The sequence below is a fragment of the Anabrus simplex genome, chromosome 6, assembly GCF_040414725.1.
Source record: "Anabrus simplex isolate iqAnaSimp1 chromosome 6, ASM4041472v1, whole genome shotgun sequence".
Lineage (NCBI taxonomy): Eukaryota > Metazoa > Arthropoda > Insecta > Orthoptera > Tettigoniidae > Anabrus > Anabrus simplex.
The window spans coordinates 161860512-161932600 of NC_090270.1; positions in this window are offsets into that span (position 1 = coordinate 161860512).

The following is a 72089-nucleotide window of genomic DNA, read 5'->3' on the forward strand; positions in this document are numbered from 1 at the left end:
CTTTCCTAAGAGGGAGCCTTGGTTTACGGCAACAACATTCTGGAGGTTATCTTTAAACTAGGAGCACCACAGTATGACCCTACTGACTGAAGACTTTTCATCGATGCCTCCAAGCGTATTTTGAAGTGCATCCTTCCTCATAATGAAAACAAACTTGCATCCATTCCCGTTGCTCATTATGTGAGAAAAAGATGGAAATCTTGAAATGCTGTTGTGTAAACTGAAGTACCAGGAACGCAAGTGGCATGTGTGTGGTGATTTCAAAGTGATAGATATTGTATTCTGTTAGGTTTACAAGGAGGTTACACAAAGCACCCCTGCTTTCTGTGTGAGTGGGACAGTTGAGCAAGGTTACATCACTGGACTCAAAAAGAATGGCCCAGTAGGGTCAAAAAACATAAAACTAGAAACTCTTGTTCACAAGAGCAAAATACTATTACCTCCGCTTCATATGAAACTAGGGGTTATGAAGCAATTTGTTAAGGCCCTAAACAATGAAAGTGAATGCTTTCAGTACCTGTGTCATCGATTCCCAAGCATCAGTAATTCTAAAATTAAGGAGGATATTTTCACAGGTCCAGATATCAGAAAACTTCTTTCTGATGCTAATTTTGAAGACATTATGTGCGTTGCAGAGTGATCGGCATGGATAGTATTCCGGAATGTGGTCAAAAACTTTCTTGGAAACACAAACAAACAAATGGAGAGATTGCTTGTTTCTTTCCAAGATTTAGGCATATGTTACATTCACATCTGGACTATTTCCCTGAGAACCTAGGAATGCTGAGCGAAGAGCAAAGAGAAAAATTCTATCAGGATCTACAGGAAGTGAAACGCAGATATCAAGGGAAATGGAACAAAAATATGCTGGCAGATTATTGCTGGTTACTAAAGAGAGAAGGTCCAACTACTCCTCACACACGAAAAGCAAGGCAAAGATGTTTCTTATACTAAGGTAGGACATTATAGAACTGAAACCGTACTCTTACCATTCTCAGTATGTTATTGAGGCTTAATGCGTGGTAAATTTTGGTCCATTTGGCTGTGTTTTTCTACAGATCTGTTAACACAATACACTACATATCTTTATATTATGTTCATAAGTATACCAGTGTAAGATAGGAGTGTTCAGATGGGTGAAAATAATAAGAAAGAAGCGTTCTTTACATGTGATAATAGTAATCTTGCATGTGCGCGTGCTGCATACTTATCAAATTTTCATTTTGAATTTGCACAAAAATCTGATGTGATAGGGGAAAATTGACTTCAGTTCCGGAATCAGCATGCCCAAAATTTAGATCACTATGTAAACTTCATGCAATGATCAGAAACTTTGAATTTGCAGATCAGTATTATCACAGGAATGTGCAGTTTTTCCTTGAGGAAGTAATGCAGCAGCAATGCTTGCAGAAGCTACATCTAATGCAATCTTTCACTCCTTATTTTTGACAGAATGACTGACTAAATGGTCTTTCCCATACCTTCGTGCATCGAACAAAATCACATCTCCTTCCTTAGCCAAAAATCTGCAGGATTTTTTCATATATGAGCTATTGCTCATTGGTTAACCTGCAGTTACTTGCATGGTGAATGTGGTGCTAACCTTCATAGTATATTGATTGTTGTTGGAATGTTACAACACCTATACTTTTGAAACTCCATATACCTTTCAAACAGATTGTTAGGAAGGGGAGGAGTCAATTATTTCTATTATCTTTGAAAACTAAGGCCCTCAACCCATTAGTAGAGGCAACAGTGCATGTTTGGTGAGTAGTACGCTCAGTAGGGAGTAAGAGCTACACACATTTCGTGTGTTGTAATAAGTCAATGTTTGTCTTATGTTTGTGTTTAATGTGAAATATTTATATCGTGACTGTTGAAAGTGGATTAATACAAGTTATAATGGCATGCACTGAGCAGGTACTTTTGTGGTTGGGGGAAACAATGGAGGAAGTGGACTTGAACACCAAAAGTGACAGTAATGAAACAGATGAGGTTTAAGGAAGTGATATAATGGAATACTCCTGCTACAAATGTTTGAACCCAGAAACAAAATATGCAAATGTTCCAGGAAAGATGCAGAAAGCAACAGAAGTGATGACTGAGTGTAAAATGTTTGTTTCTTATTATGCTGGATTTAATTTTCACATTATTTTGTTTATACTCCTATCTCAAATTTCTTTATATTAAGTATTTGTGTTCATAAATACATAACTGTGAGTTTAAATGTAAGCATTCGTGTTCCTAAATAAATTGTTTGTTTATCTCTCAGTCCAGTTTCTTGATACTGGTTTGGGGCTGAAGTGATATGAATTTATATTGCATGTTTTACTGCTGGGTGCCCTTCCTCGTGCCAACCTCAGGTAAGGAGCTTATGAAGATGAAATGATTGAAACTTGGTAAGGTGGAAGGAATCAGCTGTGACCTATGAATAGGACTGTTCCAGTATTTGCATGGAAGTATAAATGGGAAACCATAGAAAAGTATTCTCAGGACAGCCAACGATGGGGTTTTGAACCCACGCATCTCCTGAATGCAGAACTTGGCTCCATAGCCGTAGCATATTAACTTGCACATGTTTGTTCCTAAGTAAATAACTATTTCAAATTGACATACTGTATTTACTCTGCAATTTTCCCCCCTCTTCTACTTTTTTCAACCACAAAACAGGGAGGGAAAATTATGCAAATCTAAATAAAAAATGGAAATGAAAAATCAAACATAATTACCTTACTTAAGTTATGAAATTTATTTAGGCCTAATATAGTACAAAATAATTAAAAATATGTATGGAGGAAATGCCTACTCCCAGTCCTGAACAACTAGGATGAATCACTTTCCCATATCACATCTGGGATTGTAACTCCTGACCACGGTCAGAACACTGATCAATGATCAGACAATCAACTTATCATGGAGAATCTTCTAATGAAAGAATTCACCGGCTTGGACATCCAACATTCTACACCCGAGCAAAGGCACCATTCGGATACGGTGGGGTGTCACATAGAAGATTATGGTGAGTCGGAGTGCCTGAAAGCCCAACAGACGAACCACGGATACAGACACAGACACAGACTTAAAATTCAGTAAACCAGGAAAATTCTCTTTCTTTGCAACATTAAACATCAATTCAATAATGAAAATTGGGAAGTTGAAACACTTAACTGATGTCATGGATCAACACAGGATTCTAATCACAGCCCTACAAGAACTTCGGAACACAGATCAGGACCCATTTGAATCTGGGGGATATCGTCTTTACAAAGGACCTCCAGGAAAGAGAGTAATGAAAAATGCTTCCCAATTTAGAATGGGATTCCTAGTTCATACTAGCATATTAGATTCAGTGGAGGACTTCTCATCAAACTCATCAAGAACTGCAACCTTAACGATTAGAGTAGAGAACAAAATATATACAATGATCAGAATCGATGTTCACCCCACGAAGGACTTTGACATTATAAATTTCTCTATGGTATTTTTTATCCATTGCTATTGGTCTATCTGAAACTCACCCAGTTTAACATTAGGGCCATTAGCGCCAAGAAATGAAAAATAAAAATAACAGGACAAATAAAGAGGAAACTGAAATGTTTTGGGAGGAGCTTGACCAACTGATTTCAAATATCCCAAACAAACATGTTCAAATTATGCTTGGAGACTTCAACGCGAAAATTGGACAAGAGAGAAAATAGCGCACAGTGGTAGGTAAATAGCCAGCACATAAATTGACAAATAGAAATGGTCAAAGATTAATTGAGCTTTGCACAGACTGTGGGCTTATTCTTGAAACCACAAGCTTTAAGAGAAAACCACACAAATTAATGACCTGGAAATGCCCTAATGTTAAACTGGGTGAGTTTCAGATAGACCACGTAGCAATGGATAAAAAATACCATAGAGAAATTTATAATATCAAAGTCCTTCGTGGGGTGGACATCGATTCTGATCATTATATTTTAAAGATTAAAATCAAGTTAACCCCAAGAAAACATCACAAACCATCTAAATTCACTAGGAGGAAATATGACCCCAGCTACTTAATAAATAACGCTGTGTATACAGAGAGATCCAAAACACCTCTAAGCGACAAACTGGAAACGATTGATAAACTAAAAAATATTGCTGAAGAAATTGCTCCTATGAAAAGGAGAAAAAAACACGCCTGGTGGAATGAGGAACGTGATATGGCAATACAGAAAAGACACACAGCATGGCTAAATGACCAACAAAAGAAAACAGCACAATCTCAAGATGAACTAACAATTGCTAGAAGACAAATGGCCAAAGAACTTAGAAGAATCAAAAGAGACCACCAAAAAGAAAACCTAGCTAACATAGATGAATCATTCAAACAACTTGAGACCCGAGACTATTACAAACATTTAAAAAATATCAGTCAGAATATACTCCACCTACACTCATGATGAGAAAAAAACAAGGACAACTGGCACACAATAATCAGGAGAATACCAAAATTCTAGCTGATCACTTCAAAGAATTACTAAATTCTGTAGACCCAAAAGAATACCTAGAATTTTTACCTGATCCAAAAAATAAAACATGCTTATACAAGGTTATTCCACCAGATTTCCATGAGGTATTTCAAGCGATTAATTGGCTCAAGAATTATAAAGCTGCAGGAGAAAATCAAGTGGTTGCAGAACTGTGGAAGAATGCAAATAACCAAACATTTCAAAACCTACACAAACACATCATAGACATATGGAACTCTGAAAAACTGCCTGTACAATGGAATACAGCTATAATTCATCCAATACACAAAAATGGGGATAGACTGGATCCAAATAATTACCGAGTGATCTCTTTACTTGATATCACATATAAGATCCTGTCTAGAATTATCCTAACGAGAATTCAAGAACAACTCGATCAAGGACTTGGAGAGTATCAGGGGGGATTTCGACCTGGAAGAAGTTGTCCTGACCAAATCATTAGTCTTAAGTGGATTATGAACCATCAAGAATGAGAAACAAAAAGCTAGTTATCACTTTTGTTGACTTCAAGAAAGCATATGACAGTATTCATCGTGAGTCATTACTTAAAATCGTTAAAGAATTTGGGTTACACCAGAAACTCATTAATCTCGTTGGTGTTACCCTCAAGAAGGGGGTGAAGCTGATTCCTGCTCGTGGTGCCCCTGCATAGGTACCTGGATTAAAATTCCAGTACTGAACTGAACGTCAGCATTCCAGAAGTATCTACCAGTCAATATGACCCAATCGCTATATTCAGAACGGTCTTTATCAAGACCAACACTAATCATTATATCTGTAAATATTGAAGGTTTATCTCCATCTAAAGAAGGAATGTTACACCAGCTTTGTCAAACTTACAAATGTGATATATTATGCCTTCAGGAAACTCACAGGGATGAGCAACTACGGCGACCAAAAATAGCGGGAATGAGACTTGTGGCCGAGATTCCCCACAGACAGTATGGCAGCGCTGTTTTTGCCAAACTAAATTTACAAATTTTGTCTGTTGCAGCCACCAATGAAAATCAAATCGAGATAATAACTGTGGAACTCAGTAACTGCACCGTTTTGGGTGTCTACAAACCACCAAATGTAGATTTCTCCTTTAAAATTCCAGATAACTACTTCAAGCAAAAGACAAACTTTGTGGTTGGAGACTTCAACAGCCATAACAGTGCATGGGGATATACAGATGATAATAATGGAGCTGCTGTGTTAGAATGGGCTGATGATTACCAACTACAACTTATTCATGACCCCAAACTACCTCCATCCTTTAACAGCAGTAGATGGCGACGAGGCTTCAACCCAGACCTGATATTTGTGAGTGAACACATGGCACAGCAATGTGTGAAATCAATGTGCAATCCCATTCCAAATACCAAGCATCGGCCCATAATGTGTCAACTTTTCTCTGCAATTCAACCAATAAAGGTTCCGTTTCGAAGGAGATATAATTTCAAAAAAGCATACTGGGAGAAGTTCAGCTCAACCCTTGATAAAATAATATCACATATCCACCCAACACCAGAGTTTTATGATCAGTTTGTTGAAGCTGTGAAGAAAGCTTCCCACGCTTCCATACCACGAGGATGCAGAGTTAACTATATACAAGGTCTAACTTCAGACACAGCTACCCAAATGAACACATATATTTCACTGTTTCAGGAAGATCCACTAAGTGAAGACACTATCTCAGCTGGAAGGAAACTGCTTTCCTCAATTGCAGAGGCAAAGAAAGATGCTTGGATCAAACTTATGGAGGAAACAGACATGTCCAGGGATAGCCGAAAGGCTTGGAAGCTTCTCAAATGACTTAGCAACGATCCAACCAAGGGACCAGTCCATGCAAATGTTACGGCAAACCAAATCGCAAATCAGCTTGTCATCAATGGGAAAACAAATAACCCACTAAGGAAGATGGAACATAATATCCTAAAAAGCGAGGTAATGAAGTCCAGTAACCTATCCTGGCCATTTGAAATAACGGAATTACAGAAAGCGATTCAATGTACCAAAAATGGAAAAGCGGCAGGATTAGATGATACCACAATAGAACAAATAAAACACTTCAGTTCAACCACACAGGCACGGCTTTTAAAATTCTTCAACAACTGCTTTACTTCCCTAAAAATTCCAAAAATATGGAGAAAATCCAAAGTGATCGCATTTCTGAAACCTGGAAAGGAACCTTCGAACACCAAAAATTCAGACCAATCTCCTTACTTTGCCACCTATACAAAATAATGGAAAGAATGTTGCTCAATCACTTAATGGGAGCAGTAGACCAAGTCCTAATCCCTCAGCAATGTGGCTTCCGCCCAGGAAAGAGTTGCACAGCACAGGTTTTACATCTAACCCAGCACATCAAGGACGGGTTTGAAATGAAGAAGATTACTGGTGTGGCCTTTGTGGATCTCTCAGTCGCCTACGATACAGTAAATCACAGGATATTATTACACAAACTTTATAGAATGATTACAGACATCAAGGTAACCAAGATGATAGCCACTCTCCTGGAAAATCGTCGCTTTTTTGTCGAATTCCAAGGACGCCGAAGCAGATGGAGGAATCAAAGGAATGGACTACCTCAAGACAGTGTACTGGCTCCTATTCTTTTCAACATCTACACTAATGACCAGCCATTACCAGAAAATACTAAAAGCTTTATTTATGCCGATGACCTTGCACTTACTACTCAAACTGATACCTTTGATGAAGCAGAGATCTCTTTAACTGCTGCATTAGAAGAGCTAGGTACCTATTATGAGAAAAACCAACTCAAACCAAATCCAGCTAAGACTCAAATTTGTGCGTTCCATCTGCAGCATGCACAGGCCTCTCAGAAACTCAAAGTACTATGGAAGGGGAACTTAATGGAACACTGCTTTACACCAAAGTACCTGGGAGTTATGCTGGATTGCACATTAACATATAAGAAACATTGCCAAAACCTGAAACAAAAGATAGCTGCCAGAAACAACATTCTACGAAAGTTATCAGGAACAAGCTGGGGAACACAACCACAAACAATTAGAACATCAGCTCTAGCTCTATGCTATTCTGCAGGAGAATATGCCTCCCCGGTTTGGTACAGGTCAGCTCATACGAAGCAGGTCGACATCACTTTAAACGAAAGCTGCAGGATCATTACTGGATGTTTGAAACCTACACCCATTGAGAAGGTCCAACTTTTAGCTGGTATTGCTCCCAGCAAGATTCGTAGGGAGGTAGCAGCTAACAAAGAAAGGCTCCAGTCATCTTCAGAAGCACATCCTCTCTATGGATACCACCCAGCCACACAGAGGCTAAAATCTAGAAAAAGTTTTCTCTGCACATCAGTTAACCTTGAGGGGAAAGCAGAGAATGCTAGAGTCACAATGTGGAAAGAAAGAATCCACCACCTTTCCAACTGGATAGAGCCGAAGGAAAGTCTTCCATGTGGACACCAGGAGAAGTGGACAGTATGGAAAGCCCTTAACAGACTCCGTATGGAAGTCGGCAGAACAAAAGTAAATTTGCGGAAGTGGGGCTTCTCAAGTGATTCATCACTTTGTGACTGCAGAGAGCAGCAGACGATCCAACATCTATGTCAGTGTGTTTTATGTCCTTCAATGTGCACTATGAAAGACTTGACTGCAGCCTTCCCCAATGCTATTGACATCGCAAAATACTGGGCAAGCATCATCTAGCTCTCGAATATTGTTGCTCTATCTGTGATTGTATAATAGACTTGTATATTTGTATAGTAGGAATGTAGATATCTTGTTCCTTTTTGTTAAATATCTGTAAGTAAAGTAGATACTTCTGACATGAATAAAGAAAGAAAGACCCTCAAGAACACTACAGCAAAAGTTAAATTCCGAGGAGAGTTGTCTGAATAATTTGAAATCCGGACTGGACTTCGACAGGGGGATGGTCTCTCACCAATACTGTTTAACTGTGCATTGGAGAAAGTCATGCGAGAATGGTCTAAGAAATGTCAGCCAAACATCAAGATTGGCAAAAATATCAAACTCAATTGTCTAGCATTTGCAGATGACCTTGCGCTACTTGCAAGTAGTGTGGAAGAGGTTAAACTCCAAACTGAAGAATTACAACAAATAACAACAAAAATTGGATTACAAATCTCCTTTGAAAAGATGGAAATGATGCCATCCTTCAAAGTGGAAACATGACCTATCACACTGACTAATAACAAACAAATTAAGGTTGTTAATAAATTTAAATATCTTTGAGAGATTATAACTTGGAACTTAAAAGAGAAAATATCACTTGAAAATAGAATTACCAAATTAAAACAAGCACAACACATTACTTGGCCAACCTACAAGAAGAAATCTCTCTTGATAAATGAAAAATTTAAACACTACAACTCCGTTATTAAGCCTGAAGCAACCTATGCTAGTGAAACCTTATTCAATTTGAATATGAAATCAACTACAGATAAATTACGGAAAACAGGTAGACAAATCATTAGAACAATTCTGAACAAAAAACACCAAGTAGATGGACAATGGCGATTACTACCCAATGAAATTGTATACCAGGATACTGAGTCTATAATAGATACAATGCGGAAAAGAAGAGTTGCTTTTTTCTGTTACATATCACGACTACCAAAGACTCAAACATTTATTCCACTACTTTTGGAAAAGTAAAACTAAAAATCACTGGTTCAGAGAAGCCCAAGAAGATTTAAATGAATTAGGCTTGACAATTCAACAAATTGAAAACAGAGAAGAGAAGAGGATCCTGAGAAATAATGATGTGAGACTTAAACTGAAGACCTATACACGCAAACAGTACAAAACTGACAAAGAACGGGCAGCCAGGTCAGAAAGAATGAAACATTTCTGGGAACAAAAGAAGAAAAATCAACCAAATTTGAAACCAAAATTCATAAGACTTGACTGTATATAGATTGATTTCAGTGCTCCAATGTGGGCGTAAAATAATTGTAAAAAATAAAAAATTGAAGGCAATAATATGTTGCCTAGCAATAATTATACAGAAACCATCACCTTTTCATGTCATGTGAGAATTTGCTGAAGACAGTAGCCAGATACCTGAAATAAATTAGAATACTGTATTAGGGTAATATGTATTTCATTTCACAGAAATAGACTTGCCATGTCATTCACTGTCGTTTTCTTCCGAAGTCGTCTGCAATGAATCACTCCCATTCTCTTCCATCTCCCAGATCCAGTCATCTTTAGTTCCATCTAGTTTGTAAAAAATGCCAGTTTTCTTGAAAATTTTCACAATAATGTCTTGTAAAATCAGTCTGTATGCACGAACAATCCACTTACATATTAATTCTAGTGAAGGCCTCTTGATCTTCCCCGTAGGTGTCAGAGTACCTCACGCCATCCATTCAGAATATACACACCGCATCTTGTCTTTGAATGGCTTGTTGATGCTTACATCAAGAAACTATAAGGCTGACATCAAGCCACCACGAATTATTGCAGAATCAGTCTTCTGGCTGACCATTTCTTGGTGAACATCATCAACAAGATGGCCACGGAAACTGTCCAAAACCTGGAGAGACCTGTGGTTTAAAAGATGCCCAGGCTGTCTTCCCCACACAACATGCAACCAATCCTTCATGAGATCTGCCACCATCCATCCTTTCTCCTGGACACAAATGTGTACACTGGAAGGAAATTTTCCTTTAGAAATTATTTTTCACTTGTTAATTACATAGGGAGGACGTTTTTGCTCATCCACAGTAACAGCCAGCAGAACTGTGCAGCGAAGCTTCTCTGCCCCAGTAGTCCTCGTGACTATGCTGGATGTTCCCTTTTCGGTAATTGTAGTGTTCCTCGGCACATCAAAGAAAATCAGAGTTTGATCTGCATTTCCAATTTGCGATAGCAGGTAATTGTATTCGTGCCGTTTCCTAAATACAAATCTATGAAACTGCAAGATTTTTTTACTGTGGTCCATCGGAAGTTGCTGGCACAGAGATGTCCTTCTTCAAAGTGAAAGATTGTTCCTTTTCATGAACTGACAAAGCCACCCTCTGCTTGCTTTAAAATCAAGAATATTCAAGGTTTTTGCTTCTTCTACAGCCTTTAACTGGAGCGTCTCGTGGGAAACTGAAAGACAATCATTTCTCAATTGATTTATGTAAGAAACAACTTTTTTTCAATTTCTGGATGCTTCCCAGTTTTTTGATCCCCAAACTGACAAAATTGCTTTCTTGGTACACTGTAATTCTTCTTTCTGCTTCCGCCAGTAATACACGTGTGATGGTACTATGGAAAATTCATGAGATGCAGCATGATTGATAACCTAGGCAAGGAATTGTGTAAATTGTAGTCTTACTGAAAACTGATTGTCACCTATATTCTCTTCAAATTTCTTTTCCAGTCCATAATTTCTTACTGTAATAGATTTTTTTTTCCTAGTTGCTTTACATCGCACTGACACAGATAGGTCTTATGGCGATGATGGGATAGGAAAGGCCTAGGAGTTGGAAGAAAGCAGCCGTGGCCTTAATTAAGGTACAGCCCCAGCATTTGCCTGGTGTGAAAATGGGAAACCACGGAAAACCATCTTCAGGGCTGCCGACAGTGAGGCTCGAACTCACGATCTCCTGGATGCAAACTCACAGCCGCGCGCCTCTACGCGCAAGGCCAACTCGCCCGGTACTGTAATAGATTAACATCTGAGTCAAAACAATAAGGGTTATCCTGGATTATCGAGGAAGAGGGAGCAGACATTGATGATTCAGAAGTATCATCTGATGAAATAATAATAATAATAATAATAATAATAATAATAATAATAATAACAACAAATTGTATCTTCTAAATAAAAATACGGTGTTGCTTCCCTAGTGAGTTCACAAAAAAAACAATGTGTGTGTGTGTTTTACTCTTATTACAGAACAGTTCAGTTTACCATTAATTTAATATTTATTTTAGTTCTACTGAAAACAACAAAAAGTGAAATCTTAAAATCTTAAATATTGGTTTTACCATCAGGTATTTACACTGCAAAAATTAGTCCTACCTGAATTGAAGTCTTCTTGGTAACAGCCGTTCCCTTGGAGCTAAGAAAAGAATTAAACAAGTTCAAGTTGAGTTCATCTTCTCTCATTATCTATTTCAGTATTCATGATTTAACTATTAACCTAAAATTTAAAAATTATATCCCACTCCAATGATGTTGTTCCTTAGACTTACAAACATTTAATTAACGCTGGAACGCTAACCATCCATAAATTTTACGATCCAGGAAACATTTTCAGTTAGTTTTCAAATTTGGGCCGCTTGATAGCGCCAAGCGCCTCAGTACCTTCCTCGCTCACTCCCCACTCCTTAGAATGCTGTAAGCAACAGACATAGATGGTATGTGTGCACCGTTACTCAGCCAAGATCGTAAATTTTACGAGTGATTAGCTTTAACGCAAGTTTAGGCATGGTGTTGTGTGTTTACGTTTTTATATCATTAATTCTCGCGAAAAGACAATTCACCCCCTTTCAAGGAAAATAGATGTTGAGAAAGTTAAAGCTATGCTAGATTCAACAACACATGTAGACACATTAATAGATAATTCAAGACTGGATGATGCAACAGAATAATAGAAGAAATCCTACAAAAGGCCGCCACAAGAAGAACAAAGATGGTTTGATAGTGAGTGCTATAGGCTGAGGAGGGAGACCCTAGATAAATTACAACAGTTAAGGCAGAACTTGAATAATCAAAGTCTATTATACATATACAATGAAAAGAGGAAACTCTACAAAAGAACACCGAAAGAGAATTGGAGGGCAAGAAGCTAGCAGAGGAAGCCAAGAAAAATCTGTTCATAGCCCTACATCCAAAGAAACAACAACTGACACACTACATAGACATGGAAAACTGGGAATCACACTTTAGTAAGATTCTCAACATCGAAGGTCCAGAGCACCCCAGAAAAGATCTACATATCATCATTCCACATATACAAATAGACTGGGTACCCCTGACCATACAGGAAACTAGAATCGCTATAGACAGCACCAAAAACAAGAAAGCCGCAGGTCTGGACGGGATCTATAATGAATATGTAAAAGACACTGCACACCTGCTAGCCCCTATATGGACAAAATTATATAACAAATGTAAAGAAACTGCTTCCATTCCCAACCAGTGGAGAAAGTCAATTGTAAAAGTTCTATATAAAGGCAAAGGAGACCCAAAAAATCCCAATTAGTACAGAGGCATAGCAATGGAAAACTGCCCCTTTAAAATATTCACCAAAATTATAACAGGAAAAATAAATGAGGAAATAAACAAGCATCTGCCAGAGAATCAATTTGTGTTTAGAAAGGAACGATCTACCCTAAACGCTGTTGAACTCCTGCTAAACCAAATCTCGGATGCCTTTGAAGACAACGAAAAATATTACACCATCTTCATAGATTTTACTAAGGCTTTTGACCTCATAAACAGGAAGCTAGTGATAGATAAGCTTAAGGAGATGCTAGGCACGAACAACATATGGGCCTATCTCGTCACATCAATACTGCAATGGAATGAAGTACGAGTTTTCGGATAACCTCACTCTATCAGATCCAATAGCGCAATCAAATGGGGTCCTACAGGGTGACTCACCGAGTCCTTTGCTGTTTATAGTTTCAACTGCAGATATCCTAAGAATTACCCAAAAGGAAGGAGTATTTTCTTGTACGTATGCCGATGAGATTGTAATTGGCTCAAGAGACATAACAAAACTACAGGAAACTGTAAATGACATGCAAAACTGGTGCTCCGAAAACAAGCTGTTCATAAACATCACAAAAACAGACACCATGATCTTCAGGAAAGGAGGGAGAGGACCCGCCTCAGCAGAGATCTTCATTCGAGATAAAAAATTAAATATAGTACTAGACTTCAAATATTTAGGCATCATCCTCCAATTGAGCGCATATTGTTTCACAAAACATGTCACAGAAAAGGCAATTCAAGCAATGATGGCAATGCATGAAATAAAAGACATTAGATCACTCAGTCTGGAGACAGCGATGTTGCTATTCAGAGTAAAAATTCTTCCAATAATGACTTATGGCATTGAAATTATCTGGTCACGTTTAACAATGAGGAACCTATCAACCTTGGAAAGGGTGAAAGCGAACTATATAAAGAAGGTGATAGGTGTATTAAAAACAACACAATCCAGACCTGTATATCTCCTGGCAAGGGAATCATTTCTTGTAGAAGATGATGTCCTCTGTTATTGTAAAATTATTACTAGGAAGATTTTCTTCAAATGTTTATTTCGGTATTATGCTGAGCTATTAATTTCAGTTTAATTCGTAGTTGGTTTGCTGGGCATCAAGATTTTGTTTTGGTTATTTTAATTTCATCACCAAAACTTTGTAGTAATATTTTGTAGGTGTTACGATTTAGGAAGAGTTCTGCAATTAATTTTCCTGTTTTATTCTTATTTTACTGAGCTCGATAGCTGCAGTCGCTTAAGTCCGTCCAGTATCCAGTAATCGGAAGATAGTGGGTTCGAATCCCACAGTCGGCAGCCCTGAAGATGGTTTTTCGTGGTTTCCCATTTTCACAACAGGCAAATGCTGGGGCTGTACGTTAATTAAGGCCACGGTCGCTTCCATCCCACTCCTAAGCCTTTCCTATCCCATCGTCGCCATAAGACTTATCTGTGTCGGTGCAACGTAAAACAAATAGCATAAAGCATATTCTTGTTTTAATTCATTTCCTCGGTGTTAAATTTTCATTTGTTACTGGTTTCGTGTCTTCTAAATTTACTTACTCAGTTTGCTAGAGTATGAGATCTTGTGGACTGAGTAAGCTTCTAAATTTTGTAGCCATGGGAAAGGGCTAGGATTGGGAAGTTAGCAGCCATGTCCTTAATTAAGGTACAGCCCTAGCATTTGCATGATGTGAAGATGGGAAACCATAGAAAACCATCTTCATGGCTGCCAATGATGGAATTCAAACCCACCATCTCCTGAATGCAAGTTCAAGACTACATGACCCTAACTGCATGGCCAACCCTCTTGGTCAACATTATGCCTTCCCAATCTTGAAGTGTAATGGGTTCTTCATTAGTATGGCAAGGGAATGTTGCCATGATCTAGAATTAAATGTTCAAATTTTTATTTCAGGTTCTCTTACATCATGTGAGTAAAATACCATATGGATACTATTCAACTCATTAACATACTGTAAATACCTTTAATTGGAGGTGGGCGATCTAAACCTTCTAGCTCTTGAATTCTCTGTTGTACGCCAGATGACATTCTGAAAGGGAAAATATAACATATGGAACCTTAACACTGTTCTGCAACAAAACATTTTGCATTAAATTATACACAGCAATAAATATTGATTAATCTCTACTTTGTGATTGTTTCAAGGTTTCATTGGGCCATTTCGGATAGCATACGAGTAGACAAGAAAATTGTATAGGAATTACTTTTAACTTGCATTGAGCAATGTCAGCTTGAAACTAATTTTGAAGTTTCAGCCTATGTATGAAACATGTGTATGTACTTGCAATAAACTTGCAGAAGGCTAGCATTGTATTGAAAATGTTTTATGCTATCACCATAATCATCATCATCATCCTCATCCCTTTACCAGCCTCAGGTAGATGGGGATATGAAAGGCATCTGTCAATATTCCTCTATCCTACCAGCTATACAAATATTTTGGAATATTTATAAGAAAATTTTCAGACATTCCCTTCACAATTATGAGAAACAGTTCAATCATTCATTCATTCATTCATTCATTCATTCATTCATTGGCAATTAGATCTAAAGAACTCAGGAGACAGAATACAGAATCTTATTCACTGACAGTTAATGGCAATGAATACTGAAGTTGTGTCTATCATCATCGGCAGCCGCTACTCATTTCCGAGAATACGTTTTTCTCCTGCAATTCTTCTTAAAGTCTGTTGGTTCTGTGGAGATGTCGCTGATGACTGATCAAGCCAATCTTTGCATGAAACATGCGGCCACACAGGTCACATCTAAAAGAGGGTGGAGGACGCGGTTGGATCTGATCTAGTTTCCGCTTTTCATGGGTTTCAATTTCTTGCCTGCAACGTGCCTGCTCAAACAGTGAGACACCTTCTGCAGTAACTTTGTGCCAAAGAACATGATTTTATGCAGTTGTTAGCATTTATGATGGTGCTATTCATAGTCTTCTTGAGCTGGTCTTTATAATGTTTCAAAGGAGCACCTTGAGGCCTTTTGTCATGACCAATCTCACCATGGAGAAGTTGTTTAGGCAGTCTGCTATCATTCATATGCTGGATGCAACCAACCCATCCAAGATGATGAAGGCTTCTATACTGTTCATATGAGCCTTGTCAAGAACTGCCACATTGCTTATGTAGTCATCCCATTTAATGTTCATGATGGATCTAAGTTTTTGCTAATGGAAGCGTTCCATCCATTTTCTTTGTCACAACGGTAAAGTGTCCAGATTTCACATCAATATAGTAATGTTGTTATAACTACAGCTCGGTACACTGTTAGTTTGGTATATATTTTGAGATCCTTATTCAAGAAAACTCAGTGGGAGAGGCGGCCATAAGCTGCATGGGCAGAGCATATTCTATTTTCCACATCCTTTTTTGGAGTTGCAGCATGTAGTTAGAAAATTACCAAAGTAGGTGAATTGGTCTACCTGTTCAAGAGGTGTTCCTGCTATGGTGACATTTAGTTCAGAGACGGTACCACCTGGTCTGGCTGTGCAAGTACTTTGGTCTTAATGCTGTTGACGGTCAGACCAAATCGTTCATATGCTTCCTTAAAACAGTTGATGGATGTGTGAAGCTCCTCAGGTGTATGGGCAGGTGTTGCGTTGTCATCAGCACACTGAAGCTCTGTATTTCATCACTAATATACTTGAAGGGAAAGTGCTGGGAAAGAAAGGGAGAGGAAGACCTAGGATGAAGTATTTGGACGACATCAAGAAGAGGTTAGGTTGTGTCAATTACATGGAAGTGAAACGAACAGCCAATGAAAGAAAAGAGTGGTTGCATTGACAAGGCATTAGCCTTTAGAATATTGATTGATTTATTGATGAGTCATTTTCTAAGAATGGAGCCTGGTTTGGTTAACAGTCCTCCATCATACTGAAACTTAATTTCCACACCAGCAGGGTCGATAGTAGAAGTCTCGTGAAGCATGGCTGCCAAGTACAGGGCAAAAAGGGTGGTGGCAAGCATGGCCAAAGCACCATAATACCATTCACATAGCTTCTCTAGGAACAGAATCAAAAGCATTTTCCATATCGTAAAATACTAAAAGAAGCGGGATTTGTTGTTCTATGCATTTCTCTTGGATTTGTGAAGCACAAAAGACCATGCCAATGGTACCTCTTGAGGCACAAAACCCACATTGAGACTCAGGCAGTACCATTTCAGAGACAGTCTGAAGACGGTTCAACAAAATCCTTGCCAGAACTTTTCCTATACATACTGTATATGTAATTTAGCTGTAAATGGGCAGTGATGTTTGTCTGTAGGTTTGTCCCACAGTACTGCAACTCAGAACCTCTCTCAGTAAGCTACGAAGGCACAGTATGTTACCAACTACCATATAATCCCGAATACCACCCGCACTTTTCCCCCCAAAATATTGGTTCTAAATCTTGGGTGAGGGTCGTTTTAAAGCCATTCATTCTCGTAAATATTTACTACATTTACATGGAGTACTGAAATAGATTTTAATACACTTACCATACTCAATATACCACATGTAAACGGGCATTCAGGTCTTATTGTGTTTTAGTTGAGTTCTAAAAAAGAAGATCGATTTTTTCTCAGTACGGTTATAGTGGCATTTAAACGTGAAATGTAAGGTAATGAAATATGGTAAATCAAAGAATATGGGTAAATATGTGGTACATATGAAAGCTGCTGCTGCGGATGCTTGATTGTTATTTGTTTCACAAGTGTTGCTGGCATGCTGGGTGCGCGAATAGCTGATCTCGCGGGATATCGTACTTTGCGAGAGTCGATACTGCTGGTTACAGAAGTCTACCTCACTCACATTCGAGTTCCATATCTGTCCCATGAAAGTGCTGTCTCGATAGTAAGAGATGGATTCAAAACGGTGTCTGCGGTCATTTACTGTGCATGAGAAACTTAAAGTTGTAAGCTAAGCTGAAATATACGGAAATTGTGCCATTGGGAGAAAGTAAGATATTGATGAATCGTGTATTCGTGATTGGCAGAAGAAGAAGGAAAAACTTCTAAAAAGTAACAGCGATCGCAGAGCATTCGCCAGGCGGAGTGCAGTGTTTCCGGAAACTGAAGAACTACTCCACAAATTTGTGACAGAGAAACGTTAGTTAGGATATGATGTTTCTAGTGAAATGTGTCAATTGAAAGCAAAAGAACTCAAAAGAACTCAAAACACAGGGTTTTACTGCAAGCCGCAAATGGATCCAAAACTTTTATCGGAGAAAGGGATTCTGCATTCGGAGACATACATCTATTTCACAACGTATCCCTGGGGCGTGTGAAGAAAAATTAACGGCCTTTCAGCATCACATTATTCATTTGAGGAAGCAAAATTTTATTTGCTGTCGCAAATTGGGAATGCTGACCAGACACCTGCCTATTTTGAAATGCCATAGAAAAATACAGTGGATACGAAGGGTTCAAAAAGTGTAACCATCAGAACAGGTGATAACGAAAAGCAACGATGCACGGTAATATTGGGCGTATTAGCGGATGTAACCAAACTCCCTCCATATGCGGTTCTGAAAAGGAAAACACTTCCAAAAGGAAACTTGCCGTCTGGTGTTATTGTTAGAACACAAGAGTCTGGCTGGATGGACAGTGCATTAGTTGAGGACTGGGTGAAGTGCGTTTGGCAATGTCACCTAGGAGCTTTGTTACAAAAACGAAACATGCTTGTATTGGACAGTTACCAAGGACACACAACTGACGCCGTAAAATATATGATGAGGAAAAGAAAAAACGATCTTGCGATAATTCCCGGAGGGCTCGCTTCTATTCTACAGCCGCTGGATGTGTGCGTGAACCTGCCTTTCAAAACTGTAATGAAACAGTTGTACAACGAATGGATGTCTGATGGTGATCACGCGTTAACACCAACCGGACAAGTGAAGAAGCCTGAAGTGGGACTAATATGCAGCTGGATCAAGACCGCATGAGCGTGCATTCCCAACGATCTAGTGTCCAAAAGCTTTAAGAAATGTGGAATTTCAAATTCAGTGGATGGTAGTGAGGAAACGACCTGGGGGAGTGTCTACGAACATCTTGAGACTCTGGCTAGAAACGGGGGTGTGATGCGAATATATGAACTCGCCAAGAGAGATCACTTAGCCTCTCACACCTCAATTCTCCAAATCCTACCTACGCGTGGTGCCCCTGTTAAGCTGAGCAACCCAGTGGAAGGTTGGGTTTACAACCCCAGCGGGAAACTGGGTCAGTGAGCCAACAGGAGTGGAGGACAGTGGAAGGCAACGGGAAACCACCACTGTAATTTTCCCAAGAAAACCCCATGGCTTTCCTCAATTCAAAATATTCTGGAGTTTCAAGTTCCCCAGTCGGATCTCTGGGGGGAACTACGTTGAGAGAAGCCTCAAGAAATGTGCGATGCTGCAAGGAACAGTACTGTTTAGGAACTCGGAATGTAAGATCCATGTATCAAGGAAAGCTGGATATAGTCAAACGAGAAATGAAGAGACTGGGCATCGATATACTGGGAATATAATACCAATATAAATGGTCCGTTATTGGACATTATAAATTTTCCAGCTAGCTCATTCTTGGTTGCCAGCGTTTTGCCCTCGTGTGCTAGGGTGGGCTCATCAGTTGGTACCTAGCACACCTACCAATACGCTGGCTAGTGCATACCGTGGAGGCCACTGCGTAGGCTAACTGGAGCCACCGGCAGTGCCAATGCACTAAGAGACTTTGTCTCATCACTAAAAATTGATGCCTGCTTGGCCATCAGATGATATAGATGTTGATTCCCATAGGGAATCTGAAATATTTGTCCTGAATGAGCAAATTTATAATACCAATATAAATGGTCCGTTATTGGACATTATAAATTTTCCAGCTAGCTCATTCTTGGTTGCCAGCGTTTCGCCCTCGTGTGCTAGGGCGGGCTCATCAGTTGGTACCTAGCACACCTACCAATACGCTGGCTAGTGCATACCGTGGAGGCCACTGCGTAGGCTAACTGGAGCCACCGGCAGTGCCAATGCTCTAAGAGACTTTGTCTCATCACTAAAAATTGATGCCTGCTTGGCATTATAAATTTGCTCATTCAGGACAAATATTTCAGATTCCCTATGGGAATCAACAACTATATCATCTGATGGCCAAGCAGGCATCAATTTTTAGTGATGAGACAAAGTCTCTTAGTGCATTGGCACTGCCGGTGGCTCCAGTTAGCCTACGCAGTGGCCTCCACGGTATGCACTAGCCAGCGTATTGGTAGGTGTGCTAGGTACCAACTGATGAGCCCACCCTAGCACACGAGGGCGAAACGCTGGCAACCAAGAATGAGCTAGCTGGAAAGTTTATAATGTCCAATAACGGACCATTTATATTGGTATTATAAATTTGCTCATTCAGGACAAATATTTCAGATTCCCTATGGGAATCAACATCTATATCATACTGGGAATAAGCGAAGTGAGATGGATTGGTATTGGTGAATTTGCTACAGATGAGTACATAGTATACTATTCTGGACATGAAAACCAAAGGAAAAATGGAGTTGCCCTCATAGTTAGCAACAGGGTGCGTAACACTATAATGGGGTGCAATTTTAAAACTGATAGAATGATGTCTGTACGTTTTCAAGGCCAACCTTTTAACATCACAGTCATACAAATTTACGCACCAACCACTGAAGCTGAAGAGGAAGATACTGACCAGTTTTATGAAGACTTACGAGAATTGCTACAGTTAACACCAAAGACTGGAATGCCAAAGTAGGAAATCAAACTGTAGATGGAGTAACGGGAAAATTTGGCCTTGGCACAACAAATGAAGCTGGACAGAGACTCCTAGAATTCTGTCAAGACAACTCACTGGTCATTACCAACACACTGTTTCAATTGCCCAAACGACGCCTATACACCTGGACCTCGCCAGATGGTAAATGTCGGAATCAGATCGACTACATACTCTGTAGTCAAACATGGAGGAGTGCTGTACAGTCATCCAAAACAAGGCCTGGGGCTGATTGTGGATCAGATCACGAGCTCTTAATTTCCAAATTCCGGCTCAAATTAAAGAGGATTGACAGAGCTAAACCATCAAGCAGATATGACCTAAATAGCATACCTCTTGAATATACAGTAGAGGTTAGAAACAGATTTAATGGATTAGATTTAAGAGATAGAGTTCCAGAAGAGCTATGGTCAGAAGTACATTGTGTTGTTAAGGAGACAGCAGAAAAGCATATTCCTAAGAAAAAGAACAAGAAGGCCAAATGGTTATCGGGTGAAGCACTACAAATAGCAGAAGAAAGAAGGAATGCAAAAATCAAAGGGGAAAGATCGAAAATGTCTAAATTAAATGCAGAGTTTCAGAAACTAGCTAGAAGAGATAAGAATGCCTTTTTGAATGAACAGTGCAAGGAAGTTGAGGAAAATAACAGACTGGGTAAGACAAGAGATCTTTACATAAGAATTGGAAACATCAGAGGGAAATTCCAGGCTAAGATTGGAATGATAAAAGATCTTACTGAAGCAGAGGAGATTAAAGAAAGGTGGAGGGAATATGTAGGCAATTTGTATAGGAAAGATGGGAATACTCCTGATGATGAAGTTACTCTGTTGTCAGAGCCAGAACCAGATATCTTAGAAAGTGAGGTCAAGTGGGCCCTAGAAAGTATTGCAAACAATAAGGCAAGTGGTTACGATGGAATCCCAGCAGAACTGTTCAAAATCCTAGGAGAGGATGCTGTGAAAGTGCTACATTCAATATGTCAGCAAATATGGAAAACCCAGCAGTGGCCAAAAGATTGGAAAAACTCAGTGTTCATCCCAATTCCAAAGAAGGGCAGCGCTAAAGAATGTTCAAACTACCGAACAATCGCACTTATATCGCATGCTAGTAAGGTTATGCTCAAGATCCTGCAAAATAGGTTTCGGCAGTATGTAGATCGAGAACTACCTGAAGAACAAGCCGGTTTCCGCAAAGGCAGAGGAACCAGAGATCAAATTGCTAATATTCGCTGGATTATGGAGAAAGCAAGAGAATTCCAGAAAGACCTATACTTATGCTTTATTGACTATGCTCAAGCCTTTGACTGTGTCGACCACAATAAATTGTGGCAAGTACTCAAGACTATGAGAGTACCAGATCATCTTATTTGCCTTATGAGAAATCTCTACTCTGATCAGGAAGCTATGGTGAGAACCCTATGTGGAACAACTGCATGGGTCAAGATTGAGAAAGGTGTACGTCAAGGCTGCATATTGTCACCTTACTTATTCAACTTATATGCAGAGTATGTGATGAGGAATGCCAAATTAGATGAAACAGAAACTGGAGCTAAAATTGGTGGGATACATATAAATAACCTTAGATACGCTGATGACACCACCCTGTTGGCAGAAAGTGAAGAACAACTTAAGTATCTACTAATGAAGGTGAAAGAAGAAAGTGCAAAAGCTGGACTAAGGTTGAATGTCAAGAAAACAAAGATCATGGCAACTAAACCTATCACCTCCTGGCATATAAATGGTGAAACAATGGAGGTTGTTCCTAGTTTCATCTACTTGGGCTCCAAAATAACTGCTGATGGCGATTGCAGCCATGAAATTAAGAGACGCTTGCTCCTTGGGAGGAAGGCAATGGCCAACCTTGATAACGTTTTCAAGAGTAGAGACGTAACTTTAAGAACGAAGATTCGTATAGTGAAGGCTATGGTCTTCCCAGTAGCAATGTACGGAAGCGAAACCTGGACAGTAAGAAAGGCTGAGCGCCGAAGAATAGATGCATTTGAACTATGGTGTTGGAGAAAACTCCTTAGAGTTCCGTGGACTGCGAAGAGATCTAATAAGTCCATATTACAGGAAATCAACCCAGGCTGTTCACTGGAAGGTCAAATACTCAGGCAAAAACTAAAGTACTTCGGTCATATCATGAGAAAACCTGATTCACTGGAAAAGACCTTAATGCTGGGGAAGACTGATAGTAACAGGAGAAGAGGGCGACAACGGATGAGGTGGATTGATGACATCAAGGAAGCCACGGCTCTCAATTTAGAAAGACTTCGGAAAATAGTATACGACAGGAAGGAATGGCGCACTTTGGTCTATGGGGTCACAGAGAGTCGAAAGCGACTAAACGACTAACATTAACAACAACAAGTGAGGACGACTATTTGTGGAAAGATCCCAGCGACTAAAGTTCCTATGGTGAAACTGTGATGTTTTTATTAATTGTAAGTTGTTTGAATTTATATTTGTGGTATATTTGAAAAAAATTAAATAGGTATGTAAGTTATTTGATTTTTTATTCTTTTTTCCGTATTTTGCCGTCTCAAATTTAAGGTGCAGGTCTTATTCAGTGGAGGGTGGTATTTGGGATTATACGATAATTTTTTAAACCTGTAATTTTTGTTGGTTATTAACCCTTTATAGGATAGTGGTTAATTAATTAACCACCTCAGATAAGGTTGAATATATATTGTATTTAGCTACAAAACTCAACCTTATCATCGTCAGTGTTCAGCTAGAATGCTTTGTGGTCCCAACGTTAACTACAACCTTAGTTTTCAGTACGGCCATCAGAGAGAAGTGCCCGTTTTTTTGTGTGGTCAAAATTGTAACCACAATGCTTTTCCAATAGCTAATAGCAGTACACAAAGTTTATTCAGCTGGTAAGTTAATATTTCTGTTGTTTATTTGCATAATACTATGTTATATCAGTGAGTTATTAGTAAAAGTAATAGATTTTGCTATGACTGTAATTGATTACGAAACTTGTAGCCATATATGTGATAATACTTTAGGCTTTGTAAACAGCTGTCCAATCTAACCTCACTTTTTCATTTTGCAGGTCTTGCTTTTCTTGCTAAATTATTGGTTCTTCTCCAATTTCCTGTGGTTTTACTGTAATATTAGGTGAGTACAAAGCGTGTTTTGCAGTCTAAAGTTGAAATATTGATAAGAATGTATTGTGCTTAGATGATGCGGAGATACTAATATGAAAGCAGTAACTTGGAAAGTCTCGTCATAGTATTACAGCTTTTTTAGATGCTCTTTGAAATAGTATAGAAAGTCCATAGTGCAAGATGATGTCTTGGATGAAGAGAAAGATAATGCTGGTGCATGATTATTGTATCTTTTATTTTAATAAATCAGTTTTTCTTATATTTTTTCTTATATTTACTGTCGCAGAAGCATGTCACGACTACGAACATCTGAAATTGAGGAACTGTGGGATACACTAGGAACAGATTCAGAAGCCGGTGGTGATTCTGATACTGAGGATGCCTTAGACATACCAGTAGCAGGTACTAGTACGAGCAGTGGCGAAGCACTGGCAGGTACCATCAGTGCACAGTTGATAAAAGAAGATTCGGATGGGAGCATGTATGATCCAGCTGACCCGGACCAAGCAGATAAGAGCCAGCAATCTTTAGTTTCAACATCCGATTCATATTCTGATACTGAACCAGACTCAGACTCGTCGAGCCTAACTCGGCAGCCTCCACAGTATAATTGAACGGATGAAAACCATAACGGTATAAGTGACATTAAAAAGAAAAATGAGTTAAGTGCAAGATGTAACTCCAGGAGGATGTATCATTTCACCAGCAAAGAGATACAAGTGATAGCGGTAATATTCTGCGCTCTAGTGATGGGTGGTATAACTGCAAATAGCATGCTTTATATGAGTATTAAGATGTTTACATGCCTTTTTCTCTGAATGAACAAAATGCTACTTACACCGTTATGGTTTTCATCCATTCAATTTTACTAATAGAGCAAAAGAGCCCAATAGTTTTCAAAGCTTTGTATTCTCTCGCCCATTTGGACTCAATGTATTGTGAATTTAGCTTTTCCACTTGAGATATTTATGATTTTCTTCTCTGAATGTATATTCAAAACCATAGTTGATGAGTCCAATAAAACAAATTCAATAAATGAATATAATTTATGGATGTGGTTAATTTATTAAGCACAAAATATGCATGTCCCTAATAGGATTGTGGTTAAAATTTTGTAGTAGTGATTATCATAAAAGGATTTAGCTGCTATTGATTAAAGGTTTGTTGGTTCTAGTATTTACTTGAGAAGGTAAGTATGTTAACTTTTTGGCCATTATGAACAAAAAAAAAGTTTTGCCCTATAAAGGGTGCCATTTTCAAATGAATGGTCCATTACTAACCTGGACACACTGCAGCCTTTCTACTTCTTATGCAACACTCTTGCTGACCTCTTCTATTTTCTTAAGCCTCTTGAAACAAATCCCACGTGTGCAAAACCACACGAAAATGCTAGTCCACCAATAAGAAACTTCTGCTTCCCAACTTCATTGAGAAGAGAGTCTCTCATTAAATAATAATGCCTATCTTTTAGCGTTTTTGTTTTACAACTTGCTTTATGTCACGCCGAAGAGACTATCTTGAGATATTTTCATTCTTAATGTTGGAGGCACTGGTAGTACAGGTACTGTACCATACTTATCACAGAGAATAATTTGGCATCTAAAAATTATCTGGTAACACATTTGATGTTTACCCAACAAAACTAATTAAAACTCACATCACAGATTTACCAAGAGAGATCTGGCTTACACTGCCATCTGCTAAAATAAAACGGAATGTCAATATTGACATGCAAGTAGCCTAAATGGCATCAAATCAAAATGCCTGTACATGGCAGCTGAGGCCACATAATGATAATAATAATAATAATAATACTGGGTAAGTTGGCCATGCGGTTAAGAGCGTGCAGCTGTGAGCTCGCATCTGGGAGATAGTGGGTTTGAATCCCAGTCGGCAGCCCTGAAGATGGTTGTCCATGATTTTCCATTTTCACACCAGGCAAATGCTGGGGCTGTACCTTCATTAAGGCCATGGCCGCTTCCTTCCTATTCCTAGGCCTTTCCTGTCCCATCGTCACCATAAGATCTATCTGTGTCGGTGCGACGTAAAGAAAAAAAAATTACTTACTCCTTTTACAAAATTGGCTTTACGTTGCATCGACGTAGATAGGTCTTAGGGCAAGAATGGGAGAGGGAAGGGCTAGGAGTAAGAAGGAAGCATCTGTGGTCTTAATTAATTAAGGTACAGCACCAGCATTTTCCTGGTGTGAAAATGGGAAACCACAGGAAACCATCTTCAGGGCTGCTGACAGTGGAGTTTGAACCCACTATCTCCTGAATGCAAGCTCTAAGCTGCATGCTCCTAACTGTATGGCCAATTATTATTATTGTTGTTATTATTATTATTATTATTATTATTATTATTATTATTGTCTGCAGAAAGCAATGTTTTCCAGTGATAAACAATTTAAGTACGGTACCTATGATATCATTAACAACAGTGCAAAGGCATGCTCACAGAATGAAGCTAAGTCTCTGAATGAATTGCAATTATTTGTCTTGCCTTCAAACATGGCCAGTTGTCCTGTCAAATAACATGTCTGGTCACTGGGGACTGAGAAGTAATAAGATGTAGAAAAACTGGGACTGATGAAGGAGCCCATTTCCGTAAATATTGCAATGTATGAGGATGTGGAGATTGACCTTATTCTTGAGTATTTCCATGTTTGTCCTTTCCTCTTCTCTCTATTTCTCTCTCTTCTTATACAGACCGATTGTGTGTTCCTAGCCAAGTTCCTAACTTTCTTTAATTGATTGTTTTACCGCTTACTTTTTCTTTTCCGTAATTGAATATTGTTGTAGAATGATGTTCCAGATGAAGCCTAGATCATGCGCAAAATACTTATGAAAGTTTAATTTTTTTTAAAAATGACAAGAATGAAAACATTTTTGACCCAACAGTATACTATGAGATCCAAAGTGGTGAATCTGCACACGATGATACCACCCATGATCACAATAAAAGGGTGAATTTCAACATTGGGATTGAAGATTGGTGCTTAAGGTTTGATGCTGTGCGATTATTCAAGGCTGAACAAAGGATATCTTCAAGATATTGCCACTGCTGCAAGAAGAGATTCCAACATACTGTACAACATTTGATCAGTATGTTTCTGTTAGGAGTATGTTTTCCTCTATCCTCTTTCTTTTTGCAGACAATTTCATTGGATTTAGTTTTAATGACCTAGAAACTTAAGGCAGTAAATGCAATAATTGAATTGTCCTTATGAAGTATGTCATAGGAAATAACTGTTTTGCTTGGTCAAACCTGATAACCCAACTGCCCAGATTTTTTAGCAATTCTTTATTCCACACTGTTTAATTCATAATGAGCACACATTTTCAATTCATATTTTATCACTCCTCTTTTCCCAACCTCTTATCTCAGTCCTTACTGTTCCAGTCCACTTTTCCCCAAAACATATTCACATTTGAAAAATTTTACTTTTTATGCTTCTCAAGCATGTTATTATTAACGTAGAGCTCTCCCCTTATTTCAATTATCCCCAAACTTGCACTAACTTTATCTCATACATATCAACAGGACATTAAATTGGTGAAATTGTAGAAGACTGTTCAACAGAAGGGACATCTATATTCTAAACATCTAGAAATGAACAGGAAAAACTTGAAAATAAAAAGACTGCGTACCACTAAATTACTATAATCGTATCTGCAGACTCAAGAACATGAAAATATTCGTCAGTTTCACTTGAATATCTCTAAGTGCCTACACCTCAAGTTTCCAAAAAATTGAGCAGATTCCTTCTGAACCAGAGGCTCTTTTTCTAAAATTATCACAACTAACAGCAGCACTTACAACAAGAGAACTGCATAAAGACATATCTGTGAGTCCCATGGTAATGAAACAATCACAAAAGTTATGAGGTTAAAAGAGGTTAACATGTTACAACCACCACTTTAAATAAAGAAATAAAAATGTCCGTTACAAATTCAAAAGTATAATTATTTATAAAATGGAAGATTTAAAAAAAATTATTTAAAAATTTTGTAATTGATACAAAAAAGAATGAAAAATTTATAGAGAAAACTATCCCACAATAACTCAGAAGAAATTACTGGTGTAACTTAACTCTATATTAAGTACTTTACCTCCATGCCCAGGGAACTGCTGCAGGATCTGCAAGTAGAACATAAACAAGAATAACGGCAACTCATATACTATATCAGTAACTGAAGGGAACAAACAAACGACAAATCAAATCATATATTAAAGGAAAGGAACATGAAAAGGAACACAAACTAAGATAAACACACTGACAGGTGAGTGTGGAAGAAGTGTCATTGTAATTTGATTAACAATGAATTTTATGCTTAAAATTCACAAAACATGGGCATCACAAAATAATATACAATGTTCAAAGTTACAACATTTGCACCAACCAATCAAGAACAAGTGTAATGTTGCAATCACTTGGAGGATAATCTCATTGTAGGATAATGCTGGGCCTCGTTCAGCTAATGTGACCATGGAAACTGCAGCAAGGTACAAGCAGGACACTGCACAGCTTCCTTCTTATAGCCCAATCTTTTCACCACAAGTAGCGGCAAGAATATTTCGTGAGGCCCAATAATGTGAAATAATTCCAATTTACATTTAACATGGATAACAACTCCCTTCAATTCATACAGATGTTGAATGTGAAAGAACTGAGTTGTGAAATAACACAAAATTAACATCTTTTGAAGACAAAATCATTTATATGAAAGAAATTTTCTTACAACATGTCCACCTATTCAATACTCTTGTCAGCTATTCAGCTATACTAAATAGTTTATTTGATGTTAGTATATGTTTCAATCCTTATGGTATCATCCTCAGCTAATATTAAAAATTATAAAGAATAAAAATAAGCTGGATACAAAGACAATTAAAAAACATATATATTACACAAAGACATTAAAAAACCATCTTGTAAAAAATCTTGCTGCCTTGACATTTAAAAAGATCATAAAGATCCTATTTTTTCCAAGCGAGACCAGAAAATCATCATCATCATCATTGGCTTACAGTTCAAGTCTCCCAGATACTGTTAATATGCCACTTCCACTATCCTCTATTAATGAGTGTCCTGTTCTTCATGACATCATCCAGTGTCCTCTTCCTAGCTGAATGTCTTCTTGACTATATCCATTCTACAGGTTCCAGGTCTTCCAATCACATGTTTTTGGTCTCTCTCTCACTCTCCAAGTACTGTTGGGCTGTTCTTGTAGATTCCATCCTCATCACGTGTCAGAACCACTATAGTCTGTATGTGTGCACTCCAGCGGCACATATAGGGGGGATGGGGGGTTGCAGGATGGAAACCCCCTCCCACCAAAACTTTTTTAACCCAAAAAAGAAAATATTAATATGAATGTAATCCCACATAGCATAATATATTATCATAATGATATATATTTATGTTTACTTGTTTACAATATATTTTATCACTGGTATCTCTATAACTGAAATGTGACAAACTCAACACTGACCACTCTTAATTATTATGTAGTCCTTAAGTACAGGTAATAATACTTGTGTATTTCCCAAGCAACAACTGCATGTTGCCTTGATTTTATGCTTACTGTGCAACTTCTTACTGTTTCAATTTGAAGGGAATGTGAAACTTTCCATATTCAGCCCTTGTTCCTGGGCTTCTCAAGGATGGTAAGAGTTTAAATCCCTACAGTGGGTACCAGGAAATCAGTCACTCCCAGTCAATGATGAGTCTACTACGATATCATAGTTAAGGAAAGAAGCATAGTAAAGTTATTCATAGTGTAACTCATAATACAACTGAAAATATAATGTATTAAAAGTGCATGATGAAGAGGCTAGATCAAAACAGTTGAATATTTAGGACTAGTTGTGCAAGCGGGTAAAATTACACATTTGCTCAGAAGAGAATACGAGCTTTTGAATTTAAAATCTTCCATGCTAGTTCTTTAGTTAACCAACTTTTATGTTAGGACCTCCCCAAAAGAGTAAGGTCTAGCTAAGTTATAAGCTGACTATGTCTGGTAGGGATCCCTTAATCCCAAATTCCTGCCTCACCTCCTCATTTATTTCCTGGTGTCCTGGATAGTGGACCTCAGGAAATTCATCCCCGATGCCTGCAGTCTTGATGAGTCTCTCCTCGTGAGGGTGTATGCTTCGATACTATACATCGAGAATGGTATGAAGTAAATGTTGAATGTTGCTACCTAGTTTTATTTTCTTTGGAATGTCACCATTCTGAAGAAGGGATCTCACTTACTGGTAGATGAGGGAACTATTTTGCACCCTGCTGGTGATCTTTTGTCATGTCAGGAACATCATGCTACCATATATGGCAGTAGTTGGTACTACCTGTGAATGTCTGGCTGAGGGCTGGGTGGCCGATACCAAATATGGCAAACTTTGGGTGGAAGAACTCTCCCTTAAGAGGTTGTTTTAAGTCTATGTGGAAGAGATGCCACATAAACTCATCAGAAAGCTGCTGTCTTACAGGTATGGCAGGGATCTACTAAAGGCTACAGGAGTCAGCCCTGACAGAAAAATCTCTGATTACATTATCAAGTCAGTAAGAGAGTTTTCTAAATTTCCTGTCATTGCAAATAAGAAAATCACCAATGTTTACATAATTACACTGCAAAACACCATGTAATCCTCTATAATGATATAATGGTATCTTAACTAGGATGTTATCGACTGTAAGAAACAATGATAAATTCACACAAAAACACTCAAATTTACTCAACTCTCTTATGGAAGTGATAGACTTTTATAATACATACTTGCACTTCCAGTTTCTTTAGTAAACATGTATTGTGTTGAGGTTAATGACAGTCTATCAGAAATTTGTTAGGATCAGAGCATTTCTTTTAAAGCAGACTCTACTGAGACAAGTAAACAAATAGATTTTCAATTTCACAAGATGTCAATATGACTAAAAATTTAGAGTAGGTCAAGGACACAATAACTACAGAGATGAACAGGATAGGATAAAATGGAGAGCTGAACTGAACCAGTCCATGCACTAATGAATATTGTGGAATATTTGCATGCATGAAAATTTACCTGGTCCTACTGGAGCATCAAACCTGCAAAGAAATATAACATAAATCATTAGCATTTTTTTGAATCACTGTTCATAATATTATAACTTATACAGACATTCAATAATAAGTACCTATAAATGTTTACAGATTTATATTTACATTCAAATTCAACAAAATAATAATGTGACGTATGGATTAAATTTTCATGCTTTCATATTCAGAAAGCACTATGGCTTTAGATTTTTATTACTGGTAACGTTGTCGATTCACCTTCGTCATGTTTGACATCTGTACGCTGCCACAGCTACGAGATTACTGTCAGCTAATTACCCACCTGAAAGCTGGATGACGTCATCGAGCCATCAACTCTACACTCCTCAAGGACGTTCTCGGCGTTTCTAGTGCCATGTGTCATGATTTCCTCTGTACCTCCCCTCTCCAACTGGCCCTATATAAGCTTTACTCCTTGCCTGCTACTTCGAGGCATTCTTTGGCTGTTGGAGAGGGGGCAGGTAGTATGTAAATTTTCACTCCTGTATGGGACTTATTCTTCGACCATGAGGTATCCTGAATTTCGTGGTTGTACTCGATTATATATCCATAAGGGACCAGTTGGATGTCTAATTCCTTTGTTTGAAATGCTGTTTTAAATTATGTGACTATGAACTTTCTGTGTGTCAATACACTCGAAAATTTCTGGTACTTCAAATTAGTTTTCATTCTTCTACTGTGTAATGGTCAAGCTTTGAACTTGTTTACATTTATCCTGTTGGGCTATATGCATCGGTGTTACACACAGTGTTTTCTGGAACTCTATATTAATATAGCGCACTACTTTCTAGTCAGGTCAATTCTTATCGTGTGCTCGAATATTGTAATTTAAAATGCTGATCTTTAATTCATTCTCCTATATTATTGTCTTTCCTATCTTCCCTAATCTCTGTTATTTGTCTTCGTACAACTGGTTGGGAAACATCTGTTCTGTTTAAAGCATGTAATTGTAAATGTTATTCAGATGAAATCCAAATTGTCTCTATTGCCGAGCTTTGCAGTATTTCCTTTCTGCTTGTTGTGAAGTGTTCTACTCTTTTGATATTTTGGTGCTGTACTATTCTCTACTTGTTCTGTCTTGTGTTTCAATACATTTATTTCTATTCATCTGAAGTTGGCAATTCTTCTTCATCCCCTAGTGTCCTTGTATTTTCCTGACTGCTTGTGCATTGCTATTTAAATCTTCCCCCTTTGTACCATCCATAGTTTACCTCTCGCTGCCCAGCACTTAGATATGTCGCCGTCACAATCCCTTTTCATCTTTTATTATTAACACTATTACTTGAAACCTACTGATAAATGCTCCATAAACCATAATCTACATTGATTATGTGATGATTGCTTCCATTACCCAATATGTACAAAGTCAAGTGGAAGCATAGTGTGATCAACTGAATTAGTTTGGACTACATTTAAATCTGTTCCAAACCATCATCTGGCTCCATCGATATTAATAGAATTGCTTCACTAACGATAAATGTAACTTAAAAGCTTTTCAGTCTGGGAGCACAGAAGTTCAATATAAATATTACTATTCCAAAAACCACACTATTAAACAAAAAGTGTATTCCTTGTTTAATAGTGTGTTTTTTACAAGTATGTTGTAGTACAATATTTATATTGAAATTGTGTGTTTGACAGACTGAAAAGCTTTTATGCTGCATTTAATGATTCAACACTGGAAAGTAAGGCTTCCTTCTTAACAAATTACTGAAGAAAGACAACTTCCAATAAAAGAGGTTTGCACAAAGTAAGATGGATGCATGAGGATAAACTCAGTATGGACAAGATGGAGAGAGATCACAGGAGTCCTCTGTGATGAAAGAGTGGCAACAAATTTGAAATAAACGATACATGGGACTGTTGTAAGACCAATTACACAATTCAGCACCAAGTGCCACCATTAAGAGTGCAGAACACATCATGAAAACAAGGATGCTTTGTTGGATGATTGGCATATCCCTACTTGACCAAATTAGGAATGACACCATTAATGCAGTACACTGGTGTGACACTAATCACTGAGAAGATACAAGAGATCAGACTTTGTTGGTCCTGGGAGATGATCCTAGCACCATCGCAAAGACAGTTTGCCACCAGCAAGTTGAAGGAACCAGGCCATGTGGATGACCTAAACAAAGATGGCATGATATTGTACATCAGGATCTGAAAAACGTCAATCTATGACCAGACGATACAGTATGTAGTATAACGAGATCCTCAAAGCAGACTTTGTAGCAACAGGAGAACACTAAGGAGAAGATAGCATATGATTTTGGATTAGATAGTATTAACACATGGGTGACGGGCCCCGAGAAATCTCTGTTTTATTCACGACATTGTTTTCGGTCTTTTTGTGACATCTCTTGACCATATATTGAACTATTTCGGACTTTCACATTGAGTAGAATAAATCGTAGATGTATATCTGCCATTTTTCTTTTATTCACGGCCTCTTTTATTATTTGATTTAGTTTCAAATCGTCGACTTGCCCGCGGAATACGGTGTTAGCTGACAACGATATTTTAGAAAAATTATATGCTGATGATCGTTCAAAAGGATGTAGTGATAATGAACTAGTGGAAACTGAATGTGAGAGTGATAGTGAAAGTGGAAGTGATATTCAAGCCTCTATATGCCGTAATTTACCTAGTGTGCTTATTTATTCAAGTGACTCTGATGACGACAACAATGTAAACATTAATGATGGGTCATGCTTCCAAAGATACCATACTCTCAAGTACTACTAAGGGCATTGGTGAGTACTCATATACCAACTTTAAAGATAAAATCTTGACTGGTTTAATATTTATGTATATTTTTATAATCAAGTGCACCCTATTATGCTTAGTAGAAAAATGTCCGGTCCACAGGGTATGTGACAAGGTCAAGCATCCGGTCAGCAATGTGTTAAAATACAAAGTAGATATTTGTAATATAAACAAATATATACTAATAAAGATAGGAATCTAGGAAGTCAAGAAGTCTCCTGGTTTTGATCTACAGTAATATAAATTGTATGAAACTTCAACATTTCACGTTATTGTGAAAAATGTAAATGCCTGAAACAAAATAAAGTATTTGTTCATCTTAAGACTCCGAGATTCACTTTATAAAATAGGCAAATATTCATGGGTACATCAAAAATTAAATTCTCGTATGTTTGCCCACAGAACACACTATGTTAGCCTTCTCCCATAAAGCTTAAAGTGAAAGTTTGCAAAATGGCCTGCTGGAAAACTGAATGTTTCATGCTAGGAGAACAGGTAAAGTCACATCAAGTTCAAGAACACTGCTTTATTTAGGTCCACTCCTGTATCTTTCAACATAATCACCAAAGTTATACAAGCATTTATCATAGCATAAAATGAATGTGTCTTTTCCTTCACCACAGAAAGTAGCATCCTATTCACTGAACATCTCTTAACTGATTCAGCATTACATACCTGTTCTCCAATGTCATTTCATCAATGACATTGTCCCGCTCCTTGGCTAAATGGTTAGCGGGCTGGCCTTTGGTCATGAGGGCCCGGGTTCGTTTCCCGGCAGGGTCGGGAATTTTAACCATAATTGGCTAATTGCACTGGCACGAAGGCTGGGTATATCCGTTGTTTTCATCATCATTTCATTCTCATCATAATGTCCAAGTCGCCTACAAGCGTCAAATCGAAAGATCTGCATCTGGGGAGCCAAATTTCTCCTCGGACATTCCTGGGATTAAAAGCCATATGCCATTTCATTTTTTTTTTTTTATGGCATTAACAATTGTATCTGATGCTGTTGGACAACCACTTTGGTCTTCATCTTTCACAGTTGTAGAGCCTCTAATAATTCACAGAACCACTTCCACACCTCCAGCAAGACACAAAAGATATTTTAGATTCAGGAAGTCAAATGTAGTGTATTGCTATTGACCTATCCAAGGCCTTTGACAGGGTAGATCATGGAAGATTAGTGACAAAATTGAGGGCTGTTGGACTAGACAAAAAACTGACTGATTGGGTAGCTAAATTCCTAGAAAACAGAACTCAGAGAATTAGAGTAGGTAAGGCATTATCTGATCCAGCAATGATTAAGAAGGGGGCCTGGAAGGCAGTATTATTGGACCTCTTTATATAAGTGATATGAGTAAATAACTAAAAATCACAGACAAGGTTTTTGTAGATGATGTTAAACTGTATGGAGTTGCATCACTTACTCTCCAAGTCTTCTTTTCCCTGACCGTACATGTGCACGCAGTGTAGGCACTTCTGAATATCACTCATGGTTATCTCTTCTGAACTGTAGGGATGTCCTTCTTCCTCAAGACAGTTCAGCTGTTCACCACCAGGTTGTTCTTGGGCATCTCAGCCCCTACTTGGCTCTCAATCGCAAGAGGTTTCTGCACAGGGTGACCATCATGTCGCTTGATGTGCTCGTACCGTTGGAGTCGTCTCTCCTCCAGCTTCTTTCTTATAGTAGTGAAGGATCCCCACACATGCTTGTTATGCATTCAGTCTGTCAGAATAACACCCACAGACTACTGCAGCATATGCTTTTCGATGTGTATTTGCTGATTGTGCTGCTTCTGCCTTGCCCAACATTTGGAGCCAAACATGAGAGCAAGTCTAACGATCATCTTGTAAACCTTCCCTTAAGCTATATGGGCATCCATGTGTTGCAAAGGACACTTTCTCCCTAATCATAGACACGATAATACTGTGACTGTTGACACGATTTGTATGTCTGCGGAATGTAGATCGCTATGCAGATCTCCTCCAGTACCCACTTGTTTGGTAAGCCTGACAACCATCTTTTAAACTTTTCCTTTGAGCATTATAAGCATTTGTTTGTCACACAGGACACATTCTCTCTGCACACAGACATTATAATCCTGTTACTGTTGAAAAGTTTTGTATGTTAGCCCACAGAATACAGATCACTATGAAGGTCTCCTCCAATACCGATCTGTTCACTAACTTCTATTTTTCAACTATTGCTGTGCCATGGTTCTGGTTCAATAACTTGTGCACCTGTGCACAATCTATCAATGTGACTACTAACTATTGGATACATTAGCTGGAGGGAGCCCCGTTCCTTTGTTTCTGAGCTACAAAACAGGAGAAACTTTTTTTTTACTTACCGCTAATATCTCCAAAAGATTGTACTTATGTTTTCTCAGCCTAGAATTCTCAAAAGTATTTTCGCTTTACGATGTATGAAACAAGGCAGACTGCTAGAAAAAAATGTTTCACGAAGAACTTACTCTGTTTCAGCAGAGGTACACCACAACTGCTCTAATGATGTCAAACAATTTGGATTAAATTGCACCATTGTTCTACAAATGAACAAACACCTTTGTTCATCACTAGATGACTCAGTAAAAAGAGAATAAAAGTTTATGAAATATTATGTTAATGTAGAATAATTTCAACCTCGTGTAACTTGCAGCAGTGGTTCATGAAAAAAAAATATATTAAATGGAAATTATGAAGAAACAAATGGAACTAATTAAGGAATGGCATTGTAATGGCAACGAACAACATATCAAACAGTTTCAAAGTGATAGTGGAGCTCTTACTGATAAGGCGCAAATTAGGTACCTGAAAGTTTCAGAGCCTCAAATGGCTAGCTATGTCGCACTGACACAGATAGGTCTTATGACGACAATGGGACAGGAAAGGCTTACGAGTGAGAAGGAAGTAGCCATGGCCTTAATTAACGTACAGACCCAGCATTTGCCTGGTGTGAAAATGGGAAACCATGAAAAACCATCTTCAAGGCTGCCAACAGTGGGGCTCAAACTCACTTTCTCCCAGATGCAAGCTCACAGCTGCACATCCATAATTGCACGACCAACTTCCCCGGTGATATAAAATTCAGAACAATCCATAGAGAATAGTTCATTATTAAAATAGATACCGATACAAACTAGCAAGAAAAATTACCTTCAATCATGGATATGTAATTACCAGAAAATATTCTGAATACCAAAGAAACAGCATTATTTTTCTGCACCGCACCCAACAAAATCTTTTATTTCAAAGGAATCCCACTTGGTGTGAAAGTTGCAAAGGAGCATCTTAGTGTCTTGTTATATGCATGTATGAGTGGAGAAAAACTGAAGGTGATATGGAAAGCTGGAAAGCCAAGGTGTTTTAAGAATATGGACATTACAACTTTGGCATTCAGTAGAAATTAAACCAGAAAAGCATGGAAGACCAGAGAAATCATGACAAAGTGGTTAGATCAACTGGACAGGAAAATGATTCACCGGAAGATGAAAGTGTTATTATTCCTTGATAAGGAGCAACATTAATGTACAACGACCCCATCAGCAGTGAACATACTCTGGCTGGAAAAACAGAATGGTTCAGAAATGAAACTGGACTAAAATAGGTGAGTGTGCTGTCACCTCTTTAGTTTCTAATGGTTATGGATGAAATTGTAAAGGAGACAAATAAAGCATATGGGAATAGGGAGATGAATTTATTATTGTTTATTTATTTTTTGCTACTTGTTTAATATCACATTAACACATCAAAGATTTTTGGCAATGGAAGGATGGGAAAGGGCTAGGATTGGGAAGGTAGTGACTGTGGCTTTAATTAAGGTACAGGCCCAGAGCATTTGCCTGGTATGGAAAATGAAAAACGACAAAAAACCAACTTCAGGGCTGCCGACAGTGGAATCAAACCCACTATCTCACAAATGCAAGTTCACAGCTGCGTGACCCTAACCACACAGCCAACTCACTTGTTTATTATTATTATTTGCAGACAATATTGCGGCCTGGGAAACAAACAGCAAAGAAGTACAAAAACAACTCAACGCACTGAATGAGAAAACTAAAAATTAATGGTATGAAAATCAGCAAGAAAAAAGCAAGACCAGGTGATTCAAGAGGAGAAAGACAAGGAAAAGGCATTGTGAAAATAGGTGGTCAAAGCCTTGAAATTGTGAACAGTTTCTACTGTAATACCTAGGGAGTGAATTAATGCAAAATACAAGGCAGAACATGGAGATTAGCAAGAGGGTGCAACAGGGCAATGCATTCTACCAGAAAGTAAGAAATCTTGTCTGGAATACAAATAAAATTCTTCAGTCAGTCCAAGAGGAGGACAATAATGATTCTGATGATTGCAGTAGTGAAGGTTGTGCTAATACCAACTGTACTGACTTTGAAAGGAATCACATTATGAGCTTTTGAGCAATATTAACCAACTGAAAGAATTCTTTTTTTTTTTCTTTCTTACAATCGGCTTTACGTAGCACTGACACTGATAGGTCTTATGGCGATGACACGATAGTAAAGGGCTAGGAGTGGGAAGGAAGTGGCCATGGCCTTAATTAAGGTACAGCCCCAGCCTGATCTGAAAATGGGAAAACACAGGAAACCACCTTCAGGACTGCCAACAGTGGGGTTCGAACCTACTATCTCACGGATGCAAGCTCACAGCGGCGCACTCATAACCGCACAGCCAACTCGTCCGTGAAAGAATTCTATATTGTCTGAAATGATGACAAGCATAATTGGCAGTCATATGAATTTTAGTACGAAGTGGAATGGCCATGCATGTTAATGTGCTATGGCCATGTAGCTAAGCTCTGCATTTCAGAAACAAGTGGCTTTAATTAAGTGGCTGCTCTGAGAATGGTTATCTGTGGTTTCTCATTTTCACTTCCAGGCAAATGCAGAGACAGTCCCTATTCATAGACCACAGCTAATTCCTTCCACCTCGTTACCTAATTTCATGTCCAACTCATTGGCCGAATGGTCAGCGTACTGGCCTTTGGTTCAGAGGGTCCCGGGTTCGATTTCCGGCTGGGTCAGGGATTTTTACCTTCATTGGTTAATTCCAATGGCCCGGGGGCTGGGTGTTTGTGCTGTCCTCAACATTCTTGCAACTCACACACCACACATAACACCATCCTCCCCCACTATAACACACAGTTACCTACACATGACAGATGCCGCCCACCCTCATCGGAGGGTCTGCCTTACAAAGGCTGCACTCGGCTAGAAATAGCTACACAAAATTAGTATTATTACCTGATTTCATTATCATCATGCAATTCATCTTCATTAACACTTCAACTGAGGTTGGTGACAGGAAGGGTATCTGGCAATAACAAAATGCCACATAATATCATCCCACTCAATCATGACCCCATATCAGGAAACTGGACTAAGGGGTAGACAAACACACAAATGAATTTTAGTGAAAAATAGAAGGGTATGTACATGTACTTTAAGGCAGAAAGATTCCAAGGACATTCCAGCAATCTTTAATCAACAACAGGAGTGCATAAGCGAGGATTTACAGAAGGCAGAAGTACTTAGTCAGATGATAAGTTAATTGTGCATAAGGATAAAACCCAAGTAGAAGAGGTGACTAATACTTCCAAAGTACTGAATTTGTCTATGACAAGAAAGATATTTACAAAAAAGTACAAAAGTTGAAAGTTAAAGCAGCTGGCAAGATTTATGGAGGAATACTCAAGGCTATGGGATGGGATATAGTATACTATATGTTCTTGTACTTATCTGATTACTGTTTGCATGAAGGAGCTATACCATATGATTGGAGAATTATTGTACAAAGGCAAAGGTAATAAAATGAGGTTTATTGGACTATAAAAAAGAGTGACTGAATGTAATTAATGTAGATGAAGCATTATCTGATCCTGTAATGATTAAGCAGGGTAGAGGGGGCGGGTGTCCACAAGGCAGTATTAATGAACCTTTAAGTTGTGAGATGGACAGCTGATAATGATATGACAGTGAATGGGATGAAAAGTCAGGTTGTAACTTCCACCAAGATTAAAAGTTTTCTCACCTTTAATTACCATGTTGATGGGGTGAAAATACCACAAGGAATCACTATAAGAAACCAGGTGTTAATATAAGGAAAGGTCTTCATTGGGTAATCACATTAACAAGGGTTATAGATCTCCTTAAGTTACATGGTTACGAGAGCATTTGGGGGTTGTTGTAAAGATGTAAAGGAGAGGGCATATAAGTAATTAGTAAGACTCTAATGAGAGTATGGTTCTAGGCTATGGGACCCTCAACAGGATAACTTGATTCAAAAACTGGAAAAGATCCAAAGGAAAGCAGCACCATTTGTTCTGAGTGATTTCTGACAAATGATTGAAACTTTGGACTGAGAGAACTTGACAGTAAGAAGACGAGCTGCTCGACTAAGTAGTATGTTCTGAGCTGACAGTGGAGAGATAGTGTGATATAATTTATAATTTCGGCTATTTCTAGCCGAGTGCAACCCTTGTAAGGCAGACCCTCCGATGAGGGTGGGCGGACATTGCCATGTGCAGGTAATTGCATGTTATTGTGGTGGAGGATAGTGTGATGGCGGAGTTGCAGGGATGTTGGGGACAGCAGAAACACCCAGCCCCTGAGCCACTGGAATTAACCAATGAAGGTGAAAATCCCTGACTCAGCCGGGAATCGAAACTGGGACCCTCTGAACCAAAGGCCAGTACACTGACCATTCAGCCAACGATTCAGATGATAATGTGATATATGACAGTGGATGATTAAGCTTGAATGAAGTTTTTAAAAGACAGAAAGATTATAATATGAAGGTCAAATTGGATTTCAAGAGGACAAATTGGAGCAAATAGTTGTTTATAGAAAGGGGATTAAAGATTGGATAATTTACCAAACGAGATCCTTGAGAACAAGACCTTACGGTGCTGGCCTGCCTGCTATACGGGTTACTTTCCGCCCTCTCCTTTCTCTATTATATTTGATCATGTTGTTAAGACATGACAGGTTGACTACCTTTAAAATGTATATATGAGAGTTGGGTTATAAGATACAGCAACTACTTTTTCCTCACATTTTCACGGTGCTACCATACAATGGACATATGTTCTGGAAAGCATGATGCTCATAGTACATGGACACAGCATGAGATGGTGTACCACACACAGGGCGACGGGACAACAGTAGTGAGTCAGGCTCTGTGCAGATGAGGCAAGAACAGCGTGGGAAGTACTAGAACACCCGCCATGCTTACCGGACTTGTCTCCGTGTGATTTTGATCTCATCCCAAAGTGAAAGAACCATTGCGTGGGGGAGGGTTTGGGACATGAGAATACATTGACAATGCTATGAAACATAAGATTGCAAAATTCATACATGGCAAGGCGACTGGTATCCAACGTCTCCTGCATCATTGGCAACGAGTTGTGGATAATCTAGGGGACTAATTTCAGGGTTTACCATGAAGGTTTTGTTTATTTTTTTATTAGAATAAGATAGCAACCACACACGCACAGTATTTTAAGCTGAATATAAGAAAAGTTCCTACAATTATAATTAGTTACATATATACATGAAATATAATACCAATATAGTCGGTCCGTTATTGGACATTATAAATTTTCCAGCTAACTCATTTCTGGCTGCCAACGCCTCACCCCAGGGTGCCAAGTTGGGCCCATCAGTTGTCAAAGAGCACACCCACCCAGGCGCATGGCTAGTGCACACTGTGAAGGGCCCCGCGCAAGCCACCCGGAGCCACCGTCAGTGCCAATGCACTATGAGAGACCTCGTCTCATTCTCAAAAACTGATGCCCGCCCGGCCATTAGATGATAAAGATGTTGATTCCCACAGGGAACCTGAAATATTCATTCTGAATGAGTAAATCCATAATACCACTACAGTTGGTCCGTAATTCGACATTATAAATTTACCGATATAATGGTCTGTTAGTGGACATTATAAATTTTCCATCTAACTCATTCCTGGTTGCCAGCGTTTCACCCCAGTGTGCTAAATTGGGCTCATCAGTTGGTAAATAGTACTCACCAAGGTGCATGGCTAGTGCATACCGTGGAGGCCACTGTGTAGGCTACTTGGAGCCACCGGCAGTGCCAATGCACTACGAGAGACTTTTGTCTCATTAAAAAAAAATTGATGCCTGCTTGGCCATCAGATGATATAGATGTTAATTCCCATAGGGAACCTGAAATAATTGTCCCAAGTGAGTAAATTTATAATACTAATAAAAAAATGGTCCGTTATTGGACATTATAAATTTTCCAGCTAACTCATTCCTAACAGCCAGCACCTCGCCCCAATGTGCCAAGTTGGGCCCATCAGTTGGCAAACAGCACACCCACCAAGACGCATGACTAGTGCACACCATCAGATGACAAAGATGTTGAATCCCACAGTGGACCACCTACTATTTCAATGTGCTGCATTTGAAAGAAGGCGGCATGACTTGAACTCTCATTTGAATTATTGCAACATTGCATTATCAAAACCCCTGTATCATTTGTTTAAGAAGCCGTGCTGTTACAAATATTTTATTAACTTCATCCACTTCATTTTCCGTCGATTAGATACATGAATTCATTTTCATTGTAAAAGTGAATACGTATTTTAAATACAACCCTAGTATACTATGTAAAATAGGGTTCCAAACTGCTTTGGATATTCAATAATAATAATAATATTGGTATTATGGATTTACTCATTCGGAACGAATATTTCAGGTTCCCTGTGGGAATCAACATCTTTATTATCATACATGAAACATTAAATTACAAGCACAAAAATAGACATCAGTTTCAATAAAACTGTACAAGCAGGATAAAAGTTGTTACATTAATGTTCACCTTTCAGAAATCTTCAAGAGTCAGAAACTCTTTTACAGAATACAAAGGATACTTAATAAGCAATTTCTTTAGTTTTGTTTTGAAAATTGAGTATGGAATTGTCTGCCAGTCTAGCAGTAATTTGCTGAACAGTTTCAATCCATGTATTAAGAAATTGGACTTTGTCTTTTCTAATCTACAGTATGGTATGTCCAATTGATTCTGTGTTTGAGTATTACTCATTACTGTATTATCCGAGAATGAACATTGTGTAGCACAAGGATTTCCTTGCTGACAGTTTCATCGCTTCATATCCACAGCACCTTATGCTCCCCACTCCCATCTGTATATTTCCATCTGTCTGGTGGACCCTGCATCTGTGCCAATAAAAATAGTTGCTATGACTTATGCGCCAACCCCATGTATAATACAATATGTTGTCCCTGTCAAATTAGTAAAATGAGTGTGTATGGTTATATGTTTGTAACAGATACATTTATTCAACCTAACATGCTATTTGGAGACATTTATTGATGACATAATCTGGAAATCATTCAACCAGTTGTCACTGGCTCGCAGAAGCTTGCTTTTGTCTTGTTTCTTTTCCTTTTGCAACCCTCCTAGCAGTGAGTATAGATCACATGATAAACCGGTCTTACTCAAGGTTACAGAGCACAGACGGAACATACATTTCTCCAGAACAATCTACTCAATGCAAGAATTGAACCAATAATGTGAAAGAATGCCATATGTGTAATCCAATCACGATTTACCGTGTGCCAGAGCTTCATATGACTGATTATTTAAGCCATGTGAAATTGACCTCCCATTCCATTTTTATCTCACTGAACACAAGCTGAGATAAGTGTTATTTAATAGCTCGAATATTTATTCTGGTCTATCCAGGACACATCTTAATAAAACTTTGTCAGTTTCAGCTTACATAAATAGCAGTATTCAGAAGAGGATATACTACATCCAGGATATTCTACTTGTTTATTGGAATTCAACATGTCAACATTAATTTGAAGAAGACTTCAACATCAGCATCATAGAACGACATGGGATTCATCATCATCATCATCATCCAAAATGCACTGCTAAAATGTGAGCACACCACCATGTTCTCAGGTACGAACATGGAGTGCCACCTGCTGTCGCCGAGAATCGAATCTCATCATAAAAATGAAGTACCCTTTTTAATACAATCTATCTGTCATAGAATATATCACAATCCATTTTTATAGAAGTAATATTTCTATTAGTATGCAGTATTTAGACTTTATTTTCATATTACAATCCTACCCAGGTGCTGGTAGATTTTTGTGTGTGAACGTGAAGTAGATTCTATTACAGTAGAATGTAGTTTGTCTTCTATGAAAATATATTACTGAATATAATCTCTAAAATTGTGAAGATTAATCATTTGAAATCCACTTGTTTAAATCTTGAATTTAATGATTCATTTTGTGAATTTTGCAGAAATTTTGGGATGATAATTTGATACAGATTAAACGTTTTATCTGCCTATATTTCATGGCATGGTGCCCATCTTATCATCATCTAGTGCTAATACAAGGGCAAGACAATAAGTATCTGCAATAAATTTTTATAATTTATTACAAAAAGAGTACACATTTTTAATTGATATAATTTTTCAACATAATCCCCCTGCTTTTCAATGCACATGATCCACCATTTCACAAGCTTTCTGATACCCTCTGCAAAAAAGGTTTTTGGTTGCACAGCAAGCCACGTATGCACTGATTCCTTCACATGTTGATAGGAGTGAATCGACGGCCTCTTGGAGCATTCTTAAGTGGACCAAACAGAAGGTAATCAAATGGGGCGAGATTGGGACTGTACACACGATACTCTTAACACCTCAAAATGCAGCATTTGAAGAGTTTGAGTGGTGTGGGTGGCAGTATGTTGACGCACATTGTCATGAAACAAAAGAACTCATTTTGACAATCGACCTCTGCATTTGTTGCGAACTGCAGGTTTCAGCTTGTTTACCAGCATATCACTGCAATGTCCACTGTTCACTGTTTATCCCTTTTCCTGATAATTGGCCCCTGAGAGTCCCAAAACACTGTGAGCATCACTTTTCCAGCACCTCAAGGTTGACTCTTGAATTTCTTTTTGACTTGGGATCCAGGATGCTTCCATCCCATGCTCTGACATGTGCTCCCTGGCTCAAATTTGTTTCATCTCCAGTGATCATCCATTTCAGATATGTTAACTTGACAGTCCAGTAGGTGCTGACAGATTCTCACACAATTGCTTCTGGTCTTTGTTGAGTTGTTTTGGAACCCATCTTGAACAGACTTTGTGAAAGTTAAGCCTGTTATGCATAATTTTGTATGCAGAACCATGGCTAATGTACATTAATGTACATATAGTTTGCCATGTAATCAACAGTCACTCGTCTGTTATTCAGGATCATATCACGCACTTGTTCAATATTGGCATCAGTTATGGCTGCAGATTGACGCCCAGATCTTTCCTCATCCTTCACGCTCGTGCGACCCCTATCAAACTGTTCAATCCACTGGTAAACACTTCGCTGTGGCAAAACATTGTCCCTGCATTGTGCTGAAAGTCTTCTACGAATTTCTGCTCCTGGTACACCCTCAGACCAAAAAAAAAAACGGATTATGGACCGCTGTTCTTCCTTGGTGCAAACAGAGAGTGGCGCAGCCATCTTTACATCACAACAGCGCAAGCTGTACTGATCTGATAATGCTGAAACCTACCACAGACGTAGACAATGGTGCCATCTAGTGGCTGGTAAGTACACAACACCATAGAGCCTACCTAAAGGCAATTAGAGCAACATTGTAGATACTTATTAATTTGCCTACGTATTAATTCACAGTGGCATGTTTAAAATAAAAGTCATGAGGATATATAATAATAAAAAGTCACAGCGGGTTAAAGATGAATATTTAAAGGTCTTGAGTGTTAAACTAAAGATAGAATTTATTTAAGTTGATGGAAGCGAAGTTGTGCTCTGCTGTTATTATATTGCCAGTGAGATGGTAGATTTGCGAGTCATGGATTTATTGTGAGCACTTGTAGTAGATACTATGTCTTGTTGTTATAATGTAGAGCATGTGTTGCAGTTTAGCAATGATCGATGATGATAATAAATTTAAAGAGACGCTCAAGTTAGGGTAAAATCTTTGGTCATGATGTATGTGGATGTTCTCATACATACTGAGTAAAATACCTTTATTGGCTACATGTAAAATGTTCAAGTCTTGATTAATGGAATTAAAGGAGTGATTAAAATCACTCATATGGTTAATGGAATTAAAGGAGTGATTAAAATCACTCATATGGTTACTCATAGCTGAAAATCTATTGTATTTCTTGGCATTCATGTGTTCTTTATAAAATGTGGAAAATCTCCTCCCTGTTTGACCAATGTAACTTGCCCCACATTGGAAACATTCTAGTTTGTAAATGCCACAATTCAAATTGTGATTGAAAATGTGTATATCATAGAAAAGCTTAGTGTTGGTATTAAGAGTTCGGAATGCGATATTAAGATCATGTCTTTTAAATCTATTTGCAATGTGGTAAAGACTACTATTGTGTACAAAACGATGAATAATACAGACATTTTAAAGTGATAATGGTTTTCCTGTATATTTATACAAGTACTGTATTGACCTGAAGTTTCCAAAACTCAAACAATTGTAATAAGGTGTACAGTGTGTTCAATACTGTACAGGTTTCCAGTATACTGTTTTGACCCTTCTGTTTACTGTATCAGAGCAGTAGTGCATCTACAACTTTCTGAAGAGAGTATAGCACATCACCAAATGCAGTACTGTTTTTAATGTAATATCAAAGAGTTTGTGTTACATTCATAGCAAGTAGTATGTATTCCTAATTTATTTTTCATGTATATTTTCTCATAACCTTGTTGAGCATATTTCTTATCTTTTAGTTGCAATGGTGTCCATTATAGAGAGGTTTCATTGTAGTGATAATTACTTTTTTGTTATTTATATATAAAATGCAGTAACTATTTAATTTCAACTAAAATGTAAATACATTAATATTAAAATATTATTCCTTTGTAGAATAGCAATAATGCATTATTATGTTTTGACAAGCTTTGTGCTCAATTCATAAATCCAGCACTGATGAAGGTAGCGTCAAACTACAGTAGATGTACGATCCAAACAACAGCAACATCAAATAAGTGACTGTTCTCCATCTTTTCTAATTTTATTTACATCAGAAGTTTATCTAAACAAAAGGTAAGGATGCAATTTGCATGGGAGGTATAAATTCAAATAAAAAAGTCTTATTTCCAAGATTCAGTAAGAGGAACTCAGCAGATCTTTGGACTCCTTGTATCCTCCCTCATACCCAGGATGAAAAAGGTAATTGAATATTTTTTAGTATATTGATCATGAAGATAAATGTAAAGAATATGAAAATAACATGGTACGCATCAAATTTTGAAAATTTTGCTTCAGTATGAAATGAGAGAGGTAAGTGAAGATGAAGTCAACAGCAGAATAATTATCAATAATTGTCACTCACACAAATTATTGTACCTGATTTGATAAATGACGGTAGGGTCCATCAATTAATGGAAAGTGACTAAATAAAAGGTGTTAAGTGTCTGTATCTGAAACATTTTGGTGGTTTACTTAAGGCACAGCACATTACATAGTATTCTAGACGGTCAGCTTTCACCTAATGCAGGTAAGTTACTCTTTACTACTCATTACTAAATTTTCACCAGACTACAGGTATTGGCTGGCTTCTGACCAAGCAGGATGGCATCATTACACTCTGTATTGATATGGTTTATATTTGGTATTTTGTTCTACATCTCTAGCAAAAAAAAAAGGAATTTCATAGAATTACTTCAAGTGAGATTCAAAAGATAGTTTTGATTTTATTTCTGTTATTTTAGTTATGAATAATTTCTGCCCTGGATATCATATTAAACCCCACACTTACCTGGTAAAATGACCTGAATTACTAATAAAGAGATGAAGAAGTTATTGCATAGTCTGAAGTGTTAAAGTATTATTCACTTCTAATTGGTCCCAAAGAGCTACATAGTTGATATAGATGTTGATTCTCATAGGGAATCTGAAATATTTGTCCTGAATGAGCTACATAGTTGATATAGATGTTGATTCTCATAGGGAATCTGAAATATTTGTCCTGAATGAGTAAATTTATAATACCAATATAAATGGTCCGTTATTGGACATTATAAATTTTCCAGCTAACTCATTTTTGGTTGCCAGCGTTTTGCCCTCGTGTGCTAGGGTGGGCTCATCAGTTGGTACCTAGCACACCTACCAATACGCTGGCTAGTGCACACGAGGGCGAAACGCTGGCAACCAAAAATGAGTTAGCTGGAAAATTTATAATGTCCAATAACGGACCATTTATATTGGTATTATAAATTTACTCATTCAGGACAAATATTTCAGATTCCCTATGAGAATCAACATCTATATCATCTGATGGCCAAGCAGGCATCAATTTTTGATAATGAGACAAAGTCTCTTAGTGCATTGGCACTGCCGGTGGCTCCAGTTAGCCTACGCAGTGGCCTCCACGGTATGCACTAGCCAGCCTATTGGTAGGTGTGCTAGGTACCAACTGATGAGCCCACCCTAGCACACGAGGGCGAAACGCTGGCAACCAAAAAATGAGTCAGCTGGAAAATTTATAATGTCCAATAACGGACCATTTATATTGGTATTATAAATTTACTCATTCAGGACAAATATTTCAGATTCCCTATGAGAATCAACATCTATATCATCTGATGGCCAAGCAGGCATCAATTTTTGATAATGAGACAAAGTCTCTTAGTGCATTGGCACTGCCGGTGGCTCCAATTAGCCTACGCAGTGACCTCCACGGTATGCACTAGCCAGCGTATTGGTAGGTGTGCTAGGTACCAACTGATGAGCCCACCCTAGCACATGAGGGCAAAACGCTTGCAACCAAAAATGAGTTAGCTGGAAAATTTATTAAGAGCTACATAGTTGTCAGAGCATTCTACAGTAAGCAACTCTAAACACTTTTAACCTTTTTACACTGGTGGACTGCAGCAGTTGGAAGAGAGCTGTGTTAGGTAGCTGGTGGACTTCTGTAGCAGTCATGTGTTGTTCGACTGTAGAAGTTCTAGTGGTTGTCTTGCGAATCTATAGTTAGTAGTAGAGTCACCAGACGTCAGGACAAACTGTGAGAAGGTAAGGGTTCAAGTGACCTTACCGCTCATCATTTGCTGCATAATTGCAGTACACTTTGAACGTATTAGTGCTTATAAAGGTAGCTTGTGGTACTGTATTTCAGAATCCAGAATGTTTACTGCCGATAAAGCTCTCATCCTCATATTAGATAGTGACTCTGGAAAATTTAACTCTGCCAATGCTCTGTCAAAATACACAGATCTAAAAAAAGGATGGAAAGCAATGAAAATGATAAATACAGGCACAAATATATTTGACTGAACTAAATATATTTTTTTAAATAGTCAACCTGTCATCTCTTAACAACGTGGACAAATGCGAACGAGATAGCGGAAAGTGTCCCATCTAGTGAGCACAGCCAGATGCTGTAGGCACCTGTCCCCAAGGCCATACGTATGCTCTCGCTTCGCCGGAGTGAAAAGGTTGAGATAACTATTTAGTTTTCAACAATCGAAAGCATGCTATGCTACAGCAAGGCAGTACTCCAGTATATCAGCATCATAAATCCAATAGATTACTGAATGTTAAGATTTGTGTAGTGTGTTACGAAGAGGAGGAGGAGGAAACCCAGAGTTGGTGCATAGCCTACTATTGTCGAACAAACTCAACGAGTTTGCTCAAGGCTCAATGTCCACACCCAACAGACAAATCATCATCAACAAAATAATATGCCCTCACTCCACATGAGCACCACAAGAGATTTGGAAATGAATCCAAGCCTTTGATATGCAACCTAGTGATCAAGAATTGCAAATCAATGGACACAGAAACATTTACAATCTTGTAAGAAGTAATTAACTCCTTGATGACCAAAGATGGGTTGCACAAATAAATGAAGACCCTGAACTGTCTATCACCATTGCCAAGTGCCTGGACGTTAGGAAGAAGAAAAAAGAGAAAGAAAAAACCATACACACCAGCAAATCCAGAAACGAGATGAAAGATAGACGCTACTTCTGACAATGGTTTGTTCTGATCCATGCCATCATTTGTTTAAAGAAGAGTCTGATAACCTTCAAGGAGTCAAAACTGCTTCTGCAAAATTCAATAACAATAATAATTATTGTAATTATAATTTTATTGGCTTTACGTCCCACTATTTTTCTAGTTTCTGGAGACGCCAAGGTGCCAGAATTTAATACACATGCCAGTAAATCTATTGACACAAGGCTGACGTATATGAGCACATTCAAATACCACCAGACTGAGCCAGATCAAACCTGCCAAGGTGGCATCAAAAGGCCAGCGCCACAACCGGCTGAGCCACTCGATCCGCCTCTGCAAAGTTTCATTACCTTCAAGACCACGGACTGGTATCAACAGACTTGGATGTTGACAAAGGAATGGGTGAAAGTCATAACAATAAAAATTAAAGGCCTTTATTCTAAAGAACAACAACTTTTTGTTTAGTCTTTAGACTGACAAAGAACCAGTTATAGGAAATTATTTTTCAACTTGCCTGGTGGTAATGAGCCATTAGTACCACAATGAAGTGATATATAATCAGAATTGATAAAAAATAAATGCTACTTACCCCAACAAATCTGCTTCAGGTATCTCTATAAACAAGAAAAAAGTTGCTTTCAGGAATGAACAATAACTTAAAAATTTACACTGAACAAATGAAAATCTTTGACAAAATGAATACATTAACATGGCAGAATAAATGACAGTTCTTCACAAATGTGATAACAACAATAAAGCAGCTAATTATTACAAACTTTTGTTGCATTACTTAGAAACATTACTACTTTAAATACAATTTCTAATAATATCATGGTAGACTACTTTTGCTTTTACAACAGTCTGTTAAAGACTTGTACAGAACTCCAATGTTTGTTATTGTTGTTCAAGATCTCACACATAATGTTTATTCACTCCGTCACTGGTAGGACAAGGGACAGCTTGATCATCGGTCACATGAACAGGATCTAATAACCTGCCCTCCCCTACTATGATATCTAATTTAGAGTTCTCAATATGTAGAGCTCCACCAGAATGTTGTGGAACCAAAATGCGTGTGGAGCGACGACATTGCTGGAGGTAATGGCGTACAAACACGGACTGGAACATGGAAATAGTAATAGGATGCAAAAAAGAAAAATACATCCATGGATATTGCATTTACTGGGACTCCTGGTGTCAATCCCATCTCTTTAAGATGATTAGGGAATAATCCTAGTGTTTTGGATACCTGCAATGAATTTCTTGTACATTAGTTCTATGAAATGACTAGCTGCAGTACCCATCGTTGACCAGACAATCATATAGAATGTGCAAAGTTATGCAACTACCGAGCTACTTTCTGTCAATATTGAGGAATGCTGTTTTACTCGGCACAGCAGTAATCCCATCTATCAGAGATGAGTGGCAGCAGAAGAGATGAATCACATCATAGCAATGGTCAATATAATGTTATTGTTGATCACTTTCATGAGCTTTTGATATCGAGGACTTTCACATTTAGTTTCCCCCCCGACTCTGTTATATTAGGGCATCTAATGTAAGGGTAGTGCTTCCTTCTTTCATAACTCCCTCTTGTATTATTCCTCAAGCGATCGTTCGTTTACAATTTTTCTCACTTTTTATAATCCTCTTCACAGTTTTCCTTGTTGATATGGACCAATGATCACACGCTTTTATACCTTAAGACAATCACGATAAAAACCATTGCCAGTTAACATAATTAAACAATATTTCCATGTTAACAAGACTTGGCTTTGGGACTAAGTAACAAAAGTCTAAATTCATTATTCTATCATAAATCATAGTTGGTATGGTAAAACTGTATAAGACAAAAATGATTGTAACTTGTATTCTCTATGACTTTTGTTACAGTATTAATATTTTTTTGATAGGACCAATAACATAAGTATTAAAAAAATTAAATTTTAGGTACCTTTCCCTAAACTACCATTTCATCCAGCGTGAATAAAAATGATTTTTATCCTAGACTGTAGCAACTTATTCCAGACTTTTCATACAAATTTTCATTAAATTCTCTTTGCCCATTTTACCGTAGTTCAGCATTGATGTGGACTTAACAACAAAAACGAAATTCAAGAATATCTCTGTTATCATAGCGAGTACGGTAAAAATGTATAAGACATAAATAATTGGAAATTTAATTCTATATAACTTTGGTTATGTAGTATTTATCAATAGGACCATTAATGACATGAATAATTGAGAATTTCATTTTAGGCCTTCCCCTAAACTACCATTTCACTTAGCGTGAATAAAATTATTTACAGTCTAGATTGTAGAACATCACTTCCCGACTTTACATACCAATTTTTATTAAATTCTCTTCAGCCATTTTCTCGTGATGCCTGTACATACATACAGACAGAAATGACGGAAAATAAAAAGTGCAGTTATTTGTTACTGTGGACACGACCAATACAGAAATACCATTATTTTGAAATTCTGAGCAATGTACAGACAAAATTCTTATTTTATATATTATATAGATTTCAGTATAAATTAAACTTAACAATGTAGCAAATGAGCTAACATGTGAGAGGAAATGGTCACCTTACATGGCTGATGAGGTAAAAGCATACTTTGCTTTGATCAGACTTATGAGTCAAATAAGGAAATCTGGAATAAAATGATACTGGTCTGATAGAAAGGTCTCAGAGTCAAAAACAATGCCATATAAACAATTCTGCCAGATTTAGAGATTTCTTCACTTTTCTGATGATACATTCACTGACAAGAATGATAGACTAAAAACACTAAGACCAGTTATTTTTTATTTGCAAACAAATTTCATAAAAATCTATGAGTTGGATAGAGAAATAGGTACTGGCAAAAGCATAATGAAATTTTGTGGAAAGCTGGCATTTGCCCAGTACAACAAGATGAAAGTTCTTTTGGATACTGTTCACAATTCAAGATACAGTATATACCAGATAAGACAAGCAAGGTGACATGGCAGTTTCTGCAGCAGTTGTGCTAGATTTAATGAAAACTAGTCTCACAAAAGGTCACATTTTATTCCTGGAAAAATGGTTTCTCTCTCCTGAACTTATTTATGAACATGTTGAACAACAAGACTCAGGCTTTTTGTACTGTCTGATGTAACAGAAAGAACATGCCTGCAGAGTTCCATACAGCAAAACTTCAGGAAGATGAGGCAATTCAAGTGACATCTAATGGCATTCTTGCCATAGAAATGAAAATATAAGAAGGATGATCATCTTTTATCGACAATACACGAAGACATAGACTTTGAGGTGGCAAGAGTTCAAAGAATGCAGGGTCGAGATGAAGAAGTATTAAAACCAAAGCGTATTGGCTATTACAACAAATATATGAATGCTGTCAATTTCCAAGATCAAGTCTTCACCAGCTTCCCTATAACACGATGGACTGTCAAGTGTTGCAGGAAGATAACACAGAGGAAGATAACACAGTACAACAAATTTAAACTTTTCTTCCTCTCAGAAACGAAATATACAATTTTAGTTAATTTACGTATGCTGATTTTGAATCTAAAGCTATGTTTTTCTCTTATCACCTAACAGTTATTTGAGAGGCCATGATGAACTTACCGCAGCATACTGCATAGGCTATATAGTTCACTCTTGTTCATTTGTTGCAGTTTTCTATGAGGGCAAGTCAATAAGTACCTGCAATCAATTTTTATAATTTACTACAAAAAGAGTACACACCTTTTATTGATATCATTTTTGAACATAGTCACCCTGCTTTTCAATGCACATGGACCACTGTTTCACAAGCTTTCTGATACCCTCTGAAAAAAAAAAAAAAAAAAAAAGGATTTTAGTTGTGCAGCAAGCCACATATGCACCACTTCCTTCACCTGATGATCGGAGCTGAATTGATAGCCTCTTAAGAGCATTTTTAAGTGGACCAAACAGATGGTAATCTGACGGGGCGAGATTGGGACTGTAAGCAGGATGCTCCAACACCTCAAAAAGCAGCGTCTGAAGAGTTTGAATGGTGTGGGCGGCAGAATGTGGACACGCATTGTCATGCAACAAAAGAACTCTATCTGAAAATTGACATCTTGCGTTTGTTGCAATTTACAGGTTTCAGCTTGTTTACCAGCATATCACTGTAATGTTCACTGTTTACTGTTTCCCCCTTTTCCTGGTAATGTTTCAGGATTGGCCCGTGAGAGTCCCATAACTCTTGTGAGCATCACTTTTCCTGCAGAAAGTTGACTCTCGAATTTCTTTTTGACTAGGATCTGGGATGCTTCCATTCCATGTTCTGATGTTTGCTCTCTGGTTCGAAGTGGTGAACCCATGTTTCATCTCCAGTGATGATCCGTTTCAGAAACGTTTCAACTTCATTAGCATGACAGTCCAGTAGATGCTGACAGATTCCCATATGATTGCACTTCTGCTCTTCATTGAGTCATTTTGGAACCCACCTTGAACAGACTTTGTGAAAGTTAAGCCTGTTATGCATGATTTCATATGCAGAACCATGGCTAATGTGCATATGGTTTGCCACGTGATCAACAGTCACTCCTCTGTTATTCGGGATCACATCACGCCCGGATCCTTCCCCATCCTTCACGCCCATGCAGTCCCTTTTGAACTGTTCAACCCACTGGTAAACAATTTTCTGTGGCAAAATATTATCCTTGTATTGTGCTGAAAGTCTTCTATGAATTTCAGCTCCTGGTAGACCCTCAGACCACACCAAAGAATACAAAAAATGGATTACAGAACGCTGTTCTTCTTTGGTGTAAACAGAGAGTGGCACGGCCATCTTTACGGCGCAACAGTGCAAGCTGTACTGATCTTATAATGCTGAAACCTACCACAGATGTAAACAACGGAGCCATCTAGCGGCTGGTGAGCACACAACGCCATAGGGCGAACCTAAAGACAATTAGAACGGAATTGCAGATACTTAGTGACTTGCATACTATTATTATATTTGGTGTAATTTCTATCCAGATCATCTATAATCTGAAATACACAACAACATAGATACATGAAGTATTCTAAATTTGTATTTATGTTGCAATAAAGACTTTATATAGTAAAACTTCTTACCTTCATAAAAGTTTTTCCTCGAAGACTCACCTATAAGATGGCTCTGAAACATCTGTGATAAAATGCCAGCAGTAATGGGCAAGCATGTTGGACACTGATTTCCCTTTGTATCGCCTTTCTATTTCTAATACGTCCTGATAGAAACTTTTCCCATGATCATCACTGACCTCAACAAGATTCAGTGGAAAGAAATTCAAGTGTGAATGTAGGAAGTGAATCTTAAGGGACATGTTGCATCCCAGTATCTTGTAAACCCTCAACGAATCTTCCACCATATCTCTGTAATTGTCTGCTCTTTAGTTTCCAAGAAAATTCACACAAACCGATTTAAAAGCAAGCTAGGCTATCTTTTCAACAGGAATGAGAGTCCCCTCGAATACAGAATCATGTAAAAATTGGATATTTGTGGCCCTATAAAGATATCTTCCTTTAGTTTTGACCTTTGAAATTGTCCCCTTAAATACTGAAATGCCCTTCTTGATACGTCTATTGCCTTAAGAAAGTTCTTCATCAACCTCAGTTTTATAAGCAAAAGGGGAAAAATTATTTTGGTGACATCAACAAGCAGCAAGTTTTTAACACTTTTTTGTCCTAATACTACACTTGCTCTTGAAGACCACTTTCTAATTTCATAATGATTATGCTTATCTTGACCGTCCCACTCACAGAGAAAACAACAACATTGTGTGAATTCTGGCTGCAATCCTGTTAGCATACCTATCACTTTTAGATCTGCACAAATCTGCCACCCGTGTTCTGTATAGTTCAAAGGCTTAAGAATTGTTCCCATACTATCATGTTTCTTTCATCGAAATAGGCAATGTGGAGGGGTGGTTAACATTTCTTTAGAGTAATAAAACCAAGAGGTATAATAAGAAAGTTGCTCGGACAGGAAGACAATAGCGCCTTCCACTCCCAAAGAAATTAACAGTTCTGTGCAATACAAATATCTCAACATTGTTAGATGAGACGAAAAAACTAATTTTATTTTCATGATCAGTGTGTTTGAAAACATGGTGGTAATTGATATATTTTGTGTCTGAGAGCAATTCACTGTTGTACTGTGTAGTGCTCTAACTTCTGGATATGGCCATTTTCAATTCATGTTAAAAACGACAAGATCAAAGCTAAAGAATGCCAAGAGAGAGACCTCAGTCTTAAGACTGTCCTCTTAGACTACATTCAAAATCATGGGGACATTTTCACATTCCCATTCCACCAACAGAAAAGAAACAACACCCCTCCAGGCCCTGTAAAGTGTACAAGGCCAAAAAAATTATACTGAAAGTCTATTGACTTTATGAAAAATGTGCTGTACCTCTTCACTTGCAGCGTTGCTTTAAAAAAAAAAAAAAAAAAAAAAAAAACCACACTGAGACCCGAGACCCACTATTACCTCTCCAAATGAGGTTCTGTTATGTACTTGTGAACATTAGATACAAAAAGAACTGTGTAAATATATAATAAATTGATTTGTGTATCAAAATTTACATAATTTACATGCCTTTTTTCTACAAATAAATAGGATTGTTTGACAATCAAGATGAAATCTTTGTTCCATGCCATGATACTTCTTCACCAGTCCTAACTGGATATGGAGTAACAGGAGAATAATTTTGGAATGTTAATAAGAAAAGAAAGAACGTGAAAGTTTTATCAAACATTTACATCATTAAATATGTAAAAACAATGGTGGAGTTGATAATAAAATACTGTGTGTTTGAGTAAAATTGTAAGTTTGGAGAGTCCTGTATCACAAAAACTAGAACCAATTTGACAAAATTAGTCATTTCTGAATTCAGCACTGCCAAATTAAAAGAAATTGCTTCAAATATACTTGACAAGTAGAAACAATGTTCCTTTTATTGAACTTTGTTAGATATCACAAGGACATTTCAAGAGTACTTCCCTCTGAATCCTCCTTATTCTAAATTGCTGCCACAGGATTTTCAAAATTATCTCCTCCCTTCTAAAGGAATTTCTTCCCTTACAATTACATTGAAGTATGAGCTTAGCTCATGTGAAATTGGGCAGTCATGCCCCAGTAGGATGTGTTTTCTCATGGGGATATTCATGTAGTGGGATTTTGTAGGCCTTTCCTTTCTGGTTATGGGCAGCCTTTTTCTAAATTTATCCTTTCTTGTCCTTGAATGCAAGTTTCAGGTTGGCCATATTTATGATATTGTTGCCCATTTTCCTGTTTGGATTTCTGTGTCTTATACACTCAAAATAATATAATTTTCTTGTAACTCGGGCCATCCTCATAGTAGTAGGTTTCCCTTCCCTCAGGTCGTTTTAGGGGAATATTTGAATTTTTTATATAGATTATTATTATTATTATTATTATTATTATTATTATTATTATTATTATTATTATTATTATTATTATTATTATTATTATTATTATTTCCCTCAGTAGGTCATTAGTAAAGTGTTGGCCCCTGAGTTCAAACACTGCACAGGTAATTGGATTTGTTAAGGCCTGTAAAAAAAGAGAAGTCTATTCAGCACTCCATGTCATGTTGGCATGTAATAGATCTTTGATGACACATCTGGTATTTTACCCAACAAAAGTAATTAAAACTCAGCTACAGATCAGCCAACAGAGATCAGTTTCCCTGGCACTGGTAGAGTAAAATAAACACAGAAATTGACATGCAGGCACGGCCTGTCAATATTTATTGCAGAAATGTTGACAAATGTGTGACATGGATTGAAAATGAATGTTTTGAGGACATGAGAAAACAAAGGAAAAGACTGAACATATTCTATTGCTCTATATGATTATTTAGAGATTAAAAGAATATTATCTCACTGATACCTACTAATCTACCTATGGAACAACAGTTCATTTAGACTGAGCTTAATATATCCTACTGGTCTACATGTAAACTATCCAATCGAAAGCATCAGGACACTTACATAAAATTACACTAAGTGTTCTTCAGATATACTGCTCAGTTGTGCACATTAATAAAGGGTAGGCATTTGGCCTTTATCGAAGCTCAAACTTTGCATAGGAGACCAGGTATCAGAACATCCCTGGGGGAATGCTCTATAGTAAACAAAAATAGTGATATAGGTCATTGGGATCTGGAGCAAAACTGTAATTCTAGTTCATCCCAGAGGTGTTTGATAAGACTGAAGCCTGTCCCATCTCCACCAAATTTCACTATGGGCTCTGTACAAGCAGGGATGTATCTTTAGTCTGGAATTTACTGTATTGAAACCCATGCTGATTCTTAATTCCACAGACCAGTGGCACAGCTCTCTACACCACCGAATATGGTACTTAGCAGTCACTGGTGAAATCTGCAATTTACGAGCAAAGTGTCCGAACCCTGAACCCTAAGGCCTCCTATCTCCTGATGCACTATCATGGTGCTAGCTGCACAATAAGCAGCACAGTACAATTTACAAGTGATGGTATCACACAAAGTTTTACAATCCTTCCATACCACCTTCTTTAATGTATGATGGTCCCTGCTGGTCAACAAACATGGCTTAACTGACCATGGACATGTTGTGATTGCATCTTTGCACTCTACAGCCATATCCCCAACAGTTCACTTGGGTGATTTGAGAAGTATGAAAATAGCCCTGACCGTTTGCTTACTGATGTGGCAACCAATACCTATTCCATGTCCAAAAATACTTTCTTTGCACTACATATTATGCAGGTATCTCGTAGTACTGTACAACATTGAGTCCTCAACCAGCTTTTGTAACAACAGTGATGTACCGGCATGTAGGATTTAGTTTACATCTACAGAAGGGTAGATGATGATTCATTTAAGAGCTTTGCTTCTTTGCCTTTAAGACTTATGAATGAACATAATGTGTCAATAAAAGATCCAAATACATTAAAAACATTGGTATATAACACATTGCCCAGAACAGGAGTTTCTGCGATCAGACGGCTTCGGCCATGTTCGGTTATGATGTCACAATGAGACCTGCCTCACGAGATAATACCCCCTGCCAGTCTCGCTGAAAGTCTGTGGAGTAACATGTGAGTAGCATGTGAGTTTCTTTAGTATGTGCAAGTGAATTGTAGTTTTGATTTTATAATTTCATGGTGCTTTTTGTGAGGTAGCAACTAGTCCTACGGTGAATAGCTGCTTTCTTATTCTAGAGTTGAGTTCAACTTGACTTGTCTAAGGTTGTATTTAAACATGCCTGGTATGAGGTGTATGACTGCTGTGCACGATAACAGATCCCTCCAAAAGTCATATCAAATACTTCAGTTTCCCAAAAAATGAGGAGCTAAGAAAGCAGTGGATCCAAAGATGTAGGTGTGATGGAAAATGGAACACAAATCATACTCGGAGTGTTTTGAACATTTTTCTGATAGCGATTTTCAACGGGGTCTAAAGGGCTAATTGTTAGGGCTTTCTCCCAAACGTATGCTTAACAAAGACGCTGTTCCCTGTGTAAATTTGGGTGTTTTGTGTAACACAGAACAAGTGTAATATGATAGAGTAAGAAGGAAGGAAGGAAGGAAGGAAGGAAGGAAGGAAGGAAGGAAGGAAGGAAGGAAGGAAGGAAGGAAGGGACAGAGGGACAATAGAACTGTTAAAAGATTCAGAACATAACACAACTATTTCAAGTTCACCGCCTCCTCACCACTCCGCCTACCCAGGTCTGTGATAATACTATGGCCCTGATTGAAAAAAGTAAAAGATTGAGAACCAGTTCAATGACAAAAGAAAAACTAACAATGTCCTTAAACTGAAATTAGAGGTGGCAGAAAGCAAATTACGTCAAAACTGTGTATCCGTAAGTAATTTGCGTAATGAATTAATTAAGTGTAGGAGGTTAAAACATTCTGTTCAGAGCATCCATACAAAACTGGTGAATGGTCTGAAAGGAATTTTTACCTAAAATCAGAATAAGTTACTCACAAACCAGAACAAATATGTGAATTGGACTGATGAAGACATATAAATGACTTTCACTTTAAGGTATCTAGGGAAAATATTGTACATTTATATGTGACAAAAACTGCATTACCCTCTGCCTGGACTTACAACATTTGAAAACTTGGCTCCAAAAACTGACATGAGAAGCAGAAGTGGAATCCTAGAAGATATTCTGCATATGATGAAGACTGCTGCCGTCTTGTAAAAAGACCACAAGAAAATTGCAGTCTTCCACTTTGACATCAAAAGTGCTTTCGAATACGCCCCGAAGAATGAAATTATATGTAGGCCCCAGTTCACAATTGCAAGCTGTGATGGTGAGAGGACTGTTCAAGAACTGGAAATTAGTCTTTTACGCTGATTTTGATAAAAATATGACAACCGACATACTCGACAATATCGTTTCATATCTTTCAGACATAGGGTACAGAATAATAGCGTTTGTCTGAGAAATGAGCACAGCAAATCAAGGTTTGTGGTAAGCATACAGAATCAATGAAAAAACCCATGGTTTTTGAACCCACAGATGTTAGAAACAGTGTACTTCTTTGCAGATACCCCTCACCTCTTGAAACTAATTAGGGACTGGTATCTCAACACCAGTTTAGAATTTTCTGATGGTAGAGTTGTCTCCTCCAAAGAATCTGTGGAAGCTCTGGTTAAGAAAGTCAGCCACAAAATTAAAGCATGCCACAAAATCTATTTCAGTCATCTAAACTGCAGGGGCACTGAAAGAGTGAAGGTAAGAAAAGCTGCAGAATTAAAGAAAAACAGTACAACTACAGCATTATGTTACTTCAAATTAGAAGATGATGCAACTGCTGTTGAAAGCACAAGTGAATTAAATGAAACTGTTCATAACTGGTACAATCTCATGAATTCCTAGTGTGCCAAAAATGCACATGCTCGACAATTAAAACAAAATCTATATATATAAAATAACATGTCCTGACTGACTGACGGACTGATTCATCATCGCCGAGCCAAAACTACTAGACATAGAGAAATGAAATTTTGCACATGTTTATATTAGAGTACAGGTGCTCACCAAGGGAGGATTTTTGTATATTCCATCACTAAAGGTGTGAAAAGAGGGATGAATTGTTTAAATGAGTATATCTATACCTCAAAAACTTAAAAGTATACACATGTAAAAATTGGACTCTCCTTTAAAAATAACAAAACGCGGATCTTTTTTTGTTGAAAAATTCCATTACAGGGATTGAAAAAAAAAAAAAAAAAGTAAAAAAAGGGTTGAATACCTTTAATGAGGATACTTATATCTCAAAAACTGAAGATGTTACAGACATTAAAATTGGTTTTTGGAATCTCCTTTAAAAATAAAAACATGTTTTGTTTTTTGTTTTTGGAAAATCCAATTAATAGGAGTGACAAAGAAGGTGAATTTTTAAAAAGATTATACCTACAGCATTTCTCAGAAATGTAACATGTTACAAACGTAAAGAATGGTATTTGGAATCTCCTGTAAAAGTAAAGGAACATAGATAATTTGTTTTTGGAAAATCCACTTAAGAGGAAGTGAAAAGGGGGGTGAATTTTAAAAATGAGCATATCTACAGTATATCTCAAAACATTAACATGTTACAGATCTGAAAATTGGTACTTTTAATCTTTTAAAAATAAAGAAACATTTCCTTTTGTTTTCATAAAAACCAGTTAAGGAGGGGCAGGGGTAAAACTGACCAAAAAATCCACTAAAGGGAGGGTGAAATAATTGAAAAATTAGTTGAATTATTTGTATACCGGGAGGTACACCTCTACGCCACGCGTTCAAATTGAGCGCCTAAAAGAACTCCTCTATCTACCAAATGTGAAACCAATAATACAACAAGTTAGAACTTTATTCAGAAGATGCCACCACAGAAATTTGATGTAATTTTGTTATTGTGAAGTTTCCTGTACTGTGTGAATTTTTATTTGCTTTGTTTGCCCTTCCTCAAGAAGTTTGGACATTCTTCCATAGATGTCACTGCTGAAACACTATGATCATGCACCCTGGTCTGAAGTGAAAGAACCTTTGATTTGAAGAAGTTTTGTATTCATAAGTTTTTTTACTAATTGATGTTCATTTATTTTTGGGTTGGCAATATTTATCTTTTCTTTCCCCCAGTTTTAAATCCAGCCAATCCCAAATTTCTGTAATTAATTTTCAACCTATCACAGCCTTCTTCTTCGATTTGGAGCGTAACCTTTTAAAGTGACCAATAAATTGAGAGGATGTGGCTGGTTTATTCGTGAAAGGTCTCAAACTTTCCCTGAGGGTTTATAAACTGCGGATTTTCTCGTCTCTTGGCCAATTGATTGTCATCTAACCTAGTGTGTGAGTCAAGCAGGAGGTGGGAGGAGCCTCTTTCATCAGGCAGCAGTATACCGACAAGGTAATGGCCACTTAACATCTTTATTTCTTGCTAGCTCTGCAGTTTAACCCGAGGGAGAGGTCCGAAACTTTAACTATGTAACCTACCTTTCTCAAAATGTAACTTTGGCCAGCTTATGTAATAACTTCATAAAATCTTTAACTGTAAATCGGGGATAGAGAGTGATGTACCCTCTCGAGCTGCCCTTCATATTGGTTTGAGGTGACTATGCTTTGTAACTGGTTTTCTTCCTTTCCGTAATGTCTTAATTTATTCTTATATGAGTCACCTCCATAGTTTGGGAATAGCCCCTGTTTCATCGTCCTAGTGCCCCTTAGGTTTTAAGAATTCATATCTAGCAGTGCAAGTACATGCCTCCATTCAATTTGTGTTTCAGGCCATTTACTTAATCTGTTCTTTTCTGCTAAGGCCCAATAGGTCGGGTACTAGATACCCTTGTTTCAAATTTTGTAAGTTGTGCCTTGGTCACTTTACAATGGCGAAAAATGAAAGTATCCTCCTATTCAATACATCATATATTCCGTCATTAGACGGAGTAAACAAGTTCAGACATGTTTCGGCTCGTTTGAGCCATCTTCAGTGAAAAAATTAGGGGGGTTGGAATAATTATTTACATGATATGAGTTGAAAAAATGCTAAAAAACATAATGAAAGCGTAAATGAAAAAACAAACAAAAGAGAGCCTAGACGGAAACAAAATAGCACAAATATACAATATTTACATCAATATGCAGAGCAAAACAACTTATTGCGACAAAATTCAGTGAAACAGGTGTTAATTTGAAATAATAATTGATACTAAAAACTGCGTTAACCTAAGAAACAAGGGAATGAGAAAACAAATGATGCAGATGGAAATGAATAATAGTAGCACATGGTGGGGTTGTGGGGTTTGAAAAACTGTTTTGTCGTTTTTATAAACTAATAATTTGTAAACTATGAGGTCCACAACCCCACCATGTGCTACTATTATTCATTTCCATCTGCATCATTTGTTTTCTCATTCCCTTGTTTCTTAGGTTAACGCAGTTTTTAGTATCAATTATTATTTCAAATTAACACCTGTTTCACTGAATTTTGTCGCAATAAGTTGTTTTGCTCTGCATATTGATGTAAATATTGTATATTTGTGCTATTTTGTTTCCGTCTAGGCTCTCTTTTGTTTGTTTTTTCATTTACGCTTTCATTATGTTTTTTAGCATTTTTTCAACTCATATCATGTAAATAATTATTCCAACCCCCCTAATTTTTTCACTGAAGATGGCTCAAACGAGCCGAAACATGTCTGAACTTGTTTACTCCGTCTAATGACGGAATATATGATGTATTGAATAGGAGGATACTTTCATTTTTCGCCATTGTAAAGTGAAAACCGTCAATACGGAATGATTCTAATATCTTGTAATTGTGCCTTGGTGGCGAGTGATGGTAATTTTCTGATATTGCCTTGAATAGGCTTGGAAAATGGAGAGCACGTCAGCTCTTATCAAGTGTTGTAAAAATGCCTCTGGCAGGCTTGATGTAAATTGGGAGCGAGTGCTCCATGTATTGAGGGGTTTCTGCCCTTGAGTAAATTTGTGCTTTTTGTAAATTTGAGCTATGAGCTCAAGAACTGTAAAGCGAGGGGCTTGAAGCCCAGTTTTCGTTTTTAAACAGTCACTAAATTTTGGATTTCTTGTCTTGTCTAGAATTCGTCAGTGTACCTGACATTTTATTATTATGAAAATTTTGTTATTTAAGAAAATATAACCTTCAGTTTGAGTTTTATATTTTTCTTGACATTGTAGTTAGACTCATTCACCCCCGGCACCTTCTTTCACCTCTGCATTCCACGGGTAACCCCGGAACAATTTGTATGAGGATACTTATATCCAAAAAAACTACAGATGTTACAGGCTTGAAGACTGGTATTTAGAATCTCCTTTAAAAAAGAAACACCCATTTTTGGGGGAAAATCAACTTGGTGGCAGGGGGGATGAAAAAGGAGTTGAATTCTTTTTATGAGGATACATACACTATGTGGTCAAAAGTATCCAGACACCTGGCAGAACATGACGTACAAGTTCGTGGCGCCCTCCATCAGTAATGCTGGAATTCAGTATGGTGTTGGCCCACCCTTAGCCTTGATGACAGTTTTGACTCTTGCAGGCATACATTGAATCAGGTGCTGGAAGGTTACTTGGGGAATGGCAGCCCATTACTCACGGAGCGCTGCACTGAGGAGAGGTAGCGATATCGGTCGGTGAGGCCTGGCACGAAGTCTGCATTCAAAAACTTCCCAAAGGTGTTCTATAGGATTCAGGTCGGGACTCTGTGCAGGCCAGTCCATTACAGGGATGTTATTATCGTGTAAGCACTCCACCACAGGCCGTGTATTATGAACAGTTGCTCGATCATGTTGAAAGATGCAGTCGCCATCCCCGAAGTGCTCTTCAACAGTAGGAAGCAAGAAGGTGCTTAAAACATCAATGTAGGCCTGTGCTGTGATAGTGCCACGCAAAACTACAAGGGGTGCAAGCCCCCTCCATGAAAAGCACAACCACGCCATAACACCACCACCTCCGAATTTTACTGTTGGCACTACACACGCTGGCAGATGACGTTCATCAGGCATTCGCCATACCCACATCCTGCCACTGAATCGCTACATTGTGTACCATGATTCGTCACTGCACACAACATTTTTCCACTGTTCAATCGTCCAATGTTTATGCTCCTTGCACCAAGCGGGGTATCATTTGGCATTGACCTGCGTGATATGTGGCTTATGGGCAGTCGCTCGACGATAAAATCCAAGTTTCCTCACCTCCCGCCGAACTGTCATAGTACTTGGAGTGCATCCTGATGCATTTTGGAATTTCTTTGTGATGGTCTGGATAGATGCCTGCCTGTTACACTTGACGACCCTCTTCAACTGTCGGCGGTCTCAGTCCACAGGCGAGGTCGGCCTGTACGCCTTCGTTCTGTATGTGTCCCTTCACGTTTCCACTTCACTATCAAATCAGAAACAGTGAACCTAGGGATGTTTAGGAGTGTGGAAATCTTGAGTACACTTTTCTAACACAAGTGACACCCAATCACCTGACCACGTTCGAAGTCCGTGAGTTCCGCGGGGCATCCCATTCTGCTCTCTCATTACATCGAATGACTACTGAGGTCGCTGCTATGGAGTACATGGTGGTAGGTGGCAGCACAATGCACCTATGATGAAAAACGTATGTTTTTGGGGTGTCCGGATACTTGTGATCACACAGTGTATATCTCAAAAACTGAAGATGTTACAGTCATGATAATTGGCATTTGGAAGCTCCTTTATACATAAAGAAACATGTGTTTTTTTGTTTTCTGAAATTTCACTTAAGGGGGAGGATGAAAGGTAGTGGAAAAATTGAATTATTTTTTATGGGAAAGGTTACAGACGTGAACATTGGTATTTGGGATCTCCTTTTAAAATGAAAAAACATGCATTTTCTGGGGGGAATCAACTTAATGAGGAGGTGGGTGAAAAAGAAGTTGAATTCTTTTTATGAAGATATGAGTATACTTATATCTCAAAAACTAAAGATGTTACAGATGTGAAAGTTAGTAGCCTATTTGTAATCTCCTTCAAAAATAAAGAAACATATATTTTTTGTTCTCGGAAAATCCACTTAAGGGGCTGAAAAGAATTGAAAAAGCGGGTGAATTTTTTAAATGAGCACTGGTATATCAACAGTATATGTCAAAAACTTACATGTTACAGAGAAGGAACTTGGTATTTGGAAAGTCCTTTAAAAACACAAGAACATGTTCTTTGTTTTGATTTTGGACAATGCACTTAATGAGGGTGAAAAGAAGTGAAAAAAGAGTCGAATTATTTTTTATGTGGATACTTATATCTCAAAAACTGAAGATGTTACAGATGTGAAAATTGGTATTTGGAATCTCTTTTACAAATAAAGAAACATGTTTTGTTTTTCCAACTTGAGAGAGGACTGTTTCTCACATTTACAATTCTATGTCACATGGTCATCTTAGCTCCAAAAGGCAATACCACAAAGGTGGTTTACAAAAAGTTTCTGACCTCACCAGGCGAGTTGACCGTGCGCGTAGAGGCGTGCGGCTGTGAGCTTGCATCCGGCAGATAGTAGGTTCGAATCTCACTATCGGCAGCCCTGAAGATGGTTTTCCGTGGTTTCCCATTTTCACACCAGGCAAATGCTGGGCTGTATCTTAATTAAGGCCACGGCCACTTCCTTCCAACTCCTAGCCCTTTCCTATCCCATCATCGCCATAAGACCTATCTGTGTCGGTGCAACGTAAAGCCCCTAGTAAAAAAAAAAAAAGTTTCTGGGGTAAATGAAATTCAATTTTTCAGTGAGTTTTTATACTTTAGGAATTTTCAGAAAATGGATTAGTACAGTACTGAGGAATGATTACTTTTATCAAATTGTGAAATCCTCGCGAGCAGAGCCATGGGTTACTGCTAGTTTTTAATAAAATGTGTGGCCTTATTAACAGTATGACCTACAATGGGAAGAGAGTTAAGCAATTGTTCCAGAAAGGTATCCTTGTAACTATCTCCTCCTTGAAATACCTGATCTCAGAAGTTCAAAATCTAGGAACGAAGTACATTCTAACCCACTGACTAAACCATGATTCACTCAAGAATTTGTTTTCCCAGATCCATTCTCAAGTAGGATTGTACAACCACCCTACCCCACTGAGCACTCCATATTATCTTCAGATGATTATTCTCAAAAATAATGTTGGTAAAATAGAGAAACACAAGAAAATGCAAACAGAAACCAGTGATGAAAATCTCTCATCACAACAATTGATATGGAAGTGCGGAGTAACATCTCATGAGCTAGAAGATTCTTCAATTAAAATCTATTTTGAAGAAGGCACATATGATACTGTTCCAACATTTGCCAGTGAAACTGACACTGACCAAAGGTCAGCACACTAACAATTTAGCCACGACGTGATTTATTAGTGACTGATAAATGCTATGAAATGATAATGGAGAGTGTCGCTGGAATGAAAGATGACAGGGAAAACTGGAGTGCCTGGAGGAAAACCTGTCCCACCTCTGCTTTGTCCAGCACAAATCTCACATGGAGTGACTGGGATTTGAACCACGGTATCCAGCGGTGAGAGGCCAATGCACTGCCATCTGAGCCATGGAGGCTACGAGGAACAGACTGCAGTACATATTGTTTGGGGTCCTAGTTTCAAAGTCTGTCATACGGTGGTCTTACTGAGCTGACAACCAAACTCGATAGTTGCAGTCGCTTAAGTGTGGCCAGTAACCAGTAATCGGGAGATAGTGGGTTCGAGCCCCACTGTCGGCAGCCCTGAAGATGGTTTTCCATGGTTTCCCATTTTCACACCAGGCAAATGCCGGGGATGTACCTTAATTAAGGCCACGGCTGCTTCCTTCCAATTCCTAGGCCTTTCCTATCCCATCGTCGCCATAAGACCTATCTGTGTCAGTGCGACGTGAAGCAAATAGCAAAAAATAGCAAAAAAACCTGAGCTGGCAGATCAGTGGTCACAAACTGTACAATATATGGAGAAACACTTCTGTTCTTATCACAGACGGTAGAGTCTGGAGTACTACAGAACCTGGTTTCTTTAATACGTGTACGTGATTCTAAGAAGTGAGAAAATTAGGACATATGCTCATATAAAAATTTTAAACAAACATTAGAAAAAAGTGGAAGCAAACGTGTCAACATTATGGAGGATAAAGTCAAGAAGATAAAGATGAAGAAAGTTACCAGTTAAGATTCACTTGATCATAATAGCAATGTTTGTTCATTCCTTCGTTTGCTTGCTTGTTATTAGTAATATTTAATACTCAAGGTTTCATTTACTCTGAATGCTTTATTGAGTTTCAGTAGAACAGTGTGTCTGCTAAACTCCTATTAGAAATAACCTTGATCTTGTGACACAGTTAGCTGTATTGTATTGTACATTATTTATAAAGTCATTTTAAGCAGGTATAGGAGACACACAAGCTAATAATTGTTTGGTTAAAACATATTGCAGTCCACGAACTCTTTGGAAAACTCCCCGCCAATCAGAACCGGATGACTTGCAGAGAGCAGGTCTCGGTTTGACGTCACGCTCAAACAGCCAAAGACCGCAGTTAGCTATTGTGGGTAAGCTGAATGTAACAACCTTGCCTCATTAATATCTTCACATACCTGGCCCTGGAGGTTTCAGATCCACGAGTAGCTGTACACTCACAGGTACCTTAACGCTACAAAGAGATGTAAATTATTAGTTTATTTTTTTATACATTCAAATATTGAAGTGTATCATACAACTAGGGGTGAACAGTTTTTTTTTTTTTTTTAATGGGGAATTCTTACTCATTAAAAAAAAAAAAGACATATTTCAAATCAGTTCCAAGAACAGTTTGCTGTTTGAAACTAAGCAACAGATTTGAACTTATTGTAGCATCATCTTAACTACTAAACGAGTCATGCCTACAGAAGTTGTCATTCCAATTGTACCCACAATCTATCAGAGCCATTAACTAGCTTAGTTTCCACCTGGAGTAAGAACTCACCCTAGGTGATCCCCCAATTAAACCAAAACCCTCCCTTACAAACCTGATATCGCCACCACACAGTAATTCCCAAACTCCATTTTTTCTTCCACTTAGATGGTAACGGCTTAATTTCAAATTTGTAGTAATTTAATTTTTTGTACCAGATAAAATGCCACATTAATTCTAAGAGATTTCACTGACAAATAATAATGAGAGTAGCATCTTTGGAACTCCACCATAGCCGGTCTCAACCCCATGCTGAGAAAGGAGCGGGGTTGACCTGAGAGTACTGCACTATCTCAGGAAGTAACTGTGAACTACAATGAAGCAGGTCTGGAGGCCATGAGGAAGTAACAGGCCAGTTCTCTGCTATTCCGAAACCCCATTACTAAAAGCACACAAAGAGAGACAACCAGACTGCTAAAGATGATGACAAACCGGTGAGGATTACGGACCATAATCATAGGAACTTGGAATGTAAGAGCTATAAATAGGAAGGAAATAGCACTTGTGAAGGAAATACTGAAGTGTCCAGTCCATTATCTAGCTGTCAGAGAAACAAAAAGGAAAGGACAACATTGTGATCAGTTAGAGGACAGATATATTTTCTTCTATAGTGGTGTACCTAGACAAGAATGAGCCAGAGTGGGAGTAGGCTTACTGATTGACAAGAATAAAACTCAAACTGTTAAGGACTGGAAATTTATCAATGAGAGAATCATGATTGTGGATATAGAGGAAGAGGAGAGACCCATCACTCTGGTAATCACACATGTACCAAATGCGGATAAAAGAGATGAAAAGAATGATGCTAGATATTTGCTTTACGTCGCACCGACACAGATATGTCTTATGGCGACGATGGAATAGGAAAGGCCTAGGAATTCGAAGGAAGCGGCCATGGTCTTTATTAAGGTACAGCCCTGGCATTTGTCTGGTGCGAAAATGGGAAACCACAGAAAACCATCTTCAGGGGTGTCGTTAGTGGGGCTCGAACCCACTATCTCCTGATTAATGGATACTGACTGCACTTAAGCGACTGCAGCTATTGAGCTTGGTAAAATAAAGATGAATAGTGGGAACTGCTCCACAGAACTTTAGATCAAGCTATGCATGGGGATATTATTATCCTTGAAGATCTGAATGGAAGAGTAGGGAACGATCCAAGCACATGGCCAGATATAATAGGGAGAGAAGGAGAAGATAATATCAATAGCAATGGTCACATGTTGATGCAGTTCTCTCTGGATAACAGATTAACCATAGCAAACACCAAATTCTGGCATAAAGATATACAAGGGTTGAACCTGCAAGAGGTAAAAAAAAAGCAATTATTGACTACATTGTGAAAGAACACCTCATGAAATTCATTAGGGACACCAGAGTGAAAAGAGGTCCAGAGACAGCAGGTGATCACAGGCTTCATGTTGGAAAATATGTACCGGTAACAGAGAGGATACAAAGGCACAGAACAATAAGAAAGGCCTCAAAGAAAGATAAACCCAGGATAAAATCATATAAATTAAGGGAAACAGCCATACAGGAACAAAATAAAATTACTGTCAATGCAAAAAATACAAGAACTGGGACTAGAAGATAACAACTTGGGTAGCATTCAAGACAGTTATCCTAGAAAGTTCCTCCCAAATATGTGGAGTTACTCAAGGGCACACCACAAACAGGAGGAAAACATCAGGGTGGAATCAGCAAGTAAAAGAGGCAGTAAAGGAGAAGAAAATATTATGGAAAAAATACCTTGCCACCAAAATGCCTGAGGATTATCAAAAGTATAAGAACCAAAGGGCAATAGTGAAGGAGGTTGTAAAAGTTTCAAAGACCCAGAGCTGGGGAGAGTTTGGAGCATTGATCAAGAAAGCCTTTACAGAGAAACAAAAACTCCTCTACAAAATTCTGAAGAGTTTAAGGACAGAGAAGGAATGTCCCCTGAAATTTATCAAGGATGAAAATGGTGAACTCTTGACAACTCAAGAAAGCATTATGAAAAGATGGAAACAATATTTTGAAGAACTTCTTGAACATACAAGTGAAGGAACAGAAGAAGAATTAGAGCTCTGAAAGTGTAGCTTCCGCCGAAGTCCCAGTATAGTGTGAGGGAGCTGAGATCTCAATGGAAGAATTGAGAGCAGCAATCAAAAAGATAAAACTCAGAAAAGCTGCAGGACACGATCAGATAACACCTGAAATAATCAAATTTATGGGTAATGAAGGAGAGCAGTTACTACTTAAAGTGATAAGATTGGCCTGGTAAAATAAAGAAAATCCTGAAGATTGGGAACTACCCACAATCATTCCGATATTCAAAAAGGGAAATAATAGGCTGTGTGAAGATCATCAGGGCATATCACTGCTTAGTGTGTCTGTCTGTTAGGTCATCAGCCCAGAGGCTGGTTGGATCCTCAAATAGCACCACCATAGGTTATGCGGTTATAAGGAAACCGCAAAAAACAATGGCAGCGCCAAAATGAGGCGTACTAGGCAAGATGGGGATTGAGGTAGTTTGCCAATGCTTTCCTCACTGGGTCAGAAAGTGCTATTGCAGCATGACTGACCCTATAAGCAACACCTTTCATAACACTCAGATGCACTAGTCGTGCTCTGAATGTCATTACTCAGCACCACCCATACCCCAGCAGCTTCCATATCGTCACAGCCATGGATGAGACTGGGACTTCGGCGGAAGCTACACTTTACTCTGCCCTGTGCCAAGAGATGGATAGAAAAGTACTATATCCATCAAGAAATGGCAGCAGGCAACACTGCTTAGTATTCCACGAAAAATATTTTCAAGAATCCTGAAAACCAGACTGAGAAGGGGAGGAACACTTGGAAGAAAAGCAATGTGGGTTCAGAGGAGGAAGAAGCACACAGAATTTGATCTTCACTATCCGACAAATATGTGAAAATAACTTGGAGCACAATCGTGACATATCTGCTTTCTAGATTTGATCAAAGCATTCAATAAGGTACCATAGAAGATATTGTGGGAAATTTTGAGGAAACGAAAAGTGGAGCCTTCCCTGCTGCAAGCAATTAAAAGTTTCTACCGAAAATGCAGAAACCAGGTACAGACATCCAACTGTACATCTGAAGAGTTCATCACAACAGCCAGAGTGCGACAGGGAGACGTATTGTCATCTTACTTGTTCAAAATCCTCCTATACAATATCATGAAAAGCTGTAAAGAACAGGTTAAAAAATTTGAAGTGGGAAACTACAAACTGAAACCTGTATACATAACACAACTGGCATTCGCAGATTATATTGCAATTTTAGCAAAATCCCTCAGGGATCTTCAATACAATCTAGATGGGCCTATTTGGAAACATGAAATGAAAAAGACGTGCATGGTTATAAACCCAGCCAAGACAAAAGTGATGGCTGTCACAAGAAATAAAATAGAGATAAAAATCAAGGTCGATGACAGAGAATTGGGACAGGTAAGAATGTTCAAGTACCTGGGACCATTGTGAGTTAAGATGGGAGGATTGATGATGAACTTAACAATCAAATTGCCTCTGCTGGATGCTTATATTTCTCTCTCTCTCTCTCCCAGCTTTGTCAATAGAAAGAAGTGAGTAGGGGGACCAAACTTACAGTATACAAGTC